At 46.2% G+C, this 72,089-nt stretch overlaps 3 protein-coding genes across 3 annotated transcripts; all 3 read right to left on the minus strand.

The window, feature by feature from the left end:
* Positions 1-2,663: 2,663 nt before the first annotated feature.
* On the minus strand, positions 2,664-3,366 carry LOC124708807 (ubiquitin-40S ribosomal protein S27a-like). Its single transcript, XM_047240466.1, has one exon. It carries the CDS (start codon positions 3,318-3,320, stop codon positions 2,853-2,855), a length of 468 nt encoding a protein of 155 aa, XP_047096422.1. The 5' UTR covers positions 3,321-3,366; the 3' UTR covers positions 2,664-2,852.
* A 529-nt stretch (positions 3,367-3,895) lies between these two features.
* Positions 3,896-7,635, minus strand: LOC124708027 (protein MAEA homolog). Its single transcript, XM_047239717.1, has 7 exons — positions 7,333-7,635; positions 6,968-7,162; positions 5,646-5,768; positions 4,924-5,109; positions 4,575-4,708; positions 4,276-4,462; positions 3,896-4,188 (listed from the first exon to the last, which is right to left on the minus strand). The coding sequence occupies exons 1-7, from the start codon at positions 7,612-7,614 to the stop codon at positions 4,087-4,089; spliced, it is 1,209 nt and encodes a 402-aa protein (XP_047095673.1). The 5' UTR covers positions 7,615-7,635; the 3' UTR covers positions 3,896-4,086.
* A 4,949-nt stretch (positions 7,636-12,584) lies between these two features.
* On the minus strand, positions 12,585-16,508 carry LOC124706791 (leghemoglobin reductase-like). The gene is made up of 2 exons (XM_047238464.1): positions 16,132-16,508; positions 12,585-14,185 (listed from the first exon to the last, which is right to left on the minus strand). Exons 1-2 carry the CDS (start codon positions 16,387-16,389, stop codon positions 12,935-12,937), a joined length of 1,509 nt encoding a protein of 502 aa, XP_047094420.1. The 5' UTR covers positions 16,390-16,508; the 3' UTR covers positions 12,585-12,934.
* Between the last annotated feature and the right edge of the window lie 55,581 nt (positions 16,509-72,089).

The following is a 72,089-nucleotide window of genomic DNA, read 5'->3' on the forward strand; positions in this document are numbered from 1 at the left end:
AGCCAGCTCCGCGTCCGTCGGGTGTACAGTCGGAGGCGGAGCGGGCGAGGCGTGTGCGCTCCGACGGCGCTTGGAAGCGAACGACACGGAAGTGGCCGCGTGCTTTCATGCGCCGGGCAGCGCGCAAGGAGGCGCGCGAAGGAGAAGCCGAGGAGGCGCCCCCCCCCCCGCCAGCTCGTGCAGCCCGCCGCTGCAGGCGCTTCTCCCACGCGGCGACAACAACGATGACGACAACACAACCAGGCCACCTCTAGCCTGCAGGAGCTCGACAGAGGCGGCGGTGCCCGCGCTCATCGTCACGTAGGAGTCACCGGCGCTGAAAACCCTCCGCCGCCGCAAAACTGCCCCGGTGACAATCCAGGACCTAATCTAGTGCAGGTCTAAAATTATCAAATGTAGCTAGAACTGCTACGTATTTTGCCGAATGGGTTCAATCTCGCTAAATCGGAGCATCACAATTTTCCCACATCGTTTGATTTTAGCTTTTCAGTTCGTGTTTTCAGTAATTTTCCCACATCGTTTGATTTTAGCTTTTCAGTTCGTGTTTTCGGTAATTTTACCACAAAGTTTGATTTTAGCTTTTCAGTTCGTGTTTTCGGTTTCTAATCTCCGCCATGATAAAGTACAACTAAACTGAACTAAACTGAACAGTTCAGGAGACCGAACTCCAGATTTTTGATTCGCAGATATAAGGGCTCTACTAGAGATGCTCTTATCCTGAACAACCTCACCAACGTCAACGGCGGGGGCGGGGCGCGGTGTTTATCCAGTCTCGTGAAGGCTGGTTGTTATTCCATGACATATTGGTGTCGATGTTGATTAACTATTTTAGTGGTTGGCATACATAGCAAATGGTATTGCGCGTGAAAGGTGGCACCGGTGGTTAAGCTGGCTCAGGGAACCAATACCGTTTGTTGTGAAAAGAAATGGGCAGAGATAATAGAACAGATAATAAGAATGCAACTACATCATGATAAGCAATACCATTAAATGTGGGCATATTTGGCTGATCGTATTGCAAACGATAGAGGGGCATATATAGCCGATGGTATTGCGAACGGAAGTCGAAAGGGGGCATACTTGTGATGTTATTCCTACTACTAAATCCGTCCATAAAGGATGTCAAAATTTTGGCAGATATAGATATCTATACACTAGTGTCTAGATATATACACATTTTGACAAACTTTGACATCCTTTTACAGACAAAGTAGTCTGTAAATTCCGCAATTCCGTAAATTCAAGCACAAGTACAAACACTAGAGACGGTAGTTTTCCAGAGACAACCAATCAACGCATTAAACATTCACAGCCCATTCAACGTTCACACTAAAGGAGAGAAATGTACAAGATCGATAGTCTACCGCAGCAATTTCTGATCAAATGCAATATACAAGAAACCAATCTATATATTCAAGCAACTAGATAATGCAACTGAATGAACTGGAGTTCCACTGGATAATGCAACTGCACGAACCAGAGCGAAAACCAACCCAAATGCTAGCAAACAAACATAAGCAACAAAGTAAAATATTCACAGCAATAAAAGCAATCATATCACGTCCATATCAATAAAACTGATGCTCAGGTATAATGACTGAAACAGATAGCACATCCATAGTTCTATTCATGTAAGTGGAGTGTAAAATAAAGAGTACATTCCATACTCAAGGGCATTTGAAACATTACTGTTAACCAGGAATTCTGGAAATAGACAGATGACCAGACCACAGGGGTCAACAAGGAATGCTGGAATCTGACAAACAGATGACCAGACCACATGACATTACTATGCTCTACACTAGCAATCATTGTACTGCCATGTCAACAAGATACCTATTCCAAAACTGAAGATGTACCCACAATCCATGCAAACCTATGTTGAGCCTATTTTGATGAGATGGCCAAACCACAGGGCAGCACTATGCTCTACACTAGCAATCATTGTACTGCCACTGTCAAGGTAACTACACCAAAAAGAACAGGTGCACATACTATCAAGGTACCCTATGATGAGCTTATTCTAGACCAGATGGCCAAACCACAGGGCAGTACTATGCTCTACACTAGCAATCATCGTACTGCACCTGTCAAACGACTAAAACTATACCAAAATGAATAGATGGACATACAATCCAGGTATGTTATGATGAATTCCTCCAGACTAAACTTATCCAGCAACACAATCAAGGTACCCTTTAATGAACTTATTTTTGACAAAACTGTAATGCTTACTTAAAGAAAGGCAATGTATTACCTTGAAGCTGTTCTAAACTAGCTGTAGTATTAATCTAAATGTATTCAAAGCTAACTTAAGCAGACAATAAAACAACAAACAAACAAAATAATTTGCCCCGCAGATAGCTATATAAAAGCAGCTACACTAGAAAAGTAAGCACCAGTAATTTCAACACTACAAAAACAATAACCTAGTAATAAAAGAACTCACTAGGTACTAAGCGACATAATTATACACACAAATATAACAAACCAAAATGTACATGTAGCACAGAAATGACTGCAGCAAAATGATTAGCAACAGAAACTAAGCACACCAATCAATTATAATCTTACCAGCACAGAAATGACCAAATGACTTGTGATTGCATCATCTGAGTATAATAATGAATGGAGAAATTATCGTCATCCAAAATGATAGCATATGAAACCAAAACTGAACTCACATCGCATCATCTGAGTAAAAAGCGATCAAATATCCAGGAAACATACTACTCCAGGTATCAGTTTAAACGACAAACGGAACACATATCTAAACGAGATGTAACCAACAGCTCAATTCAGTTCTCGATAGGTAGGGTAAAAGAAAAGGCATAGCAGACGCGTAGCCACCTCTAAGCCTTCTGGTTGTAGACGTAGGTGAGGCCGCACTTGCCGCAGTAGTGGCGGTCGAAGTGGTTGGCCATGAAGGTCCCGGCGCCGCACTCTGCGTTGGGGCACTCCTTCCTGAGCCTGGTGACCTTGCCGGTGCCGTCGTCGACCTTGTAGAACTGGAGGAGGGCGAGCTTCACCTTCTTGTGCTTGTGCTTTTGCTTCTTGGGCTTGGTGTACGTCTTCTTCTTGCGCTTCTTGGCGCCGCCGCGGAGGCGGAGCACCAGGTGGAGGGTGGACTCCTTCTGGATGTTGTAGTCGGCGAGGGTGCGGCCGTCCTCGAGCTGCTTGCCGGCGAAGATGAGGCGCTGCTGGTCCGGGGGGATGCCCTCCTTGTCCTGGATCTTCGCCTTGACGTTGTCGATGGTGTCCGAGGACTCCACCTCCAGCGTGATGGTCTTGCCCGTCAGGGTCTTCACGAAGATCTGCATCTTGGCGGCGGTGGGTGGTCGCCTCCGCGCGCTGCGGCGGCGACGGTGGTGGTGGTGGCGGCGGGGAAGGGTTTGGGCTGGGTGGCGGAGTGGAGGCTAGGGTTTGGGGGAAGCAGAGAAGTTTCCCTTTATAAGGAGGCGGGAGGATGTGAGCCGTTGGATCTAGGGGTTTCGGATCGGACGGCTGGAATGCTGTGGAGTTGACGAATGTTGGGCTGGGCTTTTGTGTGGCTCTGCCTGTGCGGCCCATTACTCATCAGTGGTTCGGCTGTGCATCTCCCGCTTTGGTAGTCAAGTAGACGCTAACACTCGGTTCAGATTTCGCTTCGTCCCAACAGAAAGCGTACAATGCGTCTAGCAGTTCATTATCGTATTTGTGTTCTTACAGAGAACGCACGAAATTTGAATTACACACAGCGAGTTCCAGCAGATGGAAAAGAACATTTCTGATATAATCCTGAACTAGTTTCCAAGTTCCGTTTCTCGTAGAGGTTGTTTTTCATGTGGCAGCTATGCCTTTTTTTGTTATAAATAAATGTTCAAGTTCGACAGCGAGCAATTGAAGGAAATGTAAATGATGGAAATCACAATCAGTAATTTTAAATTTTCAGTGCTTTTCCTTTGCCTTGCATTACAATTCAAATAAACTTGAAAGGATGCACAATCATGTGCTGATTCATCCAGTCATTCTATGTACACATTCAGACTGCCAACCAATAAGGCGGTCATCATCTCGCCGACACGAGATACGATGGCACCACCATGATCATGAGATGTAAGCTTTGACGAGTTCGGTGTAGTTATAGACGGCGCCCGACCTGGGGCACGTGATCTTGCCCCCATTCTTCTTGGCCATCTCATCGAGGGCCTGACATTTGCACCACCAACACATAAGGAACACATCTTAAGTTTGATCTAGGGCTGGGGGCAGAAGCGGGGCGGTTCAGCTTAGTACCTTGGTGCTATACACGTAGCCGTTGGGTAGGACGAGTGGCGGGTTCTCGGTGTCCATGAGTTCCTTGGTTATGTGGCAGACGAGCTTCGAGTGGTGCTGCTTGGAGAAGGGCAGGGGCTCCGCGAGTTTCCGGAACCCGGCTAGTGACAATGGGTCTTCCTTGGGGCAGTTACCCTCGAAGCAGAATCTTTGCAAGGTCAAGGAGGAAATAAACAACATATTCCGGTCATGATAGTAAAGACATAGATTATGGTAACAGTTCAAAAGAAAAAGGAATGTATTGATCTTGAGAAGGATACGGAGTCTTCAGAGCTGTCAGCCCTGCTTGCAGGTAGATGTTCAGCAGTGGCTCTAGTGTCATGCCATATAATTTGTAGAATTCTTGCTTGAACTGGTCCACGAGAGAGTCCCACTGGTTTTGCTCAAACAAGACCTACAAGTAAAGCACACGCTGTCAGCCAGGTACCAGCCAGTACCTTCACTACAGCACCAGTGTTCAACCAGAAGTTCATCCCAAATTTCTGATGATGGGTAGTTTATTATATACTCCAAGGTTCATGCTTAAGCACAATATCTTACTCCAGTTGCTATCATATTTTTGATTCAGCGATACAACAAAACCAATAAAACATAAACAATGCTGCTAACCTTGTAAGGAACACAGTTTGTATTGCTTCTGAAAACAAGGCTTGCTGTAACACGCTGTAATTCTTTCATGTGTGTACACCCCCAGGGAGCAAGGTATTTCCGGCCATATGCTATAGCCGGTAGGAAGTTCTTAGCCCTGACTAGCTCCACAAATTCTTGAAGTCTCAGTAAAAACTCGAGCTTACTCTGCAGGGTAAATAAAAGGAGATACTATAATGTACTAGAACAAAAGAAAGTATTGAGATAAAGAGGGCAGTGTATGATACTTAGAAGCTAGCAACATCTTGCTTCTTTTATTTCTTGGAAAAATGCAAAGAGATAACAAGCATGCACTGATATCTTACTCAACAATGACAATATTCAATATACCATGCACTCTCCCATAAAAGTCTCCTATTATTTAGAATTGGATGTTTAGTAGCATAAAGATGCATGAAATAAATCACCTCCATCACCCGAGACAAACCTTTTACAGCATTCAGACCACAATTGCCATAAATGTTAAAATGACCTATCCCGCATCAGGTGATCAAGAAGTTACAAATTTGAATAGTTTTACCAAGCAAATAACATGATTGATGACCTATGAGAACTATTAATGTCAGTATCATAGATCAATGCACTCATTGACTAGTGTTATAACAAATGGACTGATTTACTTATTTCATCTCACTACACTGCATATGGAACTCGGTAATGAAATGGCCAAACATAACACAAACCTTTGATTTCTTTAACCGAGACTTGTTTTCTGCACACCAAGCTAAAGCAGGAGCAATTTCCTTATTCTGAAGAGAATCAATTACTCGTTTTGCATCTAGGAAGACATCAATATCAACGAGGTCCTGCATACCAAGAGCTGGATGGTTAGGTTCCGAAGAGTAACTATGCCTGCAGAAAAAGGCAGTGCGTACACTAACACTAAGAGTTCTTGGTCATCATGATTTGGCAGATAATAATGCATATAATTGCAGAACGCATTTAGTACTACATGAAAAGTAGGTTGATTTTTTGATGTTGCAGCCTCTTGTTTAGGCAATAGCATCAAAAGCAGAAAGCAACATGCAAACATGGGCTACTGGCATATAATCACACAATAGCACCAAAAGTACAAAGTAGCATGGCATGCTACTGATAAATAATCATATACATCTGGGACCTCAATAATTACGATTTTTGCAAGACAAGAGAAAATAAACTACGATCTACATTACACATAGTTTGAGTAAAACCTTCCAAACTAATGAAAGCAGACAAAGCTGAAACCAAGATGATGTAGAGCAGTATAAATAGACACTGTCTCCGAAGAAAGGCACTTCAAGCCTACGGTGAAAACAGAAACCAGATAAACCTCCTTATTTAGCAAAAAGAGGTCACTGGAACTGGAATCCATAAGTGATCACAGCTGGGGTTTATTCACGCAGACAAGACACCAGTCAAACACAGAATACTCAGCCTACCAGCCTACGAGGCACAAGAATCTGGTGGAATTGCTTAAATAGAACGTCCGAGAGACCAGTAACTGGCTCACTCCGTCAAAAATTCTGCTTCACATGAGTCGAGCCATGGTGGGCGGTTCAGCGATAGCTCATTCCGACCAACCGAGCGATATGCTTAGTTCTCAGTCAGATGCAAAATAACAGCAGGATTAACATGGAAAGGAAGTTACCAGTTAGAACCGGAGGCTCTGAAATTTTACAGACTTTTAACTGACATCTACTGTCATTACAAAGAACAGCAATCCCTACGGTTTGTTCCTAAATAGAGTTAAAAGTAATATGACAGCCACGGCCTAGTATATGTCTACTTGCTGGTGCTAAATTAGATAATTACCCCAGAGATCAAATGTCATTCTGATTACTACTTCTTGCAGAATCATCCTCAAGCATTTTTCTTGCTAAAACAGACATCGACAGACTTCAGGTTCTGTAATCTAGTTAAAGTTTGCGTAGCTATATACCTCTTAAATACAAAGCACAAAATTAAATGAATCGAGTAATCAATCAGAATCTCTTGTTGGCACACCATCCTTATACGGTTATACCTGAATGCCAGAGGTCTCGGCGAGCTTGGTGGCAGTGTCGTAGTAGGACATCCGGAGCATGTAGTCAACAAGGATACGCTTGAGCCGAATGTCCTCCCACTCGCCGTCGTCGCCGGCGCTGGCAGCGGCCAGCCTGTCCAGCCGAGCACGGCACCTCTGCACCTGGAGCTCCTCCGCCCGCGCACCTTCCTCCATCTGAAGGTCACCAGGAAACAAATTTTCAGCAACGAAACAAGAGAAGAGAACACGATCTTTTCAGTAGAATCAGAAGGGCATGAGCTGATCAGATAGAAGGGTTGGGATCTTCTGTAAGACTAGCATGATTCGGCGAGAGATTGATTGTGCGTGGGATTGGGTGACAGTGCCTTGCGCTTGAGTCCGTGGAGGCGGGAGACGAGGGAGGTGAGGTGGTCGACGGCGTCGGGGGCGGTGACCGAGGAGGCGGAGGAAAGGACGGCGGCGATCTCCTTCTCGGCGAGGCGGTGGTTGGTGCGCGCGGTGGCCCTGAGGACCTCGAGGGGCACGCGCACGAGCTGGTGCTCCAGCCGCACCGACTCGGCCGCGCGCGTCTGCCGCCCCGCCGCCGCTGACGGCGCCGGGGAGGCGGCGGAGGGCGCCGGCGATGGCGTGTCGATGGCCATGTCCATCTTTTTTTTTCCTCTCTCTTTGTTGGGACTCGCACCGAGGGGAGGGAGGGTTGTGGATTGCTGGAGAATAAATTGGGGAAGAGAAGATGAGAGGAGGTTTTGTGATGATGTCTGGATACTGATTTGATCTTGCTTTGGGGCTTAATTAATTGTTTTTTGTCACCTCGGTAGATTTTTATTTTTAGTTTTTTCCGTATGATAAAGCAAAGAGTTTAGGCCTAGAGTAGATAAGCTATGTCAGAGAGGCATCTCCGCTCGCGGTCCTATACGGTGTCCGGCGAATGGCTGTATGGGGTGCCGGTGGCACATCACAAATTAGAGGCACCGGCTCCCAGCCACTGCCCGAAATCACAAGTTCAAACATTACAAATAAACGCCGATCGCGTGGTTTTCCCACGGTGAGACATGGCTAACTCGTTGTGGTGACCTCGGCTTAAGTGTACACATCGTTCTCCCACGACGCCTCGCCGTCTTCCTCATCTTCGGCGTAGGCCTCAGCTTCCTGTTGCGTGAAGGATTGATGCCCGTTGATGCCGTCATTGATGATGTCGGCCATGATGGAGTCGCTCGGCATTCCGCCGAATGGCATGTGCGCGCCCCGGTCGCTGCTGCTCGCGGCGAACTGCTGGTAGCCGGGTTGAGGAGGAGGACCACCGCCGTTTAAGAGAATGCGGCGGAGCATAGGCGAGGCCGCGAGCATGTGGAGGTCACCGGCGATGAAGGTGTTAGTTTTGAACCCATCAAGCGGTCGAAGTCATGGCAACCCGGGGAGAACCGAGATAGATGGGGCGTTCCATTACCTTGGCTATCCTGTGACGGCGACGAGAAGCTATCTTGGCTTTCGCTCCACGCGGCGGGATGTACTGGAGCGAAGGCGGAGGCGTCACCGCCATACCCACCATGGCAGCGGCCCTCTCCATCATGGACACTTGCTTCGCCGTTGCCTTCCTCTCCTTCGCCTTCACCTCCCTCCGTCGGTGGCTCGCATTCTGCACCGAACGGCGCTGCAGATCGAAAGTCCACTCGGTTGGTCATCCCCTCCTGCTGCTCCTTCTCGTCCTCCCCATTCTTCTTCGCGGGGGCGGTGGCCGCTAGGAGAGGAACGACGTACTTCTTTGTCGGCGGCATGGCAGGATGGTGGCGCTGGGAGGGCGTCTGGTCTGGTTGGGAGGAAAATGGCAGGATTGGGCGGCGTGAGAGAGAGGAACGGGGTGGTGTTGGCGTCATTTTGACGGGAGGGAAATTATTTTGGTGGGAAACTTCGGTCGTGACGCCGACAAGGCTGGCCCGCACTCACTTTAAACGCTATCTGACGCCCCCGATAGCCTCCATGGAAATTGAGTTTGCCTGAACGCGCCGCATGAAACCCGAATGCGCCGCCATCGCGAAATCTAATTTAGGGAACGCGGCTCAGTGGAGATGCTCGTCTGTATGCATCATGTTTGGAAAGCCAGATTGTGAAATCTTATGGGACGCTGTCCTCCTAGTTGGGAAATACTTTTGTACTTTTTCCTATACTTATTAGTATCCATTGTAATGCCATTGAGTAATAAATAAAACTCCCATTTGCAAAAAAAAAAATTGCTTAAAGGTTATACTAACTCTTATCACAAAAAAGATGCCACAAGTTCTTCTAAATTTCGATGCATCGAAACACTTTTTGGTGTTTTTTAATAGATACATCCTTGTTTAGATAAATCTCTAACATTCTTTTATAAATGGAGGAAATACTATTATCCTGCCCAGATTAAATGGAGGAAATACTATTATCCTGCCCAGATTAACGCCTTTCCCAACAAAATTAGAGAATTCCGTCAGTGTACCTTGACGAATTAAATGGAGATGCTCGTCTGTATGTATCATGTTTGTTTCAAAGAATTTTCAAAGCACAGAAATAAGAAAAACGCAGGAATAATATGGCATGACATGTGAAATCCTACGACTTATGTGATTAATTTCCACGTTTTTAATTCTCGTAGTTGTTTTATTGTTTGTCGCGGCACCTTGATCTAGCCCCATTTATTACATTTATTTAGTTATTTTATTGTTTGTTGTATTTTAATTTGAAAACAATTTGGGCAAACAATTTGCGGATAATCCTTTGATCCTCCACATATGCTCAACGAGATCATTTTGAAGTTGCTCGTGAACATTGTTGTCACGGATCTTTGTGTGCATGGCGAGGAAATCAGCAAATCTGCATGCAACTCATGATCAACCTCCGCAATAGGGCCCTGACATGTGTCCTGGCATGATTTTTGCGGTCACCATCGATGATCATGTTGTGTATGATCACACAATTCTGCATCACCTCCCACATTTGGTCGTGAGACCAGCTTAGAACAGGATACCGGACAATTGCAAATTGAGCTTGAACTACACCAAATATCCTCTCGACATCCTTCCTGCAAGCCTCCTGTCGCGAAGCAAAGTGGCAATTCTTCTGATCTGATGGAGCCGAGATTGTTTTGACCAAAGTGGCCCATTTTGGATATATACCATCGGCTAGATAATAGCCTTTGGTATATTGGTATATTGGTGGTCATTGATCTCATAGTTGCATGGTGGAGCATGCCCTTTCACTAGTGTGCTGAACAGCGGTGACTGCTGCAACACGTTGATGTCATTGTGTGATCCCGCCATGCCAAAAAAAGAATGCCAAATCAGTTCATAATCTCCACAGCTTCAAGCACCACATTGCAATATCCATGACGCCCTTCATATATATCTTGCCAGGCAAACGGACAGTTCTTTCATGACCAGTTGATGTCTACGCACGATTCTATTTTTGTAGACAGTGTTGGGCCTCCAAGTGCAGAGGTTTGTATAACAGCAACAAGTTTCCCTTAAGTGGATCACCCAAGGTTTATCGAACTCAGAGAGGTAGAGGTCAAAGATATCCCTCTCAAGCAACCCTGCAATTATGATACAAAAAGTCTCTTGTGTCCCGAGCACACCCAATACACTTGTCAGGTATATAGGTGCACTAGTTCGGCGAAGAGATAGTGAAATACAAGTAATATGGATGATTGTAAGTGCAATCTGAATTAAAAATAGCAGCAAGCAAATATGTAGCAGAACTGGTTGTAAACGGTGTTTCAATGCTTGGAAACAAGGTACATGGATCATACTTTCACTAGTGGACACTCTCAACAATGATATCATAATTGAATACATAGATATTATCACTTCAGTATGCTACTCTGAACCACTCTCCGGTTTGATAATAAACACAAATTCACTGCGTAGGGCTGCATAAGCATTCCTTAAAGTTCGCATTACCAATCTATGGATGCCCCCACACTATCACCTTGAGCATACAAACATGGTACTAACTAGACACCACAATTCATAAGTATTTCTGTAAGTTAAGCTTAAGAAACAAACACGGTGTGCACACTGTCACATTCACACCGTTGGACAAGGTGTCCCCGGAGATCACATAATAAAACTAGTTGAGTAGCACAATAGTTGAAGAATAACATCTACTTATTCAACTAGATTACAAAGCTCATGATCACATAAAGATCATACATGGAGAGATAGATAGACCACATAGCTACCGGTAAAGCCCTCAGCCTCAGGGGAGAACTACTCACTCCTCATCATGGGAGTCAGCAACGGCGATGGAGATGGCGGTGGAGTCGATGGAGATGGCTCCGGGGGCAATTCCCCATCCCGGAAGGGTGCGATATTATCTTCGGCGGCGGCGGAGCTACAGAACTTTTCGTGAACGGAGGCTTATTGATTTAGGGTTTTCGCGTCGGGGGGATTCTTATAGGCGGAAGGCCGAGGTTGGTGGCCGCCAGGGGGCCCCAGACCAACCCTAGGCGCGGCCAGGGCCTGGGCCGCGCCTAGGCCTGGTCTGGCCGCCCTGTGGCGCCTCTTCGTCCCCTCTCTAGACTTTGTCTTTGTTACGGAAAAATAAGATCTCCGGCTTTTGTTTCGTCCAATTCCGAGAATATTTCCTGCACAACTTTTCTGAAATACAAAACAGCAAAAAACAGGGAACTGTCACTGTGGTATCTTGTCAATAGGTTAGTGCAGGAAAATGTAAAAAAGTGCAACGAAGTGTAAGCAAAACATATATAAATTGGTGTAAAACAAACATGGAGCATAAAAATTATAGATACGCTTGCAACGTATCACCAGTGCATACAATCGATGCTTCCAAGCATTTCATGAAATCCTCTGGCAGCATTTTATGCCATGATCCTTGCAGTCTCTTCTTTAGTTGGCCCTCTCAAGTAGTATTTGCCAAACTTTCACACTACAGCTCGACAAAACTTATACATGCACTCAATGGCAGTAGACTCACTTATACGAAGGTAGTCGTCATGTGTATCAGCAGGTGCTCCGTATGCAAGCATTCTCATGGCGGCGGTGCACTTTTGAATCGACGAGAACCCGACAACGCCTACAACGTCGTGCTTGAGCTTGAAGTAGGGGTCGAACTCTCGAACACCATGGAGGATATTCATGAATAAACCCTTGCTCATCCTATACCGACGCAAAAAATTGTCGGCATGTGTTATCTCATTTGCGAAGTAGTTGTGCAGCATGGTATGCCTCTCCATCCTCTACCGGGGCTTCGACTTCTTTTTCCCCGGCTTTGATCCTCCACGTCGCAGCCTCTTCCGCTTCTCCGTCTCGACATCAATCATGTTCTGAATGGACGCGATGATCAACAAATGATTCCCTGTGTAGCGGGAACGGGCTCAGGGCGCCAGACACCATATTGGATCGCGCCAAATAAAAAGAAGCTTTGGGACACGCGGCTGGAGATGCTCTTAGCGCACACGCTTTAGGGAGCGTCAGTGGAGATACTCCAACGCATCTACTCAGGAGAGGCATATCTTCTCAGCAGCGCTGACCAACAACTGCATCAGGACAGTGCAATACCACCGCATGATGTTGCAACTTATGTAACGCCACTTGAGCATAGCAAAATGCATACAAAGACATTCAAATTCAGGTATGAGGTAACCAAATCGAATAAGGCAGCAGAAATACAGCGAGAACTTATAACATGATGTTTTTTTCTCCCAGGTATTGTCAAAAGGAAGCTCTAACCTAGGGAATAATAACAGCAACTTCAGTTTACCATATTATTTAGGAAGTAGGGGCAGACGCAGCAGCTAGCAAGATAACAGAATTTAACATCATGTAACTACAATCTGCAGCGAAGTTGGCAATTCACAGTTCCGCAGAGAAAAAGGAGCTCACAAAAAACAGATAGATGTTTTGAGAAGACATCGATTCAGAATTATTTCAAAACGTTTGAAGCGTCTTGAGCTGACAGCTGAAATCATATCAGGAATCACATGTGGATGGCCTTGTCATAGGTCTGCATGCACGCCTCCTTCAGGGCCTCGCTCACTGTTGGGTGCGCATGGCATGTACGGGCGATGTCCTCGCTGGAAGCTCCATACTGAAGCGCAAGCACAGCCTCATGGATGATCTCTCCTGCACCAGGGGACATAATGTGTACACCGAGGATTCTGTCAGTTTCCTTCTCAGATATAACCTTCACCATCCCTTCAGCATCATCGATTGCCTTCGCCCGACTGTTTGCCAACAGGGGGAACTTCCCAACCTGGTAGGCTACTCCAGATGCCTTGACCTGTTCCTCCGTCTTGCCAACAGAGGCCACCTCTGGGTGTGTATACACCACGCCAGGTACAGTGTCATAATCAACATGGCCCTCCTTCCCAGCAATGAACTCAACACATGCAACACCATCCTCTTCAGCTTTATGTGCAAGCATTGGTCCAGGTATCGCATCCCCAATCGCGTACACGCCCTTAACATTTGTCATGAAGCGCTTGTCGACAAGGACCCTTCCACCCTTATCGGTCTCAACACCAATGGCGTCCAACCCAATACCAGCAGTGTATGGGACTCTGCCAGCAGATACAAGGACAATGTCAGCTTCAATGACAGTCTGCTCTCCACCAGCTGCAGGCTCCACAGTTAACTTGACACCACTTCCAGAACTATCAACCCCAACTACCTTCGTCTTGAGCATGAACTTAAACTTTTGCTTCTCCAGCATACGCTGAAATTGCTTCCTTATCTCTCCATCCATTGATGGGACAATATCAGGGGCGAATTCAACGACAGTGACCTCAGACCCTAGTCTGTTCCAGACAGAACCCATCTCCAGACCGATGTATCCAGCTCCAATAACCACCAACTTCTTTGGTATTTCTGTAAGTGCAAGAGCCCCAGTAGATGACACTATCTTTTTCTCATCTATTGTAACTCCAGGGAGTGATTTCACATCTGAGCCAGTGGCAACAATTATGTTCTTCCCTTTGACGATAGTGCTACCACCATCGACCAAATCCACAGATACCTCTGATGGGGAGACAAGCTTCCCGAACCCTTTAACATATTCAACCTTGTTCTTCTTGAAAAGGCCTTCAATGCCTTTTGTAAGCCCAGCAACAGCCTTGTCTTTCTGAGACATCATTGCAGGCAGATCTACCTCCAGATTGGAGAACTTGACGCCATGGTGTGCAAAAGAAGACTTCGCCTCATGGTACATATGTGACGAATGCAGAAGAGCCTGGAACAGCAAGAAGGAACACAAATTAGATCCAAATAGTACAACCAAACAACACATTTTGCAGTTTTACAGATTTTCAATATGCTAGCTACAAACACTACAGCCAAGCGGCAAAACCAGAAAAATAACAGATTTTGCAGTAGTGTTTGAGGGACCACCTCTCTGTGTATTTACACTGGCTTGCCTAGATTTACATATAAGTTTCACATGCACAGATGAAAGAAATAAGTGACTCAGATTTCTCCAGATTTGCATTCATCTAGACGCGTCTAGATACATGCAAATCTGGAGAAATCTGAGTCAGGACGGAGGCAACAATAACAACAACATCAAAGCCTTTTTCCCAAGCAAGTTGGGGTAGGCTAGATATGAAACCCAGCAGAAATAAAGGGAAGCCCAAACAAGAACGAGAAGGAAAACGAGAGTAAACTAAGATTCCGGATGGAGGGAGTAATAAAAATAAACTAGAAACCACCCCCAATGAGATGACATAGAGTAACATGTGTAAATTGACCAAAAAGGCTTGAAACATTGCACGACTAACTTCAGAAACAGTAAGCACAGCATTTCAATGCAAATAAGCTTAAACAATACTTAAGTGAATTTGAACGCTGCCAAAATTAAAGACAAGATCTGAAGGCTCTAGAGAACGAAAGTAATAACTACTGAAGAGAGAAACTTCTCTGTTAACAAAAACTGAATCTAGAAAGTTCACATCTAGCATCTCTCCAGATAAATTACAAATTGAACAAACATTTTTTACCCCATGAATAGACAAAAATAGGTGGTACTGCGTTGGATGAATATAACAGCGAGCAAGCTTTTGGCATTCATATGGTCCACCTTGAGCTTCTAAATCTATTTGAACATGAGAAAAACACTGACTATTTCATTCATTGGCTTCTAAATTTATTTGAACATCAGGAAAGTTACAACTATTTTATTGGATCAAGTCAGCTGCAGCCACACCCTGTAGGACCTGGTTTCAACCAAAACCAGTAATATGGAGTTACGGACCCTAACACCTAAACCAACACATCCATTCACAAACCCTCAGTGGTAACCATTAACCATAAAATCATGTAAAAATGGTAGCGGGTATTAGCTAATGTGGAGGTTAGGAACAGTATACTTATGCAGACTGGCAGGATAAATGTATATCAAGCTATAAGTAAATAACTGAACTCATAACGTAAAGAGAAAAAAAATGAAAACAAAACAATTGATGCTCTGGTTGAGTCCAAACTGATATTCACATCCACACCCCACGTTATTGTCAGCAGCGTAAAGTAAACTAGCAAATTCCTCGGAGTTGCCGCACATTTGCATATGGGAGGTCGACAAACCTCAAGAACAAAACACATGTTGCTCTTATAAGCTCAAAGTTTTAGCACACGAACAAAAGGTATCACCTACTTCTAACACAGTAACCCTGAGCAGGTATCATCCTGAAGCGCTTGACACAGCTAAGCAAACTGAGATCAAATTTTGAAGCCATACATCACTACCTCCTAAGTCAATCACACAAGCAACAGCAGCAACATGAAGAGGTCACCAAAACTGAACCTCCCACAAACAGTTCTGCAACTCACCAACCATTAGTGTGATGACAATGTTGACCGCCTCAGGGTGCCCCAAAGTAAACCCCCTAGTTCCATTTCTCACCATGTAAATTGGGAGATTGCGCAATCTAATCACGGAAAGGATCAAGTCGAGCAAAGTCCACGACTCCACGCCCAAATCGCTCGTTAGGGGAAGAACAAACATCCGTATCCTTCGACCACATCAACAATTACAGTCTGTGCGCCTGCAGCACTCAAACCCTAGCGCCCAAATCGCGGCACGATAGGGACGGATCTACGACCTCCGGGCTAATCTAAATCAACACGAAGCGCATCCATCTGGATCGCATATCGAGATGGGGGAGGGGGGAGCGGTAGATATACCTTGGACGGGATGCATCCGACGTTGAGGCAGGTGCCCCCGAGCGCACCCCTCTTCTCGATGCAGGTGGTCTTGAGGCCGAGCTGCGCCGCCTTGATGGCCGCCACGTACCCGCCGGGCCCGCCGCCGATCACGACGACGTCGCTCTCCTCCCCCGACGCCGCGTACCCGCGGCACGCGGAGGCCCACGCCGCCGCGTGAGGCCGCCGCAGCAGCACCGCCTCGGCCGCGCGCCTCCTCGCCAAGCTCGCCATCGCCATCTCGCGGACGCCTCCTCGCTTCGATTTCCTTTTAGGAAGAAGAAAATGATGCTCCGTACGAGAATTCCAAATTCTCCTCTCGTCCCTTTTCTTTTGTGCGTTTGGTTTCTAACCTTCTGCGCAAGAAAGAAGAGGGGAGAGAATGGCAGAGTCGTGAATACGGAGAGTCAGAGAATACAAGTACGGAGTAGGAAAATACCAATACGGCCACGTTGCTTGCAGGTGTGGCGCGCCCGATCAGCTCATAGGTGGGCCATCCGGTATAGGACATCCCTTCACACTTTTTTTTTTTTGAAACTTGAAGGGCCTCGAAGGACCCATCATCGCTTAACCATTTATCACATATATCACAGGGAAATTTGATATCAGGAAACGGTTATTTTACGTCGTTTGCTCAAACACCGTTTGATAGGCTCTTTACCAGACATCATTATAATTTTGTGACACATTTACTAGAACACATCATATGTCTAAAAAGGGAAAAAATGCACTCTTGGCTACAATAACCATGCTACGACTAATTTTGAAAAAAAAATGCAAAACTACGTGATGATGTCGGTGATGATCTCCTGATGAGCCTGTTGCACCAGAATCGTGAGCGACGGTTCCAGATCGAAGAGACACCTCCCTAGATCAAACTGCATTGCTGCAGCCCCTCTTCTACTCCTCAGTCACCACGACGGCCTGAGGAAGAGAAGAAAATTGCAGGTGCAAACTCGCCTGGCAGACCCACGAGCTTATTGAGGGGAGGGGAGCTGCCGCCTTCGCCCACCATGGTCAACCGGCCGGAGGAGGAAAAGGCGAGCTCGAGGTGCCGCTCGCGAGCACCAGGATGCAGCTCCAGTTCGGCATCGCGCCAAACGTCATGTTAGTGCCGAACACCCAGTTATATAGTTGATCAGTCAAACCAGATCAGCTGGCCCGCAAACTAAATGGGCCGGCCTGCTTAAGCCGTGGCAGGCCTTGTGTGGCCCTACCATCTACCACGGCTTTTCATCTGGTTAACGGTGCACAGATGGTTAACGGCGTCTGCCATGTGTCAGTTTGCATGACGTCAGCAGTCAACGGCCTCCCGAAAACTCTTTTGCAATGGTCCGATTTTTCGTGGCCAAAGGGCGCCCAAACGCGACGCACCGAAAAATCCGTGGTAATCCCTTAGGTGACGCAGTATACACCACATAACCCATATCGTCAGGTTAGGCTCATAGGCGACGAAAAAGGCCCATTAGTGTTGGGGGGATGACCCCCGGTATGCCAAAGGCGTGCCAAACCGGATGGTCTTATCCATCAAGATACCGGTTTAATGTTCATACCGGAGCACAAAGATAAGAGTTTGGCTAAGTAAAGCTAAGCCGGTATCCCCAAGAGGGGTATACCAGGACCGGATAGAAAAGATACCGGGATACCGGAAGGAAGAGCATGTCGGCAAGACTGGTCAAAGATTCTCTCCAAAGCTAGAGGACAAAGATGAGCTAAGCAAAGTAGCTTTAAACGAAGGCCTGACGATAAAGAGGAGGATGACGATGAAAGAAGCCGGAAGACGTCAGCCTCCCTGTTTAAAGAAGAACCCGACGTCATCTGTGATTAAAGTAGCTTTATAAAGTAACTTTGTAAAGTAGTTTGTCTGTTCAAAGATGCCATTAGGGTTTCTTCCCCTGTAAGCCACCCTCTCCCCTATATAAGGAGAGGGTGCAGCCTCCTTCACGGGCGCGAGATAGGGATATAGAGAGATAGAGATCCTGTAAGCACAAACTTGTAACCTGTGGAGATCAATAGAGAAGATGATCTAGAGCGAGTTCTTCCTTGTGTCTTTCTTCTTCAACCTCTGGCCTTGGCCAAGTTCTTGAGGAAACCATTCGGAAGTTCATCCATCTAATCACAAACCCTCCCCCGAATCCTCTAGCGTCCATTCGGCGCCAACATAAGCCATCCTATGGCATCTGTCTGTTCACCACGACGACAGTTGGCGCCCACCGTGGGGCCTGAAGTGGCGCTTGCTGGAGTTCATATTCTGGCGGGCATCCTCGACGTCAACGGCATGCGCACAGTGTCCGCGCTCGTGCAACGCATCTACAACATGGACTTCATCAACGACAACGCAGACTGCTTCGCCAACGGCGGCAAGTTCCCGCAGAACGGCCGCACCATCGAGTTCGGCAGCCACCGCGTCTACTTCGGCACTGTCCCTGTTCGCCAGCGCCTCTCGCCGGTGCTGGTGGCGCCGGATCCGCCAAGGTGGCTATGTGCTGGCCGTGCCGCCGGCAGCGTGGAGGTCATGATGGCTGGCGCGGTCAACATCGGCAAAGGAGTTGTAGAAGAAGGAGCTGAGCGTGCGGCATCGACCCGTCCGATAAAGCCACCGCTGGAGCGTGAGGCAGGCGCCGCGGGAGCATCTTCAGCACCAACGGCAACCCCTCTCCAAGCGGCGATGCACACGCTGGCAACGCCCATCGCGCAGAACATCGATCCGGCAAAGGCTCAGGAGGAGCTGGAGGCCACACGCAAGGCGCTGCTTACCGGTGGCGCAGACATCATCCGGGCTCAGCGCGAGCTGAACCTAACCCTACGTGAGTACAACGCGGCCCATGGCTTTGCTTCTGTTAGCGCACATGCTGCTAGGATGCCGGAGAACCGGCTTAAGGCTCGTAATCTAGACCAGGATTTGCGCAAGGAAGTTCTTGCCGGCAAGAGTGCCTCTGTATCTGTGAGCATTGTAGAAAAGCCTAAGTACAGTAGCCCGGATAAAACTATAAAAGCTGCTAAAGCGGCAGTAGAGCTATGTGAATCGCTTTCGGAGACGCTTTGGCAAAACGAGCAAGAGTGTGTTAGAGAGCTGCTGGAAACTATCGAGCAGCGAGAATGTCGAGCAGCTGGCTAAGGCTGAACGAGGCCGCGGCCTCAAAATCCGCGCGTTCAACAAAGAATGCCGGAAGCAAGTCCCATGGGCAGGCTTCGTCCCCCCATCCGAACAGAAGAAGAGAAAAAGAGATGAACGCACAGCAGATGACTGTGTATGATCCGGTTCTTGCCGGAAAACAAAAGGCCGGACAACAAGATGCCGGTAGAAAAAGCCAAGGGGCAGATCGGGGCTACGCCAAAGGAGGCTATGCCGGAAACAATCATGCCGGTAGATACGAAACCGGGCAAAATTATCGAGCTGCAAGGGCAGCGTATGTTGAGGAAGAAATGCCACCACCAAGGTACCGGCAGGCAAGAGCCGCGGAACCGGAAAGATACGAAGAAGGAGATTTCGAAGTAGAACGAACAAGAGTCTACCGGAACCCTTTGGGGGAACGCGTTGGGGAAAGATGCTTGCCAGGCCAGGATGCGAGGCACAGGCTGGACAGAGTGTATCTTTCCGAAATAATCGAATCTGAGGGTCCTCCTGGCCCAAAGTGCTTTGGCCCACGAATCATGAGAGAAGATCCACCGGTACGCAATTTCCAGTTGCCCCGGGATACAAAAACATATGACGGGACGACCAAGCCGGAAGATTGGCTGGCGGACTATGTCACAGCTGTTTACGTAGCAGGTGGTGGAGTAAACCGGCGTTGGGCGGTAAGAATCATACCGTCCTACCTGGTAGGACCTGCTCGGATTTGGCTTAACAACTTGCCGGCAGGAAGCATTAATGGATGGTTGGACTTTGAGGAAGCTGATGGCGTGTAACTCACACGTTCGTTGGGAAACCCCAAGAGGAAGGTATGATGCGCACAGTAGCAAGTTTTCCCTCAGAAAGAAACCAAGGTTTAATCGAACCAGTAGGAGCCAAGAAGCACGTTGAAGGTTGATGGTCGCGAAATGTGATGCGGCGCAACACCGAGGATTCGGCGCCAACTAGGAACCTGCACAACACAACCAAAGTACTTTGCCCCAACGAAACTGGTGAGGTTGTCAATCTCACCGGCTTGTCTGTAACAAAGGATTAAACGTATCGAGTGGAAGATGTTTGCAAAGAAAACGATAAAACAAGTAGATTGTATGCTATGTAAAGAATAGGACCGGGGTCCACAGTTCACTAGAGGTGTCTCTCCCATAAGATAAAAGCATGTTGGGTGAACAAATTACGGTCGGGCAATTAACAAATAGAGAAAGGCATAACAATGCATATACATGACATGGTAAATATAGTGAGATTTAATTGGGCATTACGACAAAGTACATAGACCGCCATCCAACTGCATCTATGCCTAAAAAGTCCACCTTCGGGTTATCGTCCGAACCCCCTCCGGTATTAAGTTGCAAAGCAACGAGACAATTGCATTAAGTATGGTGCGTAATGTAATCAACAACTACATCCTTAGACATAGCATCAATGTTTTATCCCTAGTGGCAACAGCACAACACAACCTTAGAACTTTACATCCTTTGTCCCGGTGTAAATGCGAGGCATGAACCCACTATCGAGCATAAATACTCCCTCTTGGAGTTAAGAGTAAAAACTTGGCCGAGCCTCTACTAGTAACGGAGAGCATGCAAGATCATAAACAACACATGAACAATAGATTGATAATCACCATAATCATAGTACTCACTATCCATCGGATCCCGACAAACACAACATATAGAATTACATATAGATGATCTTGATCATGTTAGGCAGCTCACAAGATCTAACAATGAAGCACAACAAGGAGAAGACGACCATCTAGCTACTTGCTATGGACCCATGGTCCAGGGGTGAACTACTCACTCATCACTCCGGAGGCGACCATGGCGGTGTAGAGTCCTCCGGGAGATGAATCCCCTCTCCGGCGGGGTGCGGAGGCGATCTCCGAATCCCCCGAGATGGGATTCGCGGCGGCGGCGTCTGCGTAAGGTTTTCCGTATCGTGGCTCTCGGTGCTGGGGGTTTCGCGACGGAAGCTTTAAGTAGGCGGAGGGTCAACGCGAGGGGCCACACGAGGGGCCCGGGGGATAGGTCGGCGCGGCCGGGGCACGGGCCGCGCCGGCCACCCCTGGCTGCCTCGTGGCCCCACTTCGTTAGGTCTTCGGTCTTACGGAAGCTTCGTGCAAAAATAGGACCACTGGGCGAAAGTTTCGTCCAATTCGAGAATATTTCTTTACTAGGATTTACGAAACCAAAAACAGCGAGAAAACGACAAGCGGCTCTTCGGCATCTTGTTAATAGGTTAGTTCCGGAAAATGCATAAATATGACATATAATGTGCATAAAACATGTAGGTATCATCAATAAAGTAGCATGGAACATAAGAAATTATCGATACGTTGGAGACGTATCAGCATCCCCAAGCTTAGTTACGCTCGTCCCGAGCGGGTAAAACGATAACAAAGATAATTTCCGAAGTGACATGCCATCATAATCTTGATCATACTATTTGTAAACATATGTAATGAATGCAGCGATCAAAGCAAAGGTAATGACATGAGTAAACAAGTGAATCATATGACAAAGACTTTTCATGAATAGTACTTCAAGACAAGCATCAATAAGTCTTGCATAAGAGTTAACTCATAAAGCAATAAATCAAAGTAAAGGTGTTGAAGCAACACATAGGAAGATTAAGTTTCAGCGGTTGCTTTCAACTTGTAACATGTATATCTCATGGATATTGTCAACATAAAGTAATATAACAAGTGCAATATGCAAGTATGTAGGAATCAATGCACAGTTCACACAAGTGTTTGCTTCTTAAGGTGGAGGGAGATAGGTAAAGCTGACTCAACAATAAAAGTAAAAGAAAGGTCCTTCAACGAGGAAAGCATCGATTGCTTGTATTTGTGCTAGAGCTTTTATTTTGAAAACATGAAACAATTTTGTCAACGGTAGTAATAAAGCATATGAGTTATGGAAATTATATCTTACAAGTTGCAAGCCTCACGCATAGTATACTAATAGTGCCCGCACCTCGTCCTACTTAACTTGGACTACCGGATCTTTGCATGCCATGTTTCAACCAAGTGTCACAAAGGGTACCTCCATGCCGCCTTGTACAAAGGTCTAAGGAGAATGCTCGCATTTCGGATTTCTCGCTTTTGATTATTCTCAACTTAGACATCCATACCGGGACAACATGGACAACGAGATAATGGACTCCTCTTAAATGCATAAGCATGTAGCAAAGTTATTATTCTCATATGAGATTGAGGATATATGTCCAAAACTGAAACTTCCACCATGATTCATGGCTTTAGTTAGCGGCCCAATGTTCTTCTCTAACAATTTTGCATGCTCCAACCGCTAAAATGATAGACCTTCAGACAAGACGGACATGCATAGCAACTCACATGATATTCAACAATAGTTGATGGCGTTTCCCAGAAGCATGGTTATCGCACAACAAGCAACTTAATAAAATATAAAGTGCATAAGTACATATTCAATACTACGATAGTTTTTAAGGCTATTTTGTCCCATGAGCTATATATTGCATAGGTGAATGATGGAATTTTAAAGGTAGCACTCAAGCAATTTACTTTGGAATGGCGGAGAAATACCATGTAGTAGGTAGGTATGGTGGACACAAATGGCATAGTAGTTGGCTCAAGGATTTTGGATGCATGAGAAGTATTCCCTCTCGATACAAGGTTTAGGCTAGCAAGGTTTATTTGAAGCAAACTCAAGGATGAACAAGTGCAGCAAAACTCACATAAAAGACATATTGTAAACATTATAAGACTCTACACCGTCTTCCTTGTTGTTCAAAACTCAATACTAGATATTATCTAGACCTTAGAGAAACCAAATATGCAAATCAAATTTTAGCAAGCTCTATGTATTTCTTCATTAATGGGTGCAAAGCATATGATGCAAGAGCTTAATCATGAGCACAACAATTACCAAGTATCACATTATCCAAGACATTTTAGAATTACTACATGTAGCATTTTCCAATTCCAACCATATAACAATTTAACGAAGAAGAAACTTCGCCATGAACATTATGAGTAAAGCCTAAGGACACATGTGTCCATATGCAACAGCGGAGCGTGTCTCTCTCCCACAAAGTGAATGCTAGGATCCATCTTATTCAAACAAAAACAAAAACGAAAACAAACCGACGCTCCAAGCAAAGAATACAAGATGTGATTGAATAAAAATATAGTTTCGGGGGAGGAACCTGATGATGTTGTCGATGAAGAAGGGGATGCCTTGGGCATCCCCAAGCTTAGACAGCTTGAGTCTTCTTAAAATATGCAGGGGTGAACCACGGGGGCATCCCCAAGCTTAGAGCTTTCACTCCTCTTGATCATAGTATATCATTCTCCTCTCTTGACCCTTGAAAACTTCCTTCACACCAAACTTCAAGCAAACTCATTAGAGGGTTAGTGCACAATTAATAATTCACACATTCAGAGGTGACACAATCATTATTTTCACTTCTGGACATTGCATAATGCTACTGGACATTAATGGATCAAAGAAATAAATCCAATATAGCAAAAGAGGCAATGCGAAATAAAAGGCAGAATCTGTCAAAAACAGAACAGTCCGTAAAGACGAATTTTAAGATGGCACCAGACTTGCTCAAATGGAAAAACTCAAAACTAATGAAAGTTGCGTACATATCTGAGGATCACGCTCGTAAATTGGCAGATTTTTTCGAATTTTCTACAGAGGACTGTGCCCAGATTCGTGACAGACAGCAATGCTGTTTCTGCGCAGCGATCCCAAATATAACATCAACTTTGACATAGAAACTTTACTTGGCACAAAAACATGATAAGGAGAGGTTGCTACAGTAGTAAACAACTTCCAAGACTCAACAAAACAAAAAATTGCTGTAGGTAAAAACATGGGTTGTCTCCCATAAGCGCTTTTCTTTAACGCCTTTCAGCTAGGCGCGAAAGTGCAAATCAAGTAACATCGAGAGTAGAAGCATCAACATCATAGCTTGTTCTAATAATAGAATCAAAAGGCAACTTCATTCTCTTTCTAGGGAAGTGTTCCATACCTTTCTTGAGAGGAAATTGATATTTAATATTACCTTCCCTCATATCAATAACGGCACTAACGAGTTCGAAGAAAAGGTCTTCCCAACACAATTGGACAAGATGCATTGCATTCGATATCCAAGACAACAAAATCAACGGGGACAAGGTTATTGTTAACCGTAATATGCACATTATCAATCCTCCCCAAAGGTTTCTTTTTAACACTATCGGCAAGATTAACATCCAAATAACAATTCTTCAATGGTGGCAAGTCAAGCATATCATAAATCTTTTTAGGCATAACGAAATACTTGCACCAAGATCACATAAAGCATTACATTCAAAGTCATTGAATTTCATTTTAATGATGGGCTCCCAACCATCTTCTAACTTTCTAGGAATAGAAGTTTCAAGTTTTAGTTTCTCTTCTCTAGCTTTTATGAGAGCATTTGTAATATGTTTTGTAAAGGCTAAATTTATAGCACTAGCATTAGGACTTTTAGCAAGTTTTTGTAAGAACTTTATAACTTCAGAGATGTGGCAATCATCAAAATCTAAATCATTATGAGCTACAGCAATGGGATCATTGTTCCCAAGGTTGGAAAAAATTTCAGCAGTTTTATCACAAGCAGTTTCAGCAGTTTTAGCAATTTCAGGCAGTTTTGTACGCTTTGCACTAGGAGTAGAAACATTGCTAACACCAATTATTTTACCATTGATAGTAGGAGGTGCAGCTACATGTGAAGAATTAGCATTACTAGTGGTGGTAATAGTCCAAACTTTAGCTACATTATTCTCTTTAGCTAGTTTTTCATTTTCTTCTCTATCCCACCTAGCTCGCAATTCAGCCATTAATCTTATATTCTCATTAATTCTAACTTGGATGGCATTTGCTGTAGTAGTAATCTTATTATCAATATCATTATTAGGCATAACTTTCAATTTTAAAAGATTAACATCGGAGGCAAGTCTATCAACTCTAGAAGCGATAGTATCAATTTTATCAAGCTTTTCCTCAACAGATTTGTTAAAAGCGGTTTGTGTACTAATAAATTCTTTAAGCATAGCTTCAAGACCAGAGGGTACATTCCTATTATTGTTGTAAGAATTCCCATAAGAATTACCATAACCATTACCATTAGCAGAAGGATATGGCCTATAGTTATTACCGAGTTGTTCCTATAAGCATTGTTGTTGAAATTATTATTTTTAATGAAATTCACATCAACATTTTCTTCTTGAGCAACCAATGAAGCTAAAGGAACATTATTTGGATCTACATTAGATCTACCATTCACAAGCATAGACATAATCACATCAATCTTATCATTCAAGGAAGAGGTTTCTTCAACAGAATTTACCTTCTTACCTTGTGGAGCTCTTTCAGTGTGCCATTCGGAGTAATTTATCATCATATTATCAAGAAGTTTTGTAGCCGCCCCCAATGTGATGGACATAAAGGTACCTCCAGCAGCTGAATCCAATAAATTCCGCGAAGAAAAATTTAGTCCTGCATAGAAGGTTTGGATGATCATCCAAGTAGTCGGTCCATGGGTTGGGCAATTCTTTACCAAAGTTTTCATTCTCTCCCAAGCTTGAGCAACATGTTCAGTATCTAATTGTTTAAAATTCATTATGCTACTTCTCAAAGATATAATTTTAGCGGGAGGATAATATCTACCAATAAAAGCATCCTTGCATTTAGTCCATGAATCAATACTATTCTTAGGCAAAGATAGCAACCAATCTTTAGCTCTTCCTCTTAATGAGAAAGGAAACACTTTCAATTTAATAATATCACCATCTACATCTTTATACTTTTGCATTTCACAAAGTTCAACAAAATTATTGAGATGGGCAGCAGCATCATCAGAACTAGCACCGAGAAAATTGTTCTCTCATAACAAGATTTAGTAAAGCGAGGTTTAATTTCAAAGAATTCTGCTTGTAGTAGCGAGGTGGAGCAATAGGTGTGCATAGGAAATCATTATTATTTGCATTTGTGAAGTCACACAATTTAGTATTTTCAGGGGTATTCATTTTAGTAACGGTAAATAAAACAAACTAGATAAAGTAAATGCAAGTAACTAATTTTTTTGTGTTTTTGATATAGAGAGCAAGACAGTAAATAAAGTAAAACTAGCAACTAATTTTTTTGTGTTTTGATTTAGTGCAGCAAACAAAGTAGTAAATAAAATAAAGCAAGACAAAAACAAAGTAAAGAGATTGAGAAGTGGAGACTCCCCTTGCGGCGTGTCTTGATCTCCCGACAACGGCGCCGGAAAATTATGCTTGATGGCGTGTAACTCACACGTTCGTTGGGAAACCCCAAGAGGAAGATATGATGCGCACGGTAGCAAGTTTTCCCTCGAGAAAGAAACCAAGGTTTAATCGAACCGGTAGGAGCCAAGAAGCACGTTGAAGGTTGATGGTCGCGAAATGTGATGCGGCGCAACACCGGGATTCGGCGCCAACTAGGAACCTGCACAACACAACCAAAGTACTTTGCCCCAACGAAACAGTGAGGTTGTCAATCTCACCGGCTTGCTGTAACAAAGGATTAAACGTATCGAGTGGAAGATGTTTGCAAAGAAAACGAGTAAAACAAGTAGATTGTATGCTATGTAAAGAATAGGACCGGGGTCCACGAGTTCACTAGAGGTGTCTCTCCCATAAGATAAAAGCATGTTGGGTGAACAAATTACGGTCGGGCAATTAACAAATAGAGAAAGGCATAACAATGCATATACATGACATGGTAAATATAGTGAGATTTAATTGGGCATTACGACAAAGTACATAGACCGCCATCCAAGCTGCATCTATGCCTAAAAAGTCCACCTTCGGGTTATCGTCCGAACCCCCTCCGGTATTAAGTTGCAAAGCAACAGACAATTGCATTAAGTATGGTGCGTAATGTAATCAACAACTACATCCTTAGACATAGCATCAATGTTTTATCCCTAGTGGCAACAGCACAACACAACCTTAGAACTTTCACATCACTGTCCCAGGTGTAAATGCAGGCATGAACCCACTATCGAGCATAAATACTCCCTCTTGGAGTTAAGAGTAAAAACTTGGCCGAGCCTCTACTAGTAACGGAGAGCATGCAAGATCATAAACAACACATGAACAATAGATTGATAATCACCATAATCATAGTACTCACTATCCATCGGATCCCGACAAACACAACATATAGAATTACATATAGATGATCTTGATCATGTTAGGCAGCTCACAAGATCTAACAATGAAGCACAACAAGGAGAAGACGACCATCTAGCTACTGCTATGGACCCATGGTCCGGGGGTGAACTACTCACTCATCACTCCGGAGGCGACCATGGCGGTGTAGAGTCCTCCGGGAGATGAATCCCCTCTCCGGCGGGGTGCCGGAGGCGATCTCCAGAATCCCCGAGATGGGATTCGCGGCGGCGGCGTCTGCGTAAGGTTTTCCGTATCGTGGCTCTCGGTGCGGGGGTTTCGCGACGGAAGCTTTAAGTAGGCGGAGGGTCAACGCGAGGGGCCACACGAGGGCCCGGGGGATAGGTCGGCGCGGCCGGGGCACTGGGCCGCGCCGGCCACCCCCTGGCTGCCTCGTGGCCCCACTTCGTTAGGTCTTCGGTCTTCGGAAGCTTCGTGCAAAAATAGGACCACGGGCGAAAGTTTCGTCCAATTCCGAGAATATTTCTTTACTAGGATTTACGAAACCAAAAACAGCGAGAAAACGACAAGCGGCTCTTCGGCATCTTGTTAATAGGTTAGTTCCAGAAAATGCATAAATATGACATATAATGTGCATAAAACATGTAGGTATCATCAATAAAGTAGCATGGAACATAAGAAATTATCGATACGTTGGAGACGTATCAGAAGCCTTTGTGAGCAACTTCAGTAGCACTTACAAGAGGCCAAACCGGCCCCAGCAGCTCGCTTTGTGCCAACAGCGTTGATGCGTGTAGATGTACACGTCCGTTGGGAACCCCAAGAGGAAGGTATGATGCGCACAGCGGCAAGTTTTCCCTCAGAAAGAAACCAAGGTTTATCGAACCAGTAGGAGCCAAGAAGCACGTGAAGGTTGTTGGTGGAGGAATGTAGTGCGGCGCAACACCCAGTGAAACCGGCGCCAACGTGGAACCTGCACAACACAATCAAAGTACTTTGCCCCAACGTAACAGTGAGGTTGTCAATCTCACCGACTTGCTGAAAACAAAGGATTAAGCGTATCGAGTGGAAGATGGTGTTTGTTTGCAAAGAACAGTAAAAACAGTAGAATGTATTCAGATGTAAAAGAATGGACCGGGGTCCACGGTTCACTAGTGGTGTCTCTCCAATAAGATAACTAACATCTTGGGTGAACAAATTACAGGTGAGCAATTGACAAATAAAGATTCAATACATATCAACGATGATTACTATGTGATTTAATCGGGGCATTACGACAAAGTACATAGACCGCTATCCGAGCATGCATCTATGCCTAAATAATCCACCTTCAGGTTATCATCCGAACCCCTTCCAGTATTAAGTTGCGAACAACAGATAATTGCATTAAGTATGGTGCGTAATGTAATCACCACAAATATCCTTAGACAAAGCATCAATGTTTTATCCCTAGTAGCAACAGCACATTCACAACCTTAGAACTTTCTTTCGCTGTCCCAGATTTAATTGAGGCATGAACCCACTATCGAGCATAATTACTCCCTCTTGGAGTTACAAGTATCAACTTGGCCAGAGCCTCTACTAGCAACGGAGAGCATGCAAGAACATAAACAACACATATATGATAGATTGATAATCAACTTAACATAATATTCTCTATTCATCGGATCTCACCAAACACAACATGTAGCATTACAAATAGATGATCTTGATCATGTTAGGCAGCTCACAAGATCTAATACAATGAAAGCACAAGCGGAGAAGACAACCATCTAGCTACTTGCTATGGACCCATAGTCCAAGGATGAACTACTCACGCATCAATCCGGAGGCGGGCATGATGATGTAGAGCCCCTCCGGTGATGATTCCCCTCTCCGGCAGGGTGCCGGAGGCGATCTCCTGAATCCCCCGAGATGGGATTCGCGATGGCGGCGTCTCTGGAAGGTTTTCCGTATCGTGGCTCTCGGTACAGGGGGGTTCGCGACGGAGGCTTTAAGTAGGCGGAAGGGTAGGTCAAAGGGCGACACGAGGGGCCCACACACCAGGCCAGCGCGGCCAGGGCTTGGGCCGCGCCGCCCTGGTGTCTGGCCACCTCGTGGCCCCACTTCGTCTCTCCCTCGGTCTTCTGGAAGCTTCGTGCAAAAATAGGACCCTGGGCGTTGATTTCGTCCAATTCCGAGAATATTTCCTTACTAGGATTTCTGAAACCAAAAACAGCAGAAAACAGCAACTGGCACTTCGGCATCTTGTTAATAGGTTAGTGCCGGAAAATGGATAATAATGCTGTAAAGTATGTATAAAACACTCAAGTATTGTAATAAAAGTAGCATGGAACATAAGAAATTGTAGATACGTTTGAGACGTATCAAGCGTGCAGGTGAAACAGACCGGGATTATCTCACCCGGTGGAACTCAATGAGAAACACATGTGAAGGAGTGATCGAAGCACAAGCGATTGCTTGGTTCAGTCAAGGATGCGGAGGGGATCACCACTCGTGGCAAAAGCTGCAGAGGAATATGCCAAGCACATTGGCTGAGATGATGCGAGTGGCGGAAAACTACGCGTTGGGAGACCCAATGCAACCGACGGTACAAGCTGAGCCGGAGCAGTCGAACCCGCCTCAGCAGCGACAGGAACAATACCGAGACAACCGGAACAACAAAAGAAGGGAAGATTTCCCGGATCGAAGGTACGCTCTGCGGCAAGTTCTTGCTGCTGTGCAAGAAAATTATGATGCCGGCGGCAGCCAGAGACAGAAAACCGGGTCGCAGCCATGGGCGGGTCCTAAGAAGCAGTGGGTCGAAAAGAAACCCTGGGGTCAGAAAAATAATTGGCAAGAACCTGTAAAATACACCATGGAAGCCGCCATGGATCAACCTTATCGATGGCACACGCCGAACCCAGATCACCCGTCGAACCACCTGACGAAGGATTGTTCTTGGACCAAGTACTTGATGCAAAAGGGAGCAGTGAAGGATGCGCAAGCACAAGGGTGCTCCACAATGTTGCCACCATCGCAAGATATGCTGCGCCAGCAACAACTACCACCACCACCACCACTTACTAGAGCAGATGCTTTACCGGTACAGCCTCAACCAAACAGGCAACAGTACCAGCAAGTTAACCGGGTGGAGGAGAATCGTGATCAACCACCTCCACCGGCACCTTTGGGCCGGAATGTTTACGAGGACCCACATTTGTGCATGGTTGTCTTTGTCACTGAACCAACCGAAAGGCAAAGCGTGCATCGCCGTTCCATGGAAGTAAACGCTGATACGGTGGATCCAAGCCGATCCACCTTGATTGATGCCCGATCTTTCACAGCGAGAACCTGGGGTAGAGAATCCTCCCAACAACGCGATGAACGCAGCCTGGAGAAGAGGGAACGAATCCAGCAAGCAACGGATCGATGAAACGACCGCCTCAAACCAAGAGCTAGACAATCCTTGATGAACGCAAGAACCTTTGCATCGGATAAAATAGATAACGGCAGCGCCGTACCCCCGGAGGGATGATACACGTGATCACACGCTATAGGGAAACCCTAATATTTTAGACTAAACTTGATCTACCTAAACCCTAGCCGCCCCACCTCCTTATATGAGGGGAAGGGTGGCCGGCCAGCCCTTGCTGGGCTGGGCGCCCCACTATGGGCCTCCCTAACTTGTTTGGACAGGCCCAAACCAAGACTGACTCGATTTATTAAAAATCCCTAATTTGCCAATATATGACAATTACAAAAACTAAGATAATTAAGCTGGTGGAGTCCTGAATCTAGGCTCCACATAGGCCTCCATGCCCGTATCATCCTCCCCCCCTTCAAGAAGCGTTGTCCCCAACGCGTGAGGGTCTTCTGGAAAAGGTGACGTGATATGAACATGACACGTCCTCGCCGTCTTCAAGTCTTGTTTGCCTTCCACACCACATCCTCCCTCGCGGCCTGCTTGACTTGATACAGCACTTGGCGCCTCCTTGCGTCTCCATATGAGCTTGTACGTTGGCGCCAACTCCTTCTTCTTGCGAGGTTTTGATGGACCCTTGTGTCGCTGCACATGACCCTGCACAAGATGTGTAATTCCTGGGCCACATAGATGTCTTACACGTCCATCCTTGCCTCGATGCATCCGCGCTGTCGCGGAAAACTGGACTGCAGTACTCCTAGCACGGTAGTGCCGCTGCCCACTGTCTCCACTGACGCGCTCGCCTCCCACTCCTCCCACGCGCATCTGCGCCACATGTACTGAAACACCATCAGCACAAACATCATCAGTCTGCATACTAGCATCAACACAAACTGGAACTGTAGCACATGCTGCAACATCCACATCAACAACAAGTGTAGCTTCATCCGGCTTGTCACCAACAAGAACTGGCTTGTCATCTACAGGCTTGGCTGAAACATCACCAACATCAATGCTCGGAACATCATGCACCTCTTGCTGCACTTTAGGCTTGTGCAACTTCTCCTTACGCACCACTAACTCCACATCGGACTTGATATGATCATCACCCATAGGCTTCAAAGTCCGCTGTTTGCCACCATGCATAAAAGAATATGTATTTGCTCGCCCAGCATGTGTCACATTACGATCATACTGCCAAGGACGCCCAAGTAGCAATCCACACACCTCCAATGGCAACACATCGCAATCTATCTCATCAACATAATCATCAACTGTAAATGGCACACGCACCTTGTGAGTAATCTTCAGCATACCACAGCTATTCAACCACTCAAGACGTTTAGGTTCAGGAAGACGCCATGTAGACAACCCCAATGCTGCCACCATCGCCTTGCTAATGCCATTAGTACAGCTACCACCATCAACCATCAACTTGCAAGCCTTGCCCTTGATAAAGCACTGAGTCTGAAACAAACTCCACCGCTGAACCTTGTCAACTGTCTTGCAAGCATCACCCTGTACCTTCTTGAGTTGCATATTCAGCCCGCTCAATGGTACATCCTCCTCAACAGTCACAATAGCGCTCTTGGTATCAGAGCCAGGTTTCCTCTCCTCTGAAGATTTCACCTCATCCTTAGTGACTGTTGGTAGTGGAACAATCTCCTTACAAGTAACTATGCACTTGTCCAATGCCTGATGTACCTCCTCCAGGCACTTGTCCACTTTCTCCAATCCATGCCCAACTCCGGATGACTGCTTACGATCCTTCAATGGTAAACCGAAACCACCACGAAGAAACTTTTTGAAGTCCGCCCACGTATAAGCATACTCGCCTCTATCAACGGCATCATACCAATATATGTCCAACTCGGCATCCACACGCCGGTGAGCTAGAAGACAGGCATCATACCCAGTGAACTTCCCTTTGTAGCGACGACATCGTTGGAAACCCAACTCCATGTACTTCTCCCAATCCTCGTACTGCTCAATTGTCGCGGAACGGCATAAATACCACTTTAGTTCCGACACGGGACGTGGTGCTTCCTCCCAACGGCGGATATCAAGGTAATCATTGAAAACATCACCAGATCGTGAAGAAACCATAGCTGTGCGCGAAACAAACAATCAGCAGAAAACAGCAAAAACAGGCTCACGGCAGAAAATTCCTGTCGCGGCAGAGAAACTGGAAGAAATCCTGCCGCGGCAGAGAAAACTGTCAAAATCTGCGAGGCCGGCAGTGCCTGTGTTCCGAGGCCGGCAGTGCCGGTGTGGCCGGCAGTGCCGGTGTGTCAAGGCCGGCAGTGCCGGTCTCCTGACGGAAATCTTCTTCTTCCACGCGATTCCAAACTCGAAAATTCGCGATTCTGGCCGTAGAAACCACCCGAAACAATGACAAAACCTCGCCCAAACAGCTCCAAACTTCTTCCAACTCAACCTCCTTTGACCGAAAGCCAATCTCCTCCGATCTAGAGCCAACCTTCTCCGATGCAAACCGATCTAGATGCGATTGATCAACAAAACCTCGCCGTGAGCAACCCAGAAAGCTGATACCACATGATACGGTGGATCCAAGCCGATCCACCTTGATTGATGCCCGATCTTTCACAGCGAGAACCTGGGGTAGAGAATCCTCCCAACAACGCGATGAACGCAGCCTGGAGAAGAGGGAACGAATCCAGCAAGCAACGGATCGATGAACGACCGCCTCAAACCAAGAGCTAGACAATCCTTGATGAACACAAGAACCTTCGCAGCGGATATAATAGATAACGGCAGCGCCGTACCCCTGGAGGGATGATACACGTGATCACACGCAATAGGGAAACCCTAATATTTTAGACTAAACTTGATCTACCTAAACCCTAGCCGCCCCACCTCCTTATATGAGGGGAAGGGTGGCCGGCCAGCCCTTGCTGGGGTGGGCACCCCACTATGGGCCTCCCTAACTTGGTTGGACAGGCCCAAACCAAGACTGACTCGATTTATTAAAAATCCCTAATTTGCCAATATATGACAATTACAAAAACTAAGATAATTAAGCTGGTGGAGTCCTGAATCTAGGCTCCACATAGGCCTCCATGCCCGTATCAAACGCGGTGATGCCGGCATTACCCAAATACATGCTATGGTCTGATCAGGAAATCACCTGGTCGTTCAAGGATCACCCCAAAATCATGCCGAATCCGGGTGGATACGCTCTTGTAGTGGACCCAATCATGAAAGGGCCGGAAACTCGAGTAAAATTCAGCAAGGTGCTGATAGACAACGGCAGCAGCATAAACATCATGTACAAGCATACCATGCGTACACTGGGCATAACAGAAAATATGCTGCAGCCAACTCGTACAACGTTCCACGGAATTGTTCTGGGTTTGTCTTGCGCCCCGATAGGAAAAGTTCGGGTGGACGTATCGTTTGGAGGACGTGACAATTGTCGGGTTGAAAATGTTGAGTTTGAGGTGGTGGACCTAGACAGTCCCTACCATGCGTTGCTGGGAAGGCCGGAATTGGCAGTTTTCATGGCCTCAACCCATACGGCTTACCACAAGATGAAGATGCCGGCACCTCGCGGACCCTTAACTGTGGTGGGAAACTATAAAGTCTCAAAGGAAACCGCTTCCGCCGGATCAAACCTAGCTGAATCGCTGGTGATAGCGGAGGAAAAGAAAAGAATGCAAACTGCTGTTGCGTTGGCTCAGTCCTCCAAGTTGAGCTTAGCGGCAATGAGTGGAAACTTGGCCTCACCGGCATTCAAGCCGACAAATGAAACAAAGGACATTGTGCTGGATCCGGCTTACCCAGAGCGCACTGTTCGTATCGGTGCCGGCCTCAGTCAAGCATAGGAAAGCGCGCTCGTCAGCTTCCTCCGTGAGAATCGGAATATCTTTGCCTGGTCTACTGATGACTTGGTGGGTGTTCCGAGGGAGCTGGCTGAGCACTCTCTAAACGTCCGGAAGGATGCCAAGCCGGTGCGACAACCTTTACGCCGGTTCGCTGAAGACAGGAGGAAAATCATTGGAGAAGAAGTTACCAAGCTACTTGTTGCCAGTTTCATCGTAGAAGTCACACATACTGAGTGGCTGGCCAATCCGGTAATGGTTGAAAAGAAAAAAGAAGAGAACCTGGAGGCAAAAGCTCCAAAGGTGTGGCGCATGTGTATCGACTACACCAACCTTAACAAAGCTTGCCCAAGAGATCCTTTCCCTCTGCCCCGGATCGATCAGGTGATTGATTCCACTGCTGGGTGTGAGTTGTTGTCTTTTCTGGATGCGTATTCCGGTTTCCACCAAATCCCCCTGAAAAAGGAAGATCAAATAAAAACTGCGTTCATTACCCCGCACGGGGCTTATTGCTATGTTACTATGCCTTTTGGTTTGCGCAACGCTGGCGCAACGTACCAGCGATGTATGCAAGAATGCTTGTTTGATCAAATCGGAAAGAATGTGCAAGTTTACGTGGATGACATTGTGATAAAAACTAAGGTAAAAGACACCTTAATCGATGACATTCGGCAAACATTTGACAACCTAAGACGATTCCGGATGAAGCTTAATCCGGCAAAATGTACCTTTGGTGTCCCTGCCGGTAAGCTGCTTGGCTTTCTTGTGTCAAGTCGGGGCATTGAAGTCAATCTGGTAAAAATCCGGGCAATCGAGAGAATGACGATCCCACGAGAACTAAAAGATGTACAGAAATTTACCGGAAGCTTGGCATCGCTAAGCCGGTTCATAAGCAGGCTAGGAGAAAAGGCCTTGCCGCTTTATGCCTTAATGAAAAAATCCGATACTTTCGTCTGGACCCCGCAGGCAGACGCGGCGTTTAAAGAGCTAAAAACGATGCTGGCTACGACCCCAATCTTGGCCTCACCTTTGGAAAGGGAACCCATGTTGCTTTATATAGCGGCAACAAACCGGGTGGTTAGTGTTGTGGTTGTGGTAGAACGAGAAGAGGAAGGAAAAACCGTGCAAAGGCCGGTATACTACCTGAGCGAAGTGCTCTCCTCCTCAAAGCAGAACTACCCGCACTTCCAAAAGATGACTTATGGCGTGTTCATGGCCGCCACGAAACTAAAGCACTACTTTGAGGAGCACCCTATGAAGGTGGTGAGTGAGGCACCCATCTCCGATATCATGGGCAACAAGGACGCCAGCGGCCGGATTGCAAAATGGGCAATTCAGTTATCACCCTATGTACCGGTGTATGAAAGGAGAGATGCCATAAAATCGCAAGCTTTAGTTGATTTCTTGGTCGATTGGGCGGAGATGCAATACAAGCCGCCAGAACACAAGATAGAATATTGGAAAATGCACTTTGACGGATCCAAGCTCAAGGAGGGTCTAGGTGCCGGTGTGGTACTCACCTCACCAAAGGGAGATCATCTCCGGTATGTTTTGCAAGTGCACTTCAGGGCGTCAAACAATGTTGCTGAATACGAAGCTCTGATACATGGGCTTAAGGTCGCGAAAGAAATCGGTGCGCTCCGGATCATTTGCTACGGCGATTCCGATCTTGTGGTACAGAAGTGTTCCGGAGATTGGGATGCAAAAGATGCCAACATGGCCTCATACCGGTTTCATGTGCAAAAGATTGCCGGCTTCTTCAAAGGATGTGAGTTTCACCATGTGCCGCGTGCGGAAAATGAAGCCGCGGATGCCTTGTCCAAGCTAGGTTCGTCCAGGCAAGAAATTCCTCCCGGAATAGCCTTGGCGCACTTAAGAGTTCCATCAATCAAACCAAGTCCGGAATCGGAATCAATTTTCGTACCGGAGTCACATGTGGTGCCAATGGACATCGACGAAGGAAACCCGGGGACTGTTCCGGCACACTCGGGGGCTGCTCCAACGAACCCGGGGACTCCACCGGTAAGCTCGGGGACTGCGACGCCCATACCGGAAGAGGCAATGCTTGTGGACAGCATGGACATAGATGTATCGGTGTTTGTGGTTAGAGAAGCGCCATCTTGGGTTAAACCTATTAAGGAATTCCTGAACAACGGCACCTTGCCGGTTGACGAAAATGAATCCAGAAGGATACAGAGGAGGTCCAAAGCTTACACCATCATCAATGGAGAGGTGTACAAGACAAGTGTTACCGGTGTCCTCCAAAGGTGTGTGGAACCGGAAGAAGGAAAAGAAATGCTCGAGGAGATTCACCGAGGAGAATGCGGGCATCACGCTTCGTCAAGGGCGCTGGTGGCAAAAGTGTTCCGGCATGGGTTCTATTGGCCAATGGCTTTGGAAAATGCGGAGGATCTGGTAAGAAAATGCAATGGGTGCCAGAGGTACGCCAAGCAAAACCATACCCCAGCATCCGGTTTAAAGACCATACCGCTAACTTGGCCATTTGCTGTTTGGTGCCTGGACATGGTTGGACCGTTCAAAACCGCAAGGGGAAACATGACCCACATCTTGGTAATGGTGGATAAATTCACCAAGTGGCTGGAAGTGAAGCCTATCGCAAAGTGTGATGGCAACACAGCGGTGAAGTTCCTAAAAGATGTAATCCTGCGGTATGGATACCCACACAGTATCATAACTGACAATGGCTCAAAATTTTCTCAAGGAGAGTTCAAGCGATTCTGTGAAGACAAAAACATCCGGCTAGATTTATGCTCAGTGGCGCATCCACAAGGCAATGGCCAAGTTGAAAGAACAAACGCTTTGGTACTTTCCGGTATCAAACCAAGACTCATCGATGCGATGGAAAAATCGCCGGGGTGTTGGATAGATGAGCTACCATCCGTACTGTGGAGTATAAGAACAACTACGAACCGGTCTACCGGATACACGCCATTCTTTATGGTTTATGGAGCAGAAGCGGTCATACCAACCGACATTCTCCATGATTCACCAAGGGTGCAACTCTATACCGAAGAAGAGGTAAAAGAGGCCCGATAAAACGATGTGGACTTGCTAGAAGAAGCAAGAGAATTAGCTTTGGCGAGAACAGCCATTTACCAGCAAAACCTCAGACGCTATCACAGCCGGAAGGTTAACCAGAGGGTATTCCGAGAAGGAGACCTAGTGCTACGCCTAGTGCAGCGCACTGAAGGCCGGCACAAGCTTCCCCCCCCCCCCCGTGGGAAGGACCTTTCATTGTGAGCAAGGCTCTCCACAATGATGCCTATTACCTGATTGATGCGCAGGAATGGAAGAAAGGAAAGGCGGACAAGTCAGGAGAGGAGACCAAACGTCCATGTAATGTAGCTCTGTTGCGTCCTTTCTACTCTTAAAATTGTGCTGTAAGAAGTTCCTTTTTGTACCTTATTTGCTATGAATAAAAGATGTCGGAACCTCGAATGAATCTCAGGGACTACCCTTGCTAAAGCTGTATGAAACATGTTTATTTTTTCAGTTTACCGGTTGCTTATTGAACGTTTTTTCTTTCCGGTTTAGTAGTGTGCTAGACCCTACCGGAATCTTCGACTCTGCTGTTGTCCACAATCTGGCTTCATGGCAAGCAAGATAAACCGGTAGGGGATAAGCACATGAACTGCGAAGAGGGAGAGCGGGAAAGAACAATCCGGAAAAATTTAACTAACCCCGGTTATACCGGTTTTTTGCAAAAATTTCGAGTTATTTCTAAGTTCAAGAAAGTGCTTGCTTGGTAAAAGAACTTTGTGCTCATACGCCAAAAACGCCCAGAGAAGAAGCAAAAAAACCAAGTATGCATCAATTGGATGCGGAAACAATTTCGGAATCATTGCACTGCAAGAAGAAGCAAATCAACAAGCAAATATGCTAAGGCAAACATAAGTTAATTAACTACCGGTATAGCGTACCGGCATAAACTGTTGTACCACAACCAAAATAGAGGTTACAGTATTATCTTACATCATAGACCCCGGCATACCGGGGTAGAATTTAACGGGCAGTGTTTCCAAGTGAAGCAGGGCAAGCTTGTCACAGGCAATCAGAATAACAGGCAACATTCAGGCACAAGGAGCTTCGGGAGGAGCATTGTTGGCATCAGGACCCTCTGGAGGCGTGTCACCGGCTTCGGCCTCATCAGCGTCTTCATCTTCCTCCTCGTCGCTCAGATAATCCTTGACGTCTTCAGGAGGGGGGATGAAGGTGCGCATGTCAGCGTACTCCGCGATATGGTACGTCGATCCTGCCGCTTAGCGGTGAGGACCAGGTCCAGATCGGTTTCAGCCCCTTCGCGCACGCCGGTGAGAGCATCCAGGTCCAGCTCCGGGTACCAGGAGCAGGCAACGCGAAGCGCTGAGTTTGCCCCGGCGCGGGCAGCAGAGCACTGCCACTCCCGGATCCTTCGGCCGGCACCCTTCAGGCGATCACTGATGAGGGAGAAGGTGTCTGGCACTTGCTCCCCAGGCCAAAGTGTCCTGTAGAGCTGGGTGGCCACATCCGGAATGTCAGAGAGGTTCCGATCCACGCAGCGCATGTGGGAGACCCGCGCGTTCAGCGCAACCAGGTGGTCATAGGGATCCCAGGGCGCACCCAGGTTCTTGTATGCCTGTAACACCCGGCGCTCTCCAACCTTCTTTACAACATGCGTCTGGGAATCCGGAAAGAGCCCTGCAAGATAAAGAAGAGAAGCTAAGCGCATGCTACCGGAACAGATAAGCTTATAAGCAGAAACCGGAAAATAAAAAAAGAAAAACTTAAGGAGAGCAAGCGCGTCGGTCTGCATAACTAGAAGGTCGTACTCCTTCTGTTCCGCCTCCAGCCGCACGGCCTTGTCCTCGACTGACTTCCGCGCCTTGGCGGCCTCTTCCAGCTCTGCCAGCAACACCACATTGGCATTGCCGACATCCTCCAGCGCCTCATGCAGCTTGGCCTCTGCAGCAGATTCAGCAGCCTCCAGCGCCTTGGCATGGTCAAGACCAAGCTGGATAAGCTGGTCCTTGAGCTCCTGGTAGCTGGTTTTCTGGGCGCTCAGATCCTCCTGATGCTGCCGGATAAGTTGGTCCTTCTCCTCTGAAACCCGGAAAGAGAGTGTTAGCAAAGTTGTACTGATACAATTTAGAGAAAGCAAGTTAACTGGCAAACAGGAAGCTGTACCTTGGGCGGTGGCAAGCTGCGTCCTGAGGGCCTCAATAGAAGCTTCCGGGATGACTGGTGAAGCAGAAAATCATGAGTGTTAAGAATTGAGAGAAAGAAAACTTCCGGTAAAAGATGCCGGAGGCGCAAAGATTTACCTTGGCACTTGCTGTGTGCCTCAGCGAGGTCCCGGTGCTCCCAGAGAAGCTCCTCAAAAAGGACCTTCCGAGCGTCAGCCGTGCTCTGTTCAAGGAAACGATGTTAGCTAAGAGCAAAGATCTTAACCCGAAACTCGGGGAATGGCTATGCCGGTTTCGCGCGTTTCTAGTTAAGTTTCGTGCTAAGAGCTACGCTCTCAACACGAAACTCGGGGACTGGAAGGATAGACAAGATTCAGCAAAAAGAGAAACCGGCATAAAGTTGAAGGTTCAAGGAAAGATAGAAAAGAGCCGGGTGAAGAGAAACCAAGATAAATCGAAAGATAGAACATGCTGTGTGAGGCTTACCATCAGATTGTTCGTGGCATCGAACCACGCGTTGTCCAGCTCCTTGACGGCCCGGCGCAGCCGCATGAAGTGCTCTTCTCAGCTCCGCTCACCAGCGGGGTCAGGCGCCGGTAGTCGGTCCTTGCCCAGGCCGCGGGTCGCATTGGATATGTCCGCAGCGTTCCACTTCTCCGCGTAGGGCAGCAAGTGCCCCAGCTCCCGGCCTTCGCGCTGGAACTTGGTGATCCGGCCAAGCAGGCCGGTGGCCTTCTCGCCGGCAGCGCTAGCGGCGCGGGCAACGTGTAGCGCCAGGGGCTGCTGGCCGGTAGAGGGAGCGCTAGAGGCCGTTGCAAACGTCAAGGTATCGGGCGGCGGCGCCGTTGAAGTGGCACCAGCTGGCTCGGTGCGAGGAGTTTCCGGCGGTGGCGTTGGCGTGGTCCTGGGACAGAGGGGAGCGTCAGGCGCGTCACCCGGGTTGGAGCTTGCCGGCGCGGAGGTTTCCGGCGCGGCCCCAGAGGGGGAAGACGTCTTGGGCTTCTTCTTCTTCTTTTTCTTTTCTAGGACGGGAGGAACCAGAGGTTCCGCCCGCCCGACAGCTTCTTCTCCGGCGCCGATGTTGCAGGCGCCGGTGTCTTGGTTCTCGAGAGGGGAGACAAGGTCCTCCTCTGCGCGGTGATCTGGCGGTGTAGGGGCCGCGCACCCCAAACTTGTGGTGCCTCCCAGAGGGGAGGCAGAGGTGGTGCCGACACCAGAAGGTGTCGGGCTTGCGTGAGGAGGAGGAGTTGAGGTCCTTGCGGATCCGGCAGAGCCCTCAGGCCTGGGGCCGAGCTTGAGCGCGAGGCTGAAAAAGAGAAAAAGAAAAGGTTGGAAAAAAGCAACCGGAAAGGACCTTGGTAAAAACGAAACAAGCAAAGAAACGGGGCCTTACCCAGAAGAGGTCAGCATCTTCCTGCTCTTGTAGCGCCTCACGGCTGCGACCTTCCCCGCGAAAGGTTTGGTCCGGAAGCGCTTGGATGCAGGGGCTTGGCTCGAACCGGCGTCAGAGGCCGGAGCCTTGTTCTTTTTGCCATGGGCCATCAGTTTATCCACAAACTCTTGGCCTGCCTCGGCCTGCAGGGAGCGACGTGCTCGTGGACCTGTGGGTTGATGTTGGCTGAGGGAACATCTACAGAAGAACAATAACAGAGGAATATGAGAGATACAAAAGAAGAGCTACCTCAAGCAAGGTCAAATCGTCAGACGAACCGGAAGGTTCCGGTGGAGATTTGCCGAGACGAGAGGCTGGAGTCTGGCCCATCTTCAGATCCTGCCAACGAATGACGGGGTCCGGGTCAAATTTGTCCAAACCACGTTTCCGGCAAGGACCTCGCCGGTCAGAGATAATGCCGGGAAAGCGGTCCTTGGCCTGAAAAACGAAAGAGAAAAAAGAAAAAGGGTTAGTCACAGTATAAAGGTTACTGGTAAGCCGACCCGAGTCGCGTAATTTCTTACTTCTTGGGTCGGAGGGTTAGTAGAACTAAGAGGCCGGAGGCCCCACTCTCAGTCTTCCGGCATGGCAGTCTGGCAGATCTACCTAGCCTTGAGGACAACGTCTTTCTTGCTGAGAGGAAGTCCGGTGATCTTGGTAGGATCACCGGGACCATACATCTCGCTCATCTTACGAGCGCGGTGATGCGCGTAGATGTACACGTCCGTTGGGAACCCCAAGAGGAAGGTATGATGCGCACAGTGGCAAGTTTTCCCTCAGTATGAAACCAAGGTTTAATCGAACCAGTAGGAGCCAAGAAGCACGTTGAAGGTTGATGGTCGCGAAATATGATGCGGCGCAACACCAGGGATTCCGGCGCCAACGCGGAACCTGCACAACACAACCCAAGTACTTTGCCCCAACGAAACAGTGAGGTTGTCAATCTCACCGGCTTGCTGTAACAAAGGATTAAACGTATCGAGTGGAAGATGTTTGCAAAGAAAACAGTAAAACACAATTGCAGTAAATTGTATGCTATGTAAAGAATAGGACCGGGGTCCACAGTTCACTAGAGGTGTCTCTCCCATAAGATAAAGCATGTTGGGTGAACAAATTACAGTCGGGCAATTGACAAATAGAGAAAGGCATAACAATGCATATACATGATATGATAAATATAGTGAGATTTAATCGGGGCATTACGACAAAGTACATAGACCGCCATCCAAGCGCATCTATGCCTAAAAGTCCACCTTCAGGTTATCATCCGAACCCCCTCCGGTATTAAGTTGCAAAGCAACGGACAATTGCATTAAGTATGGTGCGTAATGTAATCAACAACTACATCCTTAGACATAGCATCAATGTTTTATCCCTAGTGGCAACGAGCACATCCACAACCTTAGAACTTTCTCGTCACTCGTCCCGCATTCAATGGAGGCATGAACCCACTATCGAGCATAAATACTCCCTATTGGAGTTAAGAGTAAAAACTTGGCCAGAGCCTCTACTAGTAATGGAGAGCATGCAAGATCATAAACAACACATAAACAATAGATTGATAATCACCATAATCATAGTACTCTCTATCCATCGGATCCCGACAAACACAACATATAGTATTACAGATAGATGATCTTGATCATGTTAGGCAGCTCACAAGATCCAACAATGAAGCACAACAAGGAGAAGACGACCATCTAGCTACTCGCTATGGACCCATGGTCCAGGGGTGAACTACTCACTCATCACTCCGGAGGCGACCATGGCGGTGTAGAGTCCTCCGGGAGATGAATCCCCTCTCCGGCAGGGTGCCGGAGGCGATCTCCTGAATCCCCCGAGATGGGATTCGCGGCGGCGGCGTCTCTGCAAGGTTTTCCGTATCGTGGCTCTCGGTACTGGGGGTTTCGCGACGGAAGCTTTAAGTAGGCGGAGGGTCAACGCGGGGCCACACGAGGGGCCCAGAGGCTAGGTCGGCGCGGCCAAGGCCTGGGCCGCGCCGCCCTGCCCTCTGGCCGCCTCGTGGCCCCACTTCGTTATCTCTTCGGTCTTCTGGAAGCTTCGTGCAAAAATAGGACCCTGGGCGAAAGTTTCGTCCAATTCCGAGAATATTTCTTTACTAGGATTTCTGAAACCAAAAACAGCGAGAAAACAGACAATCGGCTCTTCGGCATCTTGTTAATAGGTTAGTTCCAAAAAATGCATAAATATGGCATATAATGTGCATAAAACATGTAGGTATCATCAATAAAGTAGCATGGAACATAAGAAATTATCGATACGTTGGAGACGTATCAGCATCCCCAAGCTTAGTTCTGCTCGTCCCGAGCGAGTAAAACGATAACAAAGATAATTTCTGAAGTGACATGCCATCATAATCTTGATCATACTATTCGTAAACATATGTAATGAATGCAGCGATCAAAGCAAAAGTAATGACATGAGTAAACAACTGAATCATAAAGCAAAGACTTTTCATGAATAGTACTTCAAGACAAGCATCAATAAGTCTTGCATAAGAGTTAACTCATAAAGCAATAAATCAAAGTAAAGGTATTGAAGCAACACATAGGAAGATTAAGTTTCAGCGGTTGCTTTCAACTTGTAACATGTATATCTCATGGATATTGTCAACATAAAGTAATATAACAAGTGCAATATGCAAGTATGTAGGAATCAATGCACAGTTCACACAAGTGTTTGCTTCTTAAGGTGGAAGGAGATAGGTAAACTGACTCAACAATAAAAGTAAAAGAATGGTCCTTCAAAGAGGAAAGCATCGATTGCTGTATTTGTGCTAGAGCTTTTATTTTGAAAACATGAAACCATTTTGTCAACGGTAGTAATAAAGCATATGAGTTATGAAAATTATATCTTACAAGTTGCAAGCCTCATGCATAGTATACTAATAGTGCCCGCACCTCGTCCTACTTAGCTTGGACTACCGGATCTTTGCATGCCATGTTTCAACCAAGTGTCACAAAGGGGTACCTCCATGCCGCTGTACAAAGGTCTAAGGAGAATGCTCGCATTTCGGATTTCTCGCTTTTGATTATTCTCAACTTAGACATCCATACCGGGACAACATGGACAACAGATAATGGACTCCTCTTAAATGCATAAGCATGTAGCAATGATTATTGTTCTCATATGAGATTGAGGATATATGTCCAAAACTGAAACTTCAACCATGATTCATGGCTTTAGTTAGCGGCCCAATGTTTTCTCTAACAATTTTGCATGCTCCAACCACTAAAATGATAGATCCTGCAGACAAGACGGACATGCATAGCAACTCACATGATATTCAACAGTAGTTGATGGCGTTCCCCAGAAGCATGGTTATCGCACAACAAGCAACTTAATAAAATATAAAGTGCATAAGTACATATTCAATACTACGATAGTTTTTAAGGCTATTTTGTCCCATGAGCTATATATTGCAAAGGTGAATGATGGAATTTTAAAGGTAGCACTCAAGCAATTTACTTTGGAATGGCGGAGAAATACCATGTAGTAGGTAGGTATGGTGGACACAAATGGCATAGTAGTTGGCTCAAGGATTTTGGATGCATGAGAAGTATTTCCTCTCGATACAAGGTTTAGGCTAGCAAGGTTATTTGAAGCAAACTCAAGGATGAACAAGTGCAGCAAAACTCACATAAAAGACATATTGTAAACATTATAAGACTCTACACTTGTCTTCCTTGTTGTTCAAAACTCAATACTAGATATTATCTAGACCTTAGAGAAACCAAATATGCAAATCAAATTTTAACAAGCTCTATGTATTTCTTCATTAATGGGTGCAAAGCATATGATGCAAGAGCTTAAACATGAGCACAACAATTGCCAAGCATCACATTATCCAAGACATTTTAGAATTACTACATGTAGCATTTTCCAATTCCAACCATATAACAATTTAACGAAGAAGAAACTTCGCCATGAACATTATGAGTAAAGCCTAAGGACACATGTGTCCATATGCAACAGCGGAGCGTGTCTCTCTCCCACAAAGTGAATGCTAGGATCCATCTTATTCAAACAAAAACAAAAACGAAAACAAACCGACGCTCCAAGTAAAGAACACAAGATGTGACTGAATAAAAATATAGTTTCAGGGGAGGAACCTGATGATGTTGTCGATGAAGAAGGGGATGCCTTGGGCATCCCCAAGCTTAGACGCTTGAGTCTTCTTAAAATATGCAGGGGTGAACCACGGGGGCATCCCCAAGCTTAGAGCTTTCACTCCTCTTGATCATAGTATATCATTCTCCTCTCTTGACCCTTGAAAACTTCCTTCACACCAAACTTCAAGCAAACTCATTAGAGGGTTAGTGCATCATTAATAATTCACTCATTCAGAGGTGACACAATCATTATTTTCACTTCTGGACATTGCATAATGCTACTGGACATTAGTGGATCAAAGAAATAAATCCAACATAGCAAAAGAGGCAATGCGAAATAAAAGGCAGAATCTGTCAAAAACAGAACAGTCCGTAAAGACGAATTTAAAGCTGGCACTAGACTTGCTCAAATGTAAAAACTCAAAACTAATGAAAGTTGCGTACATATCTGAGGATCACGCTCGTAAATTGGCAGATTTTTTCGAATTTTCTACAGGGAACTGTGCCCAGATTCGTGACAGACAGCAATGCTGTTTCTGCGCAGCGATCCCAAATATAACATCAACTTTGACATAGAAACTTTACTTGGCACAAAAACATGATAAGGAGAGGTTGCTACAGTAGTAAACAACTTCCAAGACTCAACAAAACAAAAAATTGCTGTAGGTAAAAACATGGGTTGTCTCCCATAAGCGCTTTCTTTAACGCCTTTCAGCTAGGCGCAGAAAGTGCAAATCAAGTAACATCGAGAGTAGAAGCATCAACATCATTACCAGGGGTGTTGGGAGTTTTCTCAACCAAGCATAGTATATTTGATATATAAGTTTTAGCGTCTCCCTTTTCATTAGTCTTAGGCTTGCTACTCTCATCGAACAAATTTTCAGGAACAAGCCAAGCATAGTTATTTTCTAATGCATCATTCATAGCTAGGAGTTTACATGGTATTGGTGCTTTGATTTCCCCACCATCATTAATGTTATTAGTGTACATTATTCTATCCATGTCCATTTTTTCAAGGAGACCAATAAAATTGGTATGAGAACCTAGCATATTAAACTTAGCAAAAACCTTTCTAGCCTCTCTTGCTAGACCACCAAATTCTCTAAGAAGGGTTTCTAAAACAAAATTTTTCTTTTCCCCTTCTTCCATATCGCCAAGTGTAAGAAACATGTGTTGGATTATAGGATTGAGATTAACAAATTTAGTTTCCAACATGCGAACTAAAGCAGCAGCAGCAATTTCATAGGTAGGTGCAAGTTCTACCAAGTGTCTATCTTCAAAATCTTCAGTGATACTAACATGATTGAAAAATTCTTCTATATTATTTCTCCCAACTATGTACCCACGTCCTACCGGTATGTCTTTTGTGGTGAAATTAAAAGGAAACATGATGCAAGAAGCAAAAGGTAAACTAGACAAATAAAGTAAAGACAGGTAACTAATTTTTTTGTGTTTTTGATATGGAGAGCAAGACAGTAAATAAAGTAAAACTAGCAACTAATTTTTTTGTGTTTTGATTTAGTGCAGCAAACAAAGTAGTAAATAAAATAAAGCAAGACAAAAACAAAGTAAAGAGATTGAGAAGTGGAGACTCCCTTGCAGCGTGTCTTGATCTCCCCGAGCAACGGCGCCGGAAAAAGTGCTTGATGCGCGTAGATGTACACGTCCGTTGGGAACCCCAAGAGGAAGGTATGATGCGCACAGTGGCAAGTTTCCCTCAGTATGAAACCAAGGTTTAATCGAACCAGTAGGAGCCAAGAAGCACGTTGAAGGTTGATGGTCGCGAAATATGATGCGGCGCAACACCAGGGATTCCGGCGCCAACGCGGAACCTGCACAACACAACCCAAGTACTTTGCCCCAACGAAACAGATGAGGTTGTCAATCTCACCGGCTTGCTGTAACAAAGGATTAAACGTATCGAGTGGAAGATGTTTGCAAAGAAAACAGTAAAACACAATTGCGGTAAATTGTATGCTATGTAAAGAATAGGACCGGGGTCCACAGTTCACTAGAGGTGTCTCTCCCATAAGATAAAGCATGTTGGGTGAACAAATTACAGTCGGGCAATTGACAAATAGAGAAAGGCATAACAATGCATATACATGATATGATAAATATAGTGAGATTTAATCAGGGCATTACGACAAAGTACATAGACCGCCATCCAACTCGCATCTATGCCTAAAAAGTCCACCTTCGGGTTATCATCCGAACCCCCTCCAGTATTAAGTTGCAAAGCAACAGACAATTGCATTAAGTATGGTGCGTAATGTAATCAACAACTACATCCTTAGACATAGCATCAATGTTTTATCCCTAGTGGCAACGAGCACATCCACAACCTTAGAACTTTTCGTCACTCGTCCCAGATTCAATGGAGGCATGAACCCACTATCGAGCATAAATACTCCCTCTTGGAGTTAAGAGTAAAAACTTGGCCAGAGCCTCTACTAGTAACGGAGAGCATGCAAGATCATAAACAACACATAAACAATAGATTGATAATCACCATAATCATAGTACTCTCTATCCATCGGATCCCGACAAACACAACATATAGTATTACGGATAGATGATCTTGATCATGTTAGGCAGCTCACAAGATCCAACAATGAAGCACAACAAGGAGAAGACGACCATCTAGCTACTGCTATGGACCCATGGTCCAGGGGTGAACTACTCACTCATCACTCCGGAGGCGACCATGGCGGTGTAGAGTCCTCCGGGAGATGAATCCCCTCTCCGGCAGGGTGCCGGAGGCGATCTCCAGAATCCCCCGAGATGGGATTCGCGGCGGCGGCGTCTCTGTAAGGTTTTCCGTATCGTGGCTCTCGGTACTGGGGGTTTCGCGACGGAAGCTTTAAGTAGGCGGAGGGTCAACGCGGGGGGCCACACGAGGGGCCCAGAGGCTAGGTCGGCGCGGCCAAGGCCTAGGCCGCGCCGCCCTGCCCTCTGGCCGCCTCGTGGCCCACTTCGTTATCTCTTCGGTCTTCTGGAATCTTCGTGCAAAAATAGGACCCTGGGCGAAAGTTTCGTCCAATTCCGAGAATATTTCTTTACTAGGATTTCTGAAACCAAAAACAGCAGAAAAACAAGCAATCGGCTCTTCGGCATCTTGTTAATAGGTTAGTTCCAGAAAATGCATAAATATGGCATAAAATGTGCATAAAACATGTAGGTATCATCAATAAAGTAGCATGGAACATAAGAAATTATCGATACGTTGGAGACGTATCACGCGGCGCGCAAGAGGAAGCACCCGGCGCGAGATAAAGGTGCGGATAATATCGTCGGAGCAGATGTTGGTGTCCTTCATCCGCTGCTTCATGAAGCGTATAATCCGATTGGTCTCATTATGAGATTCCTTCGGATTGTAGCTCCAGTTGGCCCTCGTGGGCGGCGCCGGGTTAAAGGGCGGCAAATCGATGAGATCTGCGGCGCCGTTATTCTTCACGTAGAAGAAGGTCCCTTGCCATAACCGGCATGACTCGAGACCGGAAAACTTGAAAAAAGGGCTCCCTTGACGGGAGCCGATGATACAAGACCCGCACTGTACGAGGGGTTTGGGTTTAGGGATCTCCTTGCCCTGAACGGAATTAATCCGAAGAGCAAAGAAACGGGCAAACGTCTCGCGGGTGGGACAGATGCCGATATAAGCCTCCATGAAGGTGGCATAGCACGAGAGGTAGAAAACGGCATTGCCGGGAAGATGGTGAGGTTGGAGTTGGTAAAATTCAAGGAAACTCCGGAAGAAAGCAGAGACGGGGAGGCCAAAGCCGCGCTCGAAGTGAGCAAGAAAAACAACGCGTTCACCGGGTTTGGCCACCGGTTCAATCTCGTCGCCAGGGAGCCGGCAGGTTACTCCTTCCGGAATCCTCCTGGACCGGTAAAGCCAGTCAATTTCGTACTGACTAACGTTGGAGCCCATCCAGGCCCCGCGTGTGAAACCGGCAGGATCTACGCCGGAAGCTTGGCTAGAGCTACCGGCTTCTTGATCGCTACCGGAATTGGTGTCCATCTGAACAAGATCGGCGGTTAATCTGTCGGAGGATTGGCTATGCCGGCTATCGGAGGAGGAAGTAGAAGAAGAAGCAGATGAAGACTCCTCACTAGACATGAGTTTTGATGTGAAGAAACAAGAATCCCACGATCTACCCCCGCGCGAAGATCTACGAGAGAAAGAAAAAGCAGAAGAAAAGAAGAAGTAAATACACTACCAACTCAAGATCTAGAAAGCAAGCAAAAGAGGGGTAATCGCAGATTGAGCCTAACCTGAGGCGGCGGAGTCGCACAGGAGGTGGCTCGACGGTGGATTGGCGAGCCTGCAGTTGGCGAGGAGGTCCGTCGACGACGAGGTGGAGAAGAGCTTGAGGAAACCCCAATGCCGCGACCGCGAGAGAAGCACCACAGAGGTTCTTCCCGCGGCGAAGTTCGGCGACGTTCGGCAAAGCAGTAGCGGAGATTCGCCGAGCGGCAGAGCTCGAGCGGCGAACGGAGCAGCGGAGGCGCAGAGGGCAAAGGACATTGTGTGCGAAGAAGCGGAGAATGCGAGAAGAGGAAGAAGAAGGGGCGATTTTCCCTTATAAAGAAAGAGAGAGAAGTGGGCCGAAAACCACCGGGCCGTGACGGTTCGCTCCACGGGCCGCCACGTGGCGCAGCGATACACGCGTAAGAACAAAAAAGCCACAGGGAGGCACACACGGATCCAGAGCGGTGGTTGGGATCCGCTGTGAGGCAGTTAATACGCGCGCGGCAGTTGAAGGGAAGTGACCCCTGACACTGACGCGTCAGTCACAGTGCGCATGTCACTGAAAGGTGCGGGGCCCGAGAAATTCCCGATTTCCCCGAGGAAGTGTTTAATGGCTAAGATGCCGGAGGATAAGATACCGAAGAATGCCTTGCAAAGAGAGAAAACATAGGTCCGGGCAAAGATGCCGGATCTAAGCTAAGCGCCGGATAAGTTAAACCGATATCCAAAGACGTGAGAACCTAGCATGGTCTGTTGGATAGAATCCGCCAGACTATACCAGCTTCGGGGACTAATGTTGGGGGGATGACCCCCGGTATGCCAAAGGCGTGCCAAACCGGATGGTCTTATCCATCAAGATACCGGTTTAATGTTCATACCGGAGCACAAAGATAAGAGTTTGGCTAACTAAAGCTAAGCCGGTATCCCCAAGAGGGGTATACCGGGACCGGATAGAAAAGATACCGGGATACCGGAAGGAAGAGCATGTCGGCAAGACTGGTCAAAGATTCTCTCCAAAGCTAGAGGACAAAGATGAGCTAAGCAAAGTAGCTTTAAACGAAGGCCTGACGATAAAGAGGAGGATGATGATGAAAGAAGCCGGAAGACGTCAGCCTCCCTGTTTAAAGAAGACCCCGACGTCATCTGTGATTAAAGTAGCTTTATAAAGTAACTTTGTAAAGTAGTTTGTCTGTTCAAAGATGCCATTAGGGTTTCTTCCCCTGTAAGCCACCCTCTCCCCTATATAAGGAGAGTGGGAAGCCTCCTTCACGGGCGCGAGATAGGGATATAGAGAGATAGAGATCCTGTAAGCAAAAACTTGTAACCTGTGGAGATCAATAGAGAAGATGATCTAGAGCGAGTTCTTCCTTGTGTATTTCTTCTTCAACCTCTGGCCTTGGCCAAGTTCTTGAGGAAACCATCCGGAAGTTCATCCATCTAATCACAAACCCTCCCCCGAATCCTCTAGCGTCCATTCGGCCCCAACATAAGCCATCCTATGGCATCTGTCTGTTCACCACGACGACAATTAGCTGACCAAAATTTGACGTTGTTGATAAGAATTTTTCTTGTAGTGATAGAGGCAAACTCTAGACTCAATCTAAACCTAGACTACTACTTTACATGGATGCGACCCTTACCCGTCTCGATGCCGGCCACCGCCGGAGAGGGGAGGTGAGGGGCCGACCAGCCCTGGATATGGAGGAAATAAAGAGAGAAGGTGGGAGAGCGAGAGCGGTGTACGAAAGGTCTCGCCAGTTCTGTAAATCTTCCATCCGACGCGGTTGGTTCATCTCTGGCAACATAAACATGACTAGAATTAGTTTACGGGTGGCAATGATAACATAATGGAAAACTAGACCATGGAGGCGCGCGTTGCCGCGCCCGTCTAATTGAGAATATATAGACAGAGAAACATTCACTGAAGTTTGAAAGATAGAATCGTAATGTACATATCATGTTTTGCTAAATGTACACATCAATTGGATAATAGATTTCCAATGGATAATGGCTAGTACAAGTGACAATTATCAACCATGTCTTCCATGAATTTGTGCATACTCATTTAAAAATTATTCAGGTACAACAGAGACCTGAAACATGCCCCTTTTGTCAAGCTGTACAATGTGTGAATGTTCATACTTTGAGAAGAGCTCAGAATTGTGTTGCGCCAAGTAAAAGTCAAGAGTGCAGCGGTGTGCCGCAGCAGGCATCAAATTATGTGAACTATAATATCCTTGCAGAGCTAGAAAGAAAAATAGTATCATAAAGGTCATATATTTTTCTCCATGTATTACTAAAAACACAAACAAAAAGAAACTACATGTTCAAGAAGATGCGGATATGAATATCATGTATTTATAGAGCATCCAAGGGAGAACGTCAGTGCCAAACCTAACTTCATCAGGAGTACAATTGTTGTCTGTTGTTTTAGAGTAATATCAACATTGGATAGCTGGGCACCCAAAAGGAAAAGAATAACAAACTTATACATGATGAAAACCATCAAAATATGAAACACATACAGACAATACACATGCAAGAGAGAAAGTTTCGATTATATTGCGTATAATTTCCCAACGCAGCAACGCTTATGGTAAGCCTCTGATAAAAAAAGGAAACATAAAAAATATTCAATTGGAAATTATCTGTAGTTGTGCCTGTTAACACTTTTCACCAATTTAGTACTCCCATTATTGACTAAACAAAAACCAGGGGACAATTGATAAAGTCATCCACTACTTGTTTCACATGATTACAAATACATTATGTAGCATTAATTACCAGGGGGTTATATTATGGGACAATGAAAAAAGGTAAGTAAAAAATCCATATATAGTAACAAAAACAACAGAGACCTCAGATACGTGCTTAAATTTTGACAGTTTAAGAATAACAAGCCATAACTTTAGATAGTTATATGTAAAAGGAGAAAACATTTTTATCAATCAAAGGATGCATGTAAAGATGGATCAATCAAATGAAGATTAAAAGGTGCATCATCATCTATCCATAGGATAGTAGGAAAGGCCAACGGCAGAGGGGCTCACCTGCCCTTGTGGCGAGAGAAGTCAAAGAGGCCAGGATGCTATGCAATGAGCACTTGAAAATGATAAGCTCTGGATGTTGCTGCGGGAGTGCACCAGATGCACTGTTCATGGTATTGGAAAATAATAGATATTTAGATCCAATATATGCAAACAAAAAACAGAAATGGGATAAAGTAGCTAAATCATAGAAAAATAAGATGTGGCAAACAAGACAGTGCACTCTTTGTAGGAACATATATGCAACTCAAATAGGCATATAGCCACTGGTGGGTGGAGGCATGAAGTCTGCATCTATGAAATTTATGAGGATGACAAACATAATCTTGCTTCATAAATATCAATAGATTATAATATGAGTTTCCTGTTACAATTTTAACATACATTCCCTTTAATTGTATCCTCGAATAGATCAACTGAACTCGGTTTCAATGATAAACAAAATATTAAACTTCCAAAGGTATCTGTATAGCAATCATAATATAAGCTATCTTCCATGTAAAATGACAAATTTATAAAAGTGGTCGTTGAAGGACCTCTTCACTTGATGGCCATCCAAGTCCTTTGCTTCAGAACACAGTTCGCATCAAATAAGTATATGCAAGTCTATTGCTAAAAATAGTACATAATTATAAAACACTAGAAATATCTGAAACCTCAAGAAATAGATCTGACTGACAAATATATCCTGCCCTCACTGTCCAAAAATCAAATAGAAAGCCTGTGTGGAGGGCATTAGTATTTTCTATTTGTTCTAAGGGAGTAGTTTGTTCTTTGGTATAAGGGAGTAGTTTACTCTTTTGGTATAAAGCAGCAGTAGTTATATTATGGTCATGATGATGGGAATAGAGAAGACAATATCCTGTTGATTGTGAGGCATTGAAGTGCAAAGCAAGCAAACCTCGTATTACTTTGTGTGCCATGACTGACCTTGTCATAGCCATGCATGCATGTCACCGTCGTATTCTTTCTGCTTTATGTCATTCACAATCTATCGTCATCATCAAATATGTGGGCATAAATTAACTTCAAAATAGACTTGAGTGGGTTCGCGTGATATATGTGTTAAATGAATCCTACTTTGATTTTTTGTGCTCCCCCAGAAAAGAATAATTCAATCAGGGCACTCAAGGGTTTGTGCTAGGTCTTCAGGAGGACGCGCCGAAGGCTCCCGCCGGTGCATATTAACATACATGTTTTCTTCGCGAATGTAGCTAAACTAAACCTATTTTACGGGTGAACCACGGGTATTTTATCCAAGAAATGAGATTGAACATATTTCAATTCAACAAATTATGATTGTTTCATTATCAAATGCAAGGGATGTGGGACCAGGTTCTATTATTGGAGTTAAGCGGTGTAGGAGCCGTGCCGTTCCTTTGTATTAGCTCGTTGTTAGCAGCCCCGAAGGGCGTAAAGGGGGTAAAAGAAGAGAAATATTTCTCGGAAGCAGCTCTTCGCCTGTGGGAACTTGCTCTTTTCTTTTGTTTGAAAATGCAACCTATGCTGAAACAGCCGAATAAAAAACCAAAAAGTCAAGAGGTGGATCAGTTGATCCTTTTCTCGATTGAATGCGCTTTCTATCTATCTATACCGGTAGGGTCTGCGAGGTGGAAGAGCTGCAGGAGGGGCAGTGCAACATTTATCACATAAATAAGAAAAAGTATGAATATATCACCAGGATTTACCACCTAAGAACAAATAGATAATCAAAGAGAACTCACATCCTCCTGTCGTCATCAACATAAGCTTCCAAAGGCCTTGGCGCCTTGCTCTTGGAGATGCACGTATGCAGCATGCCAACTTGAAAAACTAAAAACAAACAGAAGTTGCATCTTACAACAGGAAGGTCCTATTAGGAAGCAGCTAATTTTTACTTTTATCTACGATCTTTGCAGCTATCGATTACCAAACACAACTATTGTAAGTTCAGATCTGAGTGCATACATGCCTCTCCTGCTGTAGAAGATAAAAAATGAAAAGTAGAAAAAAAAAAGAACTTACACAGGCCAAGAGAGAAAGGCGTTGCTAAAGGCTGACAGCGTTAGATCGCTGCGATAGCTCTTATGTAGATCAGTTTTACTGTCTCTTAATAATACAAGAAGAAATGTCCTTCCAAGTGATTTCAGGGGTGCAGCCTGGAAGAACGAATGGGAATTTCGTGCCGGAGAGCGCCCAAATCCACCTGCAGCAATCACACAACACTAATGTCACTCAGAAATAAATTAGCTGTAGCATGTGGAAGAATGAGAGAAGCGGAGAATAATAGGTGAGGGGTACAGAGGCAGCGGCGGAAGAGGTAGATCATCCGTTCAGACTGGGTGACACCACAGATAGGAACAGTGAGTGACAGGACGTTGCGGCGAGGGTGCAACCCAAGCGGAGATGCACCCACTGCCGTGCCCGTGCTTATTTAAGAAAGTACCAAAGTTGTAGAAAAATAATATATATAACAGAAAAAGTGTCTAATCCTAATTTATTTATTTGTATCATTTTTAAATTGTAATTATAAAACAAGGATAAATTTGATTCTGAACAAATGAGTATGAAGGAAAATAATCTCATGGTTCTTTCTCACATAAGTTACACATAGTATGAAGGAAAAATCTCATGGTTCTTTATCACATAAGTTACACATAGTGTGAAGGAAAAGTCTCATGGTTCTTTCTCCGTTCAACATCACAAAAATATTGGCACAATACATGTTCAGAAGATTTTAAAGAATTTCAGAAAACTGTGAAATAAGACGATTGATAAGAAAATGATGATGAAGCATTAAATACAAATAATTATTTCAAACGATTGCACCTCTGCACAAAGTTCCATAAAAACCTAAAGGCACAGTGGCAGGTCAAATAATTCCCCTAAATGAGTTAAGCATCTCAGCATACTCCTTTCTATAAAAAGGATAGGTATAAGAAGATCATTGCATATTATTAGATAGGTAGGAAATCTATGCTTCAAGACAAACTTTACGTATACACACCTGTTCACCAACTAAGTAAGTTCACAAGCAAGATCTAGTTTTGAAATCAACCAGTTCCTTACATTCGGGGATATGATAGGCTTTATGAAGACTGCAGACACCGATTCAGGGATAGGATAGGGTTTATAAAGACTGCGGACACCGATTAGTTTGATGCCAGTGGAATACATATTCCCTTCATATCACAGTATGCAAGGTCAACTTCCAACAGAAAAGGACACTGGCAGGACTGGATTAGCAAGGAACATGAATTAAACCAACTGGCCCAAACTCCAGCAAAAGAGAAGTTCAATATCTAATGAAGATAAACTATATCTCTCACCAACTGAGGCACCTGTATACCTTTGCACTCCAGCATAGACTTTTCTCCTGCACATCCACACACGCAGTAAGGCAATGCCCCAATATATTTGACATCAGGGGAGCTGCTGCAGTTTTAGGAGAAGTGTTTGCGCCTTTAGAAGAAGGCCTGAGAGATCCTATGACACATAATTTCCAGCGGTTGTATGAGGTGCAAGAGACAGAAGAACACAAATAGAATAACTGACACATTGCCAAAGTACACCATGAGAGAGAATTGGAAGAGTTTATGTACTGAATTTTTGTTATAATAAAGCAACCAAGAAGTTGACAAAGCCACCCTTGAAGGTATCATCACAGAACAAGAGGTTTCAATGGCTAATTAAGAGGATCAAAGGAAATAATGAGAATGTAAATTGACTTGTTCATTCCAGCAAACATCATATGGAGCCCATGGCCAGCTTGCTCTGTCAAAATAAATTCTTTGGAAGGCAAGTTTGAGTTCATATGCTTTCCCACATAGGAATAAACAATAGTGTATTTGTATAACTAAACAGACCCCTTTACATATCCAAATAGAGGAGTTGCTAGCACCGGGTAACTTGTGTGTAAAAGAATAACAAACTATACCAATAGGGCACTAAGCAAAGGGAAACACAACTGAAAGAAGCGGATCTTGAATTGTGTTCATCGGTCTGCTTGTCTTCCTATTCCACCCCGCATGTCAACCCTCCGAAAATGCTTATCCAAGATGAACACGAAATACGTCAATATATGTGCCAAATTATTCACCAAAATAGGCAAAACAATTTCACAAACCTCACGGTGGCGGGAGGCTGCGAACCTGCGGCGAGTGCACCCTGTTTTCGTCGAGTTTTATGAGGCGGATGGAGGTGATTGTGCTGGTGGACGTGGATGCTGCTCAAAGCCAGAAACAGGTCTATAGACCGACAGTCGAAGGATATATGAGATGTTAGTACAGAAAGGAAGTAATGCACAACATATACGAGGAACCAAAGGCGCTCACGCATGAAAGGGTTGTCCACCGGCGACTCCATTAATCACATGAATATGAAGGAAAGCTGGGAAAGGAAGGGGCGCACCTACGATGCCTTTAACAAGGACGCCAAAAGGCAGTGGAGGCTCCTAGGTTGCCCTTGTGGAGGGAGCCGACTCCGCGGCCTGCATGCCATGCAAACTTCGCCGGCGCCGTCGCCGGAGAAGAAAGAAATTATTTTGTCAGGCTACTGTAAATCCTGCCGAAATAGAACTAAAACGGCCAATTGGGAGACTTCATAACCACCTTCGCTGTTTAGCCGAGATTGGGAGTCTCTTCGCATTTTTTGGGCCCCGCAAGCAACTACTCCTCAGCGGCGCAGGCGGACGACGGACGGCTGTGCAGGCCGACGACGAACGGCGGCGCAGGCGGACGAACGTGATGCGGGCAGAGGGAGCGAGATGATAGAACAAACCTCTTTGTTTCACCGTGAGGAAGGCTGTGTTAAGGCCAAACCCTAGGCCCGTTTTAGCCTTTCGGGGCCCAAGAAGTACGGTGTGGCCTAGGTCAATGTCGGGAGTAGCGGCCCTGCAATGAAAGCTGGCCTTTTTAACGTGATCAATTGAGGTTACGATGCATCGGGAATACTGAGTACATATGGACCGTTAGATGGCCCGATCGGACGGTCTAGGACGCAAAAACGCTGTGGAGGCTTCTAGGTAGGCAAGTTATAATCTATACCTAATAATAAAAACAAAAGGGTTTCTCCCTCGGTCGTTCGTCAACAATATTTTTTGGACCGTTTTGCCCTCCCACCAAAACACATATTACACACTTTTACCAGGTACCCGTTCGTTGCTTCTTTCTGCCGACGGAAACCTCCGCACATCCAGTTGACTGGCTTGATCGGAGTCGCTATGTTCGGGTTGCGGAGCGCGGCCCGTACAGCCGGCCTAGCTAGATCCAAGGCGAGACCCTGGTTACCACGTCCACCAGAGAAACCGATCGGATCTTCTTGCCTTCTCTATAATCTCCAAGCCAATAAATATGCGGGTAATCTCTGCAACAAATCGATCTAAGCACACGTAGAGAAATAAGGACGACTCTGATGCACCACCACCTGCTCCTTCCTGGCGGCGATCATGAGCCGGATCGTGGATGGGGGCGGGAGGCGGACAACACAGCTTCGAGCACGAGACTACCAGTACGCGGACGGCAGGAACACGATGTGGCTCATTGATGATGGAGTAGTTATGCAAATAGCCTAGCGGGGGCCAGCAACGTCGACACCATCGAAATCAAGGTGTACCTCTCGCGTAGGGCGCCGACCACTCCGGAGGAGGGGAAAACAAATCCGATCGGATACGATCGAATCACGGGGCTAGGGGATCGCTGGGAAGTATCTCCAGTGGTGTGTACTGACCACCACCTTTTGTTTTATCGCCGCGGTGAGGTGAGGTACCACGGTGTAGCAGCATCGGCATCGCCCAACCGATCGATCTTGCCAGACGTGTACGCGCGGCCGGTGGCCTGCCTCCCAGCAAAGGCATCTGTCGGCGAGCTGAGCCGCTACTGCAGTCGCGTGCAGGCGTTTGACAGAGTCAGCGGGAGTACGGTGTGGACGAGCAGTTGGAGATGCGGACGGACATCATCGGCGCCGGCGTGGCCCATGCGGAGGTTGCCGCGCGGCGTCGTGGAAGCGGCAGGCCAACGTCGTCCATGTAGATACTCTCTGAACTCAACCGTTTGGTCTGCCGGCCATGCATGTACACGAAAGGTCCATGTAAATGCAATGGTGGATAAGCTCCGTGCAAACTTTTACTGAAATTGTTAGCTATTGCATGGAAGTAAAATCGTGTCGGTGTATGCTTGTTTGACGCACTGATTGGTCGTTGCATCAATGTATTTCAAGTTACCTATCTTTCTATCCTTTCCACCTTTATTATGTTACGGCAGAAGATTTTTTCTCCTGAAGACTCTTTGGATAATAACCAACTTCATTCAATTCTTACGGTTGATGAGAGGTAACTGAATGAGCGAGCTTGGCTTTTGCTCCCTGTGTGTTGTTGGTGTCATCAAGGACGTTTTCTGGCTGGTTTGGAGGAACGGGTGGATATACTTCTCCGTTTTCGTTTTCCTATTGCCATGTAAACCTGATACATGCTTTATAACAACATATAAAAGCCACACTCCGTTGCAATGTCCTACCCTCCTGGTAGAAATCGAAACCATTCATTAACTTTAATAAGACAATCGTGTTCTGGGTTTCATGTGTGAATGGTTGTATTATATCGACTTCTTTACTTGTAAAAATTAAAAATACATATCAGTGAAATTTATAGAATGCAATTTAGAGAGTCTACAAATAGAGACAAAAAATTTCCACCGTTCGTGCTATACTGGCGAAGTAAATGGGAAAAGAACAAACAAAGGTTAGGGTTACATTACTCACTAGATTTTTGGAAAAAATTTGAGTTGCATAGGAATTTTTAGTACTAAATTTTTAGACCGTGAGCATAATGATTTGACGTCATATCAGATTTTTTAGAGAATCATATTCAAATATTTCATTTATAAAACCCGGTGCAACGCACGGGCAAATTTCCTAGTGTTAACTAATTACCAGATTTGTTTGGTTCATGATGTGACGTAAACAGATAGCATAGAGATGTGAAAGAGAGAATAATGGAAGGTCAAGAAGGGGTGCGTCAGGCAGGTGAGGGGATAGCATAGATTCTCGGTTGATCCGGGCTACCAAACAAACCCTTAGGGACCAGGAGAAGATGATCAATCGATGGCCGCCGGCCTCCCGTTGTTGCATGGATGATAAGTGCATTTAAAAGTGTTTTTACCGACGCGCACGTTTGAAACCCGGCTACGGGCGAGGGTCGACATCTCACCCATCCATGATTGCTTTGCGATTAGTATCTAATATAGCGATTTGTTTATATATTGATTTTCTCTAATTTAGCATTGTGGATACGCGTGCTTATACATACCGCGTCGCGTATGCATGTGCGGGGGCTTTAAATGAAGGAAAATGATTAGAAACCTCTGGGAGATCCTGTGGCTGGCAACCCCCTCCTGCAGGTAACGACATGTGTTGGTGGGGCCCACGCATGATGTTGCTGCCTTATCCCTTCCCCAATTCCTCGCACGGGTCACTGCTTCTCCCGGCCGCGCGACCCTGCCGCGGTCGCTGCTTCTCCCGGCCGCGCGACCCTGCCGCCGTCTCCCAGTCGTGCGCCGCGCTCCACCGCCGACGTGCACGCCGTTGAGTCCGTCTAGTCGTGTGTTGCGCCCTCCGCCGCCGACGTGCCCGCCGCTGCCGCCGCCAAGTCGCGCATCACCGTCGATGATGTTGTTGGAGATGGAGGCCGGAATGGAGGCCATGACGGGCGCTCGCGCCGCTGCGCCTCCCATAGCTCCCACAACTGCACTCCCCTACAGCCTCCTGGTCCTCTATCCCCTCCGCTCTCACCTCTCCCTCATCACCATTCTCCATGGAGCGCCGCCTCCATCCCCCATGGAGCCCCCTTCGCCGCGTGCGGAATCACCAGGCTATTCGCCATCTTCAACGGGCGCCCCCTTCTTCTTTGACTTTGACGAGTCCTACACCTCGTCGTCCGCGGAGTACACGCCTTCGAGCCCTTCGTCGCGCGCGGATTCGCCAGACTACACGCCATCGAGCTCTTCACTGTGTGCCGGTTAGCCAGACTACACGCCATCGAGCCCTTCGCTGCGCGCCGTGTCGCCGGACTACACGCCCTCGAGCCCTTCGCTGCGTGTCCTGCTGCCGGATTACACGCCCTCGAGCCCGTCGTGGTGGCTAGCTTTCCTCATGGTGCCTCCGTCGCTCTACCACCGGCGAGGGCGTGTGCTACCACCGGCACATGGCCTTGCTACCAGGCGGATGTCGATGTTGCTACCTTTGGCATCTGGCGTTTCTACTAGTGGAGGGTTGGATTTTCTACCTTAGGTGTCCGACGTTGCTACCGGCGGTCTGAGGTGTTGCTTCGTTAGGTGGACGGAGTTGCTGCAACCTTGGGCAGCGTTCTCCGATGAGGCCTCCATCATGTTTGTGTACGGTAGGAATATTTTTTTGCTACAATTTTTATGTGGTTCTGCTCCAATTACTCCGGCGAAGTCTCCGGTGAGGTCTCATTGTTGTCTCCGACGACATTTTATTTTTGCTACAATAGCATTTTTTTTTTTGCTACGAGGTCTCCGGCGAGGGTCTCCGGTGAGATCTTTGTCAAATTTTTCCGATGATATTGGGTTTTGCTACATTAGCATTTTTTTTGCTACAATAGCATAATTTTTCTACTACGAGCTCTCCGGCAAGGTCTCCGGCGAGCTCAGCCTTTTTATTTGATTTCGTGATTGAACCGTTTTTTCTACAATGTAGCAAAAGCGGGTTATTTTTTTGCTGCCGGGAGGTGTTTTTTTGCTACATTCAGTAAAAGTAAATTTGGCCGTCTAAGGTGGCCGATCCGATGGCTGGCGACCTGGGGGCTGGGAAATCAGATCCCCTGGAGGACCCCAGCAGTTTCCTTTAAATGAAACTTCGGTTCATGTATATACACTGGCAGAGATTCTGGTGAATCAGTGTCAGAATTGTGTGGTTAGCCACTAGCTCATTAGTACCCCCATCAGTGCATGCATCAGCTTTGCATGTACTAACATAATTCCTAGTAATAACCATAATTCTGAAGCATTATTTAAATAATGGAAATATATGTTGGGGGCTAAAACAATTAACCAATGGCGGAGATAGTCAAAATGATCGGGTCAAAACATAAATTCCTAAACACATTTTTTATCAGTTATGCAGATATAAAAAATCCAAACAAATATTTTGTCCTAATGGTGGACATAGTAAACAAAAATTGAGCCTGTGCGAATCTAAAATGAACATCAAGATAAAATGTAGAATGTAAAAAGATGCCATTTTGTACTAATTCTAAAATGGACATTTTGTATGAATGGTTTTGTGTTATAAAAATATTTTTGAAACAACACTTTTAAAATATGGAAATATCCATTAGCAGTTCTCCCAAATTAATTAATGATGGAAAAAAATGTTAACATTATTAATGGACCATTTTGATCGGAAGAAAAAGGACCATTTGAATCGGAAGAAAAGACACACATTATTTTGTTACGGCCATTTGGATCGGAAGAAAAAATAACAAGATTGGAATGAGATCAAGGGAAATCTGTACAAATCCAACACAACCGAGAGGAACCAAAAAGAAAGAGGAAATTGAAGAAATCGAACACGCACGAGGAAGTCGGGGTTGTTGTCCGTGGCGGTGGAACTGAGATCCAGTGACATGTTGTGGGCATGTCACCAGTGAACAGTACCGTGACATGCTCCCTCAGCCATTGGATCCAAAATAGACTTACATGATTAAACACTGTAGCACGCGTATTGTGGATGGACCGTAGCACGTGTAATGTAGAAGGCACTGTAGCGGGTGTTCTGTTTAAATACATTGTAGACAGTTCCTGTAGCGGTGAACATCTTGCCATTAAATCTAGATCCAACGGTTAAAAAAAGGAAGCATGTCACGGTACTGTTCACCGGTTACATGCCCACATGATGTCACTGGATCTCAGTCCGTGACGGTGATGCGCTTGAGGGAGAGGGAGCGGGCGAGGAGCTCAGCAGTACCAGCACACCGGCGCGGAGCTACGCATTGACAGCAAGAACTCACCCTGTATGTGCCCCGCCGTCGGCCCGGCCAGCCGCCCCGACCTCGAGGCGTACCTGCACCTCATCGACGGCTTCACCGCCACGGGGATCCCCTTCTGGTACGACGCCCGGCACAGCATCATACGCCTGCTGCAGTTGCGGAAGGGCAACGTCAAGAAGGAGTACGTCAAGGGGGCTAGGGACCTCGGCGTCGACCCCGTTGCGCCGGCCGACATCGGCCGAGCATGGCCTACGGTAACTGCGTCGTTGCCAGCCCGACGGAGCACGTGGAAGGCGGCGAAGGCGAAGGTCGCGGCCGCTTGGGCGGGGCCTGGTTCTTGTCCTCCTTCGACATGGTGCGCACGGACAGTCATGCGCACGGAGGAGTGCGCGGAGGGGGAGGCGGCGTTGTGCAGATTGAAAGCCGGCTTTTCGGCATGGGCATCCGCCGCTGCTGTTGTGGAGGTGGGCTCTTGGCTAAATAAGACGGAGCCGGCGCCACCCCCACCGCGACCCTGCGCCCGGAGCCCTCCACGACCCGAGCTAGCCGTGGCGGAAATGGCAATGGAGCTCAAGGGCGCGCGTGGGAGGAGGCGCTGTCGGTCGGCATCGGGACTGCCTGCTTGAGGACGGCAAGGAGGAAGAGGGGGCCTGGTTGAGTACGGCCAGGATGTTGAATATATTAGCAAATTTCCTCATGATTTAATCAAAGAAAACAATAGATAAAACATGAATAAAAAGTTTGAGATTAAACTAGTCATGCAAATCACCATACAGTAAAGGAGAAACAAGTCTAAAACTGATTGATAAGAGCAATATGTTTCCTGAGAATGAGCCTGAACATGTTGCTAGGAGAAGGAAGAACATCATGATCTCATAAAAAAGAAGGCAAGAACACATACGGTCCAGAAGAGGAACCAGCGTTGGCGTTGTCGCTGTTGAGAGCCATGTCTCTGAAGAGGTTGCTGATGTAGGGGAAGAAGTCGTCGTTGGGGAAGTAGTCGTCGGCCTCCATGTCGATGTCGAAGCCAGCAGTAGCGCTAGAGCGCTCCCCAAAAACCTTATCGCCTCTCTCCCGTACAGGATCACAAGAGATGGGGTTCCGGAGGCCTGCTGTCCCGTCCAGCGGTGCACACCGGTAGACGGGATGGAGAAGTCTTGAGCGACAACGCAAAGCTCTGAAACCAAGTGATAGGCGCATATGGTGTTGTGTCTCGTAGTGTGTCTCTAGAGAGGAGCTACCTCTTTTATAGGCACAGAGAGAGGAGCCGTACAAGTCACGCGAGGAGATGAAACGAAGGGTCAGGGAGGTCCGAAGTTGAACAGCCTTCGTATTCAAAACCCACTGAAAAAACGTTTCAGATTCTTGCATCTGTTCATATACCCGTTCATGAGTGGCAAAAAAAAGAGAGAGAGACTCTCGGCTCGAGGCATTCTCGCAACTCACGTCGCGGCGCGACGCGACGAGGCGAGCGGCGGCGTCGGAGGAGGAGGAGCGCGCGTGTGGTCAGCTCCTATTTCCTCCTATTATTTATCTCTTACAAATGGTATGAAGAGCTCCCCTTATAAGCTGCTCTAACTCTTCTTCAACTAGCAATGTGGGACTAAACTTTTGTCCCACCCCCTGCCATGCATGAATGGGCCAAGTGGGCCTCTAGGATTTATTAGTAATTTCTGAAATATTTATTGTGTTGATCCAATATGGACCAAAATTCCAACAATCCCCTACCATATCCTAGAGGCACATATAATTTGCCTTTGGTTCCAAAACATTGTTTTATATACCGGTACTATAGTGAAGACTGTTAAGTTGAACTTTCACCATAACGCTATGCTACACTAGACTGCTACTTGAACAGTGGACTAAGCCTTGAACTGCAAGTTTTCTGCTAATCTACCTTCACAAAGAGCCTTGATCGGTAATAGGCTGTCGCAGGGCTTCCCCACGGGTGGAGCTTATGCGTCATACTCCATGGCCTTTCATGAGTTTATTAGAAAGCACCCAACTCTCATAGGTTGCGATGTTTTAACAACCAAACTCATATAGGTGTGTTCTTCAATGGATGTTCTGCAGGACAACATCTGTGCTTAAATAAGCCACTTAGAACACATTAAGATAAATCATCCTACTGTGCAGCTTAGGAAAGTATTGCATATTTTACGGAGTGGTATCATACAAGGAGTAAGGATACTTTACTCTCAGTTGACATACAACTTGTCTCCCAGTTCTAATTCACGGGATCTCCGATCACATAGAATGGGTTACCACTGTGGACAACTTAAACGGAAGGGTCTCATACCCATCTCCTTTGATGCATTATCTATCACGTTACATGATAGACCCTTTGTGAAGGAATCTGCCAAATTTCTAGACGTATGGCTATAATCCAATACAATAACTCCGGAGTTTCTCATTTTCCTGACAGATTTTAATCCCATCTTCACATGCCTTGATGACTTCATATTATCCTTAGACATGTTAACCTTGATGATCACAGTTTGATTATCACAGTTCATTGGGATAGCGGGTATTGGTTTCTCAACCACGGGTAAGTTCATCAAGAGTTCACGAAGCCACTCTGCTTCAACAGTGGCTGTGTCTAATGCTGTGAGTTCTGCTTCCATTGTTGACCTTGTTAAGATAGTCTGCGTGCAAGACTTCCAAGAAACAGAGCCACCACCAAGTGTAAATACATATCCACTAGTGGCCTTAATCTCATCAGCATCAGAAATCCAGTTTGAGTCACTATAACCCTCTAGTACCCTCGGATACCCAGTATAGTGAATGCCATAACTCGCAGTGCCTTTTAGATAGTGCATCACTCTTTCGCCAAAATTTGAGACAAATCGGCTAAGTTTGCTCACAGCAAAAGCGATGTCAAGCCTCGTAGCCCTAGCCAAATACATAAGCGAGCCAATAATCTAAAAATATTATCTCTAGCAGTCGTTTTATTCTTTCTAAGCAGCACACTAGGATAATAAGACGTTGGACAAGACTTGCAATCGCTATCCCCAAAACGACTCAAGATCTTTTCCACATAGTGGGATTGAAGCAGTGTAATCCCACCATTGTCATCCTTCAACATCTTGATGTTTAAGATTACATCAGCTACCCCAAGATCCTTCATCTCAAAACAGCGAGATAAGAAATCCTTGGTCTTCTTGATGATATTCAGGTTGGTTCCGAAAATCGTATGTCATCGATGTACAAGCAAAGAATGACTCCTTCGCCGCGACCATGGCGATAGTACACACATTTATCAGACTTCATTTACAACAAAGCCTTCAGCAGTCTAAAGTTCTTTCGAACTTCTCATGCCACCAGCTTAGGTGCTTGCTTGAGACCATATAAAGATTTCAACAATTTGCACACCTTCCCTTCTTGACCATTTGCTACAAATCCATCTGGCTGGTCCATGTAAATTTCCTCATCCAACTCTCCATTTAGGAAGCTGTCTTAACGTCTGCTGCTTGCATGGAGGCAGCTCCTTGTGACGGTAAAGCACACGTCCGTTGGGAACCCCAAGAGGAAGGTATGATGAGTACAACAGCGAGTTTTCGCTCAGAAGAAACCAAGGTTTATCGAACCAGTAGAGAGATGAAGGCCACTAGGGTTTGGGAGGGTGGCGGCCACTCAAGGGGCGGCAGGTTGTGGTCTTGGGGTGGCCGGCCCCCTCCTTGGCCCCTCATTATATAGGTGGATCCCCAAGAGTTGGTCTCCAAGTCTCCAAATAAGACCAGAACCAAAACCTTCCATAAGAGAGGGAAACCTAGCCAAGCTAGGACTCCCACCAAAGGTGGGAGTTCCACCTCCCATATGGGGGGGTGGCCGGCCCCTAAGGGGAGTCCACTTGGGACTCCTCCCCCACTAGGGTTGGCCGGCCATGGAGGTGGAGTCCCATGTGGACTCCACCTTCCTTGGTGGTTTCTTCCGGACTTTTCTAGAACCTTCTAGAACCTTCCATAGAACCTTCCGCGACATTTTAATTCACATAAAATGACATCCTATATATGAATCTTATTCTCGGACCATTCCGGAACTCCTCGTGATGTCGGGATCTCATCGGGACTCCGAACAAATATTCGAACTCCATTCCATATTCAAGTACTACCATTTCAACATCCAACTTTAAGTGTGTCACCCTACGGTTCGTGAACTATGCGGACATGGTTGAGTACTCACTCCGACCAATAACCAATAGCGGGATACGGGAGATCCATAATGGCTCCCACATATTCAACGATGACTTTAGTGATCGAATGAACCATTCACATACAATACCAATTCCCTTTGTCTCGCGATATTTTACTTGTCCGAGGTTTGATCTTCGGTATCACTCTATACCTTGTTCAACCTCGTCTCACGACAAGTACTCTTTACTCATACCGTGGTATGTGGTCTCTTATGAACTTATTCATATGCTTGCAAGACATTAGACGACATTCCACGAGAGGGCCCGAGTATATCTATCCAGTCATCGGGATGGACAAATCCCATTTGTTGATCCATATGCCTCAACTCATACTTTCCGGATACTTAATCCCACCTTTATAACCACCCATTTACGCGGTGGCGTTTGGTGTAATCAAAGTACCTTTCCGGTATAAGTGATTTACATGATCTCATGGTCATAAGGACTAGGTAACTATGTATCGAAAGCTTATAGCAAATAACTTAATGACGAGATCTTATGCTACGCTTAATATGGGTGTATCCATTACATCATTCATACAATGATATAACCTTGTTATTAATAACATCCAATGTTCATGATTATGAAACTAATCATCCATTAATCAACAAGCTAGTTAAGAGGCATACTAGGGACTCTTTGTTTGTTTACATATCACACATGTATCAATGTTTCGGTTAATACAATTATAGCATGGTATATAAACATTTATCATAAACATAAAGATATATATAATAACCACTTTTATTATTGCCTCTTGGGCATATCTCCAACTGATCTCCCACTTGCACTAGAGTCAATAATCTAGATTACATTGTAAGGAACCTAACACCCATGGCATTACGGGTGTTGGTCATGCTTTGCCCTAGGGAGAGCTTTAGTCAACGGATGCTGCATAACATTCAGATCGCGTAGTGTACTTTGCAAATCTTTACTTCTCCATCTTCGATGTACTCGCGAATCGAGTGGTAACGCAGCTTGATATGCTTCAGCCTCTTGTGTGACCTTGGTTCTGTTATCACCAGAATTTGACCGAGTCAGAGGTGGGCCGCGATCAAGATGGACTCGAAGAATATATATAGAAGAAATACGTGAATCGGCCTTTTATACCAAGTTGGGCTTGTTTGCCCACGTATACGTAACATATTAGATCGCATCTTAGTTTAGAAGTTAGAATCTTACTCGTGCACGGTTTGGTGCACGCCCACGATAGAAAGTCCAGCTGGACTATAAATATGTATCTAGGGTTTATGGAATAAACAACAACCAACGTTCAACCACAAACAAATCTCGGCGCATCGCCAACTCCTTCGTCTCGAGGGTTTCTACCGGTAAGCACCATGCTACCTAGATCGCATCTTGCGATCTAGGCAGCCTAAGCTCTGCCACGTTGTTCATGCGTTGCTCGTACTGAAGCCTTTTTGATGGCGAGCAACGTAGTTATCTTAGATATGTTAGGGTTAGCATTGTTCTTCATATTACATGCTTGTCGTAGTGCAACCCTTGCATGTCTAGCCGCCCTTACACCTATCTTAGGTGTAGGGGCGGCACCCGCTTGATCATAGTTTAGTAGATCTGATCCGTTACGGTTGCTCCTTGTTTCATCAAGGATTAGTTTAACATCCGCAATAGTTAGGCCTTACAAAGGGTTGGAGGATCCGGCGGCGTGTAGGGTGGCGTTTGCTGGCCCTAGAAAGGATGTTCAGGGGATCAACCTCGTGTTGGTTTTAGGCCCTGTCTAGGATCGAGCTTACGGTCACCGTGCGCGAGCGCGAGGCCCAATCGTGAGTAGGATGATCCGATTATGCGGTGAAAACCCTAAATCGTCGTAGATCTCATTAGCTTTACCTTGATCAAGCGGGACCACCATATATTCGGACACCTCGTACGAATCATGGGTGGATCGGCTCTTTGAGCCGATTCACGAGGATAACTCGAGAGCCGATCGAGGCTCGTATTTAACGTTTACGTGTGTGCCATGCGGGAAACTAAGCGAGGCATCATCCACACCTTCCGACCGAGGTATAGGTCGGGTGGCACGCTCTGTGATAAACATCGGACGTGCGACCGGGAGGCTTTGCGGGCCGTCGCTCACGAGGGGCTCGGGGCCGGCCGCAGCCCTAGTTGTTCCCGGCTCTACCGTGTTGCCCGTCTCTGCCCGCCGGGGGGTTTCGACGTCAACACATTCACGCACGCCCGGTGGGACCGCCTTCGACATCCACAACATCGCCATCTACATCCGAGATGGCGGAAGGCACTCCGGTCAAGTACGAGGATCTGCCTGATGAGCTCAAGAAGAAGCATGACGAAATCAAGGCAGTCCTCGAAGCCGAACTCATCGGCTCTTTCCACCGAACCCGCTCCCATGGCGTCGGGTGGAAGGGTTTCACACCCGAAGGCGCGCTCGATGGAGTGGACCTGTCCGCCCCGTCGGAAGAACGCACCGAGTCGCTGCGGCAGGAGATCAACTACATGGTGGCTCATTCGGCTGCACCGCCACTGCTGAGCACTGGTGAACACTTTGGAGCGTGTCGCTCTGCGCGTCGTCCAGGAAATCATGAGCCACCGGTATTCTCCATCGGGACCAGCTCTGGGGACTTTCAAGGGAGAGATGCCGCTCCAGCCCCAGCCGTTCGCATGGGTGATACGTCTCCAACGTATCGATAATTTCTTGTGTTCCATGCCACATTATTGATGTTATCTACATGTTATATGCACACTTTATGTCATATTCGTGCATTTTCTGGAACTAACCTATTAACAAGATGCCGAAGTGCCGAGTTCCTCGTTTTACGCTGTTTTTGGTTTCGAAATCCTAGTAACGAAATATTCTCGGAATCGAGACGAAATCAACGCCCGTGTTCCTATTTTACCGGAAGCATCCCGGTAACACACGAGAACCGCGTGAGAAGGGGGCAGGGCCACCACACCACACCCGGCGCGGCCGGCGGGGGCGCGCCCCCTAGGGTGTGGGCCCCCCGTAAGCCCTCCCGCGCCGCCTCTCTCCGCCTATATAAAGCCCCCGACCTAAAAACCTCGGGGCGTTCGACGAAGACCACGAAACCTTCCGCGAGCCGCCGCCATCGCGAAGCCAAGATCCGGGGGACGGAGTCTCTCGTCCCGCACCCCTCGTGGAGCGGGGGAAGTGCCCCGGAAGGCTTCTCCATCGACACCGCCGCCATCTCCACCGCCATCTTCATCACCGCTGCCTGCTCCCATGAGGAGGGAGTAGTTCTCCATCGAGGCTCGGGGCTGTACCGGTAGCTATGTGGTTCATCTCTCTCCTATGTGCTTCAATACAATAATCTCATGAGCTGCCTTACATGATTGAGATTCATATGATGATGCTTGTAATCTAGATGTCATTATGCTAGTCGAGTGAGTTTTACTTATGTGATCTCAGAAGACTCCTTGTCCCATGTGTGTAAGGTGACCGGTGTGTGCACTTGCGTGTGAGGTCTCTTAAGACGTTTCCCATGAGTCAGTTGTGTGCTACTCATGTGATGTTATTAAAGTAGTCTATTCCTCCTGCGTGGTGTAAAGGTGACTAGTGTGTGCACCGTGTGGTTCTTGTCGTAGGCTATGATCATGATCTCTTGTAGATTGTGGAGTTAATTATCATTATGATAGTATTGATGTGATCTATTCCTCCTTCATAGTGTAATGTGGACGGTGTGTGCACTATGTTAGTTCTTGGTTTATTTTGCAATGATCTATTATGCTCTAAGGTTATTTAAATATGAACATTGAATTGTGGAGCTTGTTAACTCCGGTATTGAGGGTTCGTGTAATCCTACGCAATGTGTTCATCATCCAACAAAAGAGTGTATGTAGCACATATGAGAAAGAGTTATTTATTATGCGATCAATGTTGAGAGTGTCCACTAGTGAAAGTGTAATCCCTAAGTCTTGTTCCTAAATACTGCTATCGCTGCTTGTTTACTGTTTACTGTGTTACTACTGCTGCCATATTACCACCATCAACTACACGCCAGCAAGCACTTTTCTGGCACCGTTGCTACTGCTCATACTTATTTATACCACCTGTATTTCACTATCTCTTCGCCGAACTAGTGCACCTATTAGGTGTGTTGGGGACACAAGAGACTTCTTGCTTTGTGGTTGCGGGGTTGCATGAGAGGGATATCTTTGACCTCTTCCTCCCCGAGTTCGATAAACCTTGGGTGATCCACTTAAGGGAAACTTGTTGCTCGTTCTACAAACCTCTGCTCTTGGAGGCCCAACACTGTCTACAAGAATAGAAGCTCCCGTAGACATCAAGCTATTTTCACGGCGCCGTTGCCGGGGAACGAAGGAAAGCTACACCATTTCCTCCCTCGTCAACCACGCGCCAGTTGTGGACAGCAAGCTATTTTCTGGCGCCGTTGCCGGGGAGGAAAGGTAAAAGGTACTCACACTCCGGATCTCGGCTACTAAGCTATTTTCGCTGTTGTAAGTACTCGAAGCTATTTCCTTTAGATCCTGCAATTGCATCTTTTTGTTTCTTGTTTACACTAGTTTGGCATAATGGACAACAATGAGCTTCTTATTCTATTTCCTGATTTAAGACATGGATGGTTTGATGCGAAAATTAAAAAACCTATGGAACCTTATTTGCATGCTTGGTAGTAATATTAGTATGAACGCTTTGAACACCATTGTTGATAATGATATAGAAAGTTCTAAGCTTGGGGAAGCTGGTTTTGATGAGCATGATCTTTTTAGTCCCCCAAGCATTGAGGAGAAAATTTTCTTTGATGATACTTTGCCTCCCATATATGATGATTATAATGATAGTAGTCTTTTAGTACCGCCTGTTATGGAGGATAAATTTGATTATGATTACAATATGCCTCCTATATTTGATGATGAGAATAATAATGATAGCTACTTTGTTGAATTTTCTCCCACTATTACTAATAAAATTGATTATGCTTATGTGGAGAGTAATAATTTTATGCATGAGACTCATGATAAGAATGCTTTATGTGATAGTTATATTGTTGAGTTTGCTCATGTTGCTACTGAAAGTTATTATGAGAGAGGAAAATATGGTTGTAGAAATTTTCATGTTACTAAAATGCCTCTCTATGTGCTGAAATTTTTGAAGCTACACTTGTTCTATCTTCCTATGCTTGTTACTTTGCTCTTCATGAACTTGTTTATTT

This window comes from Lolium rigidum, chromosome 4 (assembly GCF_022539505.1).
Source record: "Lolium rigidum isolate FL_2022 chromosome 4, APGP_CSIRO_Lrig_0.1, whole genome shotgun sequence".
Classification (NCBI taxonomy): Eukaryota; Viridiplantae; Streptophyta; class Magnoliopsida; order Poales; family Poaceae; genus Lolium; species Lolium rigidum.

Excerpts from the sequence above, each read along its gene's own strand:
- LOC124708807 (XM_047240466.1), bottom strand. The coding sequence starts at position 3,320 with ATGCAGATCTTCGTGAAGACCCTGACGGGCAAGACCATCACGCTGGAG.
- LOC124708027 (XM_047239717.1), bottom strand. The coding sequence starts at position 7,614 with ATGGACATGGCCATCGACACGCCATCGCCGGCGCCCTCCGCCGCCTCC. Across the intron at positions 7,163-7,332 it reads TCCACGGACTCAAGCGCAAG|ATGGAGGAAGGTGCGCGGGC; the intron begins GCACTGTCACCC and ends GGTGACCTTCAG. Across the intron at positions 4,463-4,574 it reads CTGACAGCTCTGAAGACTCC|ATTCTGCTTCGAGGGTAACT; the intron begins GTATCCTTCTCA and ends GACCTTGCAAAG.
- LOC124706791 (XM_047238464.1), bottom strand. The coding sequence starts at position 16,389 with ATGGCGATGGCGAGCTTGGCGAGGAGGCGCGCGGCCGAGGCGGTGCTG. Across the intron at positions 14,186-16,131 it reads TCGGATGCATCCCGTCCAAG|GCTCTTCTGCATTCGTCACA; the intron begins GTATATCTACCG and ends TTGCTGTTCCAG.